At 40.0% G+C, this 72,089-nt stretch overlaps 3 pseudogenes across 3 annotated transcripts; 2 read left to right on the top strand and 1 right to left on the bottom strand.

Moving 5' to 3' along the window:
* Positions 1–22,543: 22,543 nt before the first annotated feature.
* Positions 22,544–25,468, top strand: LOC311599104 (jupiter microtubule associated homolog 2-like; annotated as a pseudogene). Its single transcript has 2 exons — positions 22,544–22,646; positions 24,965–25,468. The product of its transcript is annotated as a jupiter microtubule associated homolog 2-like (transcript).
* A 4,714-nt stretch (positions 25,469–30,182) lies between these two features.
* LOC311599103 (farnesyl pyrophosphate synthase-like) lies at positions 30,183–32,491 on the top strand (annotated as a pseudogene). The gene is made up of 3 exons: positions 30,183–31,029; positions 31,295–31,567; positions 32,474–32,491. The product of its transcript is annotated as a farnesyl pyrophosphate synthase-like (transcript).
* A 5,508-nt stretch (positions 32,492–37,999) lies between these two features.
* Positions 38,000–38,391, bottom strand: LOC311600757 (small ribosomal subunit protein eS24-like; annotated as a pseudogene). Its single transcript has one exon. The product of its transcript is annotated as a small ribosomal subunit protein eS24-like (transcript).
* Positions 38,392–72,089: the final 33,698 nt, after the last annotated feature.

Below are 72,089 nucleotides of genomic sequence, written 5' to 3'. Positions count from 1 at the left end.
AGTGACTTGATCTCCTTTCTCATTTGACTAGCTTGCAAAATTTATTGTGATTTAGTTGCTTGAAAGAGGTTATCTTTTGGATTAGGTAGAAGAAAATAGTCTATAATTGTATTTAGGAACATTAAATTTAAAATTACCATTAGACCTTCAAATCAAGTTATCAATGAATGGAAAATCCAAAATGGTGGTGCCTAACGCAAACCTTGTTTGATCAGCAGGACAGCAGTGACCATACAACCGCCTAAGGACCAATCTGAGAACCACAAAACACCGACACTGGTGACCCACAGGTGAGAGGGGTCCAAATTTTGTGGAGCACAGTTGGGTCAGGCCTATGGCCGCCCAGCAAAACCACAAAGTTCCCAGTCCCCAATGAAAAGGGGAAACAGCCTCCAAAGGCTAGTGCCACATGCCTGCCTGGTGGGCAGCTCCTGATCTCCCTAGGGCACAGAACTAGCTAGGGGCTGCAAAATCACCAGCATCTGTGGTCTCTAGCACTGAACAGATGCCACAGTCAGGATCACAAGCAGATCTGATCTCAGGTCACCCATAAAAGTCACAGAGAGAGCTCCTGGGTTTCTAAGCAGTTGGTGCATGCCATTGTGACCCCAGCAAATCAAGAGAAAGTTCTAAGGTCTAAGCAGGCACTTGGCATACACTCCAACTAGAGACATCATAGTGAGAAGAGGTCAGCATAAGAACACAAGCAACAATCCCCAGGACCATTTGGTACCACCAGAAACCAGCAGCCCCACCACCATCACAAGCCCTGGAGATACTATCTCAGCTGACAAACAAGAGAAGGATTTCAAATCTGAAGCTATGAAGATGATAGAGGACATACGGGAGCAAAATAAATCACTCAAACAAGAACTAGAATACACAAAGAAAGAATTGAACAAATTGCTTAAAGAAACTACAATAAAACAGGAGAAAGAAATGAATAAAAGGTTTCAAAACCTAAAATGGAGATACAAGCTATGAAGAAAACAGTCTGAGATAACCCAGGAAATGGAAACCCAAGAAAAGAGGACAGGATCTACAAACACAAGCATGATCAATAGAATTCAAGAGTTGGAACAACAAATATCAGAGATAGAAGATATGACTGAAGAAATGGATACAGCAGTCAAAGAAAATGTTAAATATAAAAAAGCTCCTGACACAGAACATCAAAGAAATCTGGGACATCATGAAAAGACCAAACCTAAGAATCACATGGATAGAAGAAAAAGAAGACTCGCAACTGTAAGACGCAGAAAATATTTTCAGCAAAATCATGGAAGAAAACTTCCCTAACCTAAAGAAAGAAATGTTCATAAATATACAAGAAGCCCACAGAACTCCAAATAAAATGGACCAGAAAAAGAAAATCCTCTTGCCACATAATAATCAAAACACTAAACATACAGAACAAAGAAAGAATATCAAAAGCTGGAAGAGAAAAATGCCAAGTCATATATCAGAATTACACCTGACTTCTCAACAGAGACAATGAAAACCATAAGGGTCTAGGCAGAAGTCATATTAAGAGACCACAGATGCAAATCCAGACTACTATACCCAGCAAAGCTTTCAATCATCATAGATAGAGAAAACAAGTTACTCCATGACAAAACCAAGTTCAAACAGTACCTAACCACAAATTCAGCTCTACAGAAGATACTAGAAGGAAAACCTCAACCCAAGAAGGAAAACTTTACACAGGAAACAAAGGAAATGAATAACCCTACACCCACAAAAACAAAAGAAAAGAAGCTCACAAACAGACTCTCTACCACTATCAACACCAAAATAATAGGAGTCATTAACCACTAGTCCTTAATATCATTCCTCATCAATGGCCTCAACTCCCCAAGAGACACAGGCTAACAATGTATGTGAAAACAGGACCCATAACAGGACCTATCAATCTGCTGCTTACAAGAAACATGCCTCAGCAACAATGATAAGCATTGCCTTAGAGTAAAAGACTAGAAAATGTATTACAAGCAAATAGAAAAAAAAAAGCTGGATCAGCCATTCTAGAATCTAATAAAATAGACTTTCAACCAAAGCTAATCAAAATAGATGGGTCAGGATATTTCATACTCATCAAAGAAACTGCACTGAGATGTCTCAATTTTGAACATTTATGCCCCACATACATGAGCACCCACATTCATAAAAGAAACATTGCTAACGCTCAAATCACACATTGAACCCCACACTTTAATAGTGGGAGACTTCACCACCCCACTCTCACTAATAGATAGATCTGCACAGCAGAAACTAAAGGGAGAAACAATGGAACAAATAGACGTCGTGAATCAAATGGACTTAACTGATAAATACAGAACTTTTCACCCAAACACAAAAGGATTCACTTTCTTCTCAGCACCTCACAGAACCTTCTCCAAAATTGACCATATAATTGGTCACAAAGCAAACCTCAACAGATACAAAAATATCAAAATAATTCCTTGCATCCTATCAGACCACCATGGATTAAAGCTGGAACTCAGTAACAACAAAAACAACAAAAAGCCTACAAACTCATGGAAACTGAACAACTCAATGATATCTGGATGAGGAATGAAATAAAAAAAACTTTCTAGAATTCAATTAATCCGAAAGCACAACATACCCAAACTTATTGCACACAATGGTGCCTCACCTTTGACCATGTCCCCTGGAGGGGGAGACCTGGTGGCACTCAGAGGAGGGACAGCAGGTTACCAAGAAGAGACTTGATACCCTATGAGCATATACAGGGGGAGGTAATCCCCCTCAGGAACAGTCATAGGGGAGGGGAATAAGGGGAAAATGGGAGGGAGGGAGGAATGGGAGGATACAAGGGAGGGGATAACCATTGAGATGTAACAAGAATAAATTAATAAAGGAGAAAAAAAGAAAGCAGTGTTAAGAGGACAATTCATACTACTAAGTGCCTTTTTAAAGAAATTGGAGAGATCTCATGTTAATAACATATTAACAACATATTACCCATATTACCCATATTAACAACACACCTGAAAGCTCTAGAACAAAAAGAAGCAGACTCATCAAAGAAGAGTAGATAAGTGGAAATTATCAAACTCACGGATGAAATCATTAAAATAGAAACAAAGATAAGAATTCAAAGAATCAACAAAACCAATATCTGGGTTTTTGGGGGGTTTTTTTGTTTGTTTTTGTTTTTGTTTTTTTTTTTTTGAGAAAATCAACAAGATAGACAGCACCCTTAGCCAAACTAACTAAAAGGCAAAGGGAGAATAATCAAATCAGTAAAATCAGAAATGAAAAGTGAGACATAACCACAAACAGTAGATCAAAGGAATCATTAGATCATTCTTCAAAAGCCTATATGCCACAAAATTTGAAAACCTAAATGAAATAAACAATTTTCTTAATATATACCAACTACCAAAATACAATTCAGATCAGGTAAACAAATTAAATAGTCCTATATCTCCTAAGTAAATTGAGGCAGTCATCAAAAGTCTCAAAAAAAAAAAAAAGCCCAGGGCTGGATAGATTCAGCACAAAATCCTACCAGACTTTCAAAGATTAGCTAATAGCAATACTCTTTAAACTATTCCACAAAATAAGAATAGAAATATTACCAAATTCATTCTATGAGGCCACAGTCATCTTGATACCTAAACCAGAGAAAGACTCTACTAAGAAAGAGAATCAGACCAGTTCCTCTTATGAACATTGACACAAAATACTCAATAAAATACTTGCAAACTGAATCCAAGAACACATCAAAAATATCATTCATCATGATCAAGTAGACATCATACCAGGCATGCAGGGGTGGTTCAATATACCAAAATCTATCAACATAATCCATCATACAAGCAAACTGAAAGAAAAAATCCACATCATAATAACCTTAGATACTTAAAAAGCATTTGACAAAATCCAATATCCATTCACATTTCTTTCACCCATTCTTGGAGAAAGCAGGAATACAAGGCACATACCTCCACATAATAAAGACAATACACAGCAAGCATACAGCCAACATCAAACTAAATGGAGAAAATTTTAAATCAATTCCACTGAAATAAGGGATAAGACAAGGCTGTCCACTCTCTCCATATCTCTTCAATATAGTACTTGAAGTTCTAGAGCAATAAGACAATGAAAGGAGATCAAGGGGATGCAAATTGGAAAAGAAAAAGTCAAACTGTCATTATTTGCAGATGACATGATAATATAGATAGGAGACCCTGAAAATCTACCAAGGAACTTCTGCAGCTGATAAACACCTTTAGCAACGTGGCTGGATAAGAAATCAACTCAAAAAATCAGTAGCCTGCTCTTGGCAATTGACAAACAGGCTGAGAAATAACTTAGGGAAACTATACCCTTCACAATATCCACAAATGTTATAAAGTTTCTTGGTATAACTCTAACCAAGGAAGTGAAAAACTTTTATGAAAAATATTCACATCTCTAAAGAAAGAAATAGAAGAAGATATCAGAAGATGAAAAGACCTCCCATGTTCGTGGATCAGGAGAAACAACATAGTAAAAATGTCCACCTTACCAAAGGCAATTTATAGATTCAATTCAATTCCCACAAAAATTCCAAGACAATTCTTTACAGACCTTGAAAGATCACTTCTGGCTCACTCAGGTAATTAAGTTTTATTCCTTCTTAAGTCTCTGATGAGATTGAACATCAGATAGTTCAGTCTTACAAGTGAGCTTAGTTGGTTAGCGTTTAAGATGTTTTTAGATCTAGATAGGAATAGAGATGAGATATGATAGATGTTGATTTTCATTCAGAATTTTAGACTCAATAAGATATGAAAGATGTTTACTTCAAATTTGCCAACTACAAATAGCCATATCACTATTAACATTTCTATAATTCCTGATTATCTCATGGTTCTTCCTGCTGTATGTAGTTTATTTTATTTATGTGTAATAATATAAATGTATCTGTTTAAAAAGGAAACATAATAAAAAATAGAAAAAGAAAAAAGTTATCAATGAATAAATTGATGTGTAAATCTGGAACCCAGGATAGTACTTTAGTGTGGAGATAAATTTTGAGATCATAATAGCAAAAATAGAATATAAATCTCAGAAATGTCATCCCCTGACATGTGCAAAGGACTAGAGACAATGTGTGAGCACAAATATATCTTTTAGTGAATATTTATGAAAGACAAAAATAAGATGAAAAGCCTTCATTTTCAAGGAAATTTTTATTTTGGAAATTGGGAAATTATGCTACAAATTTACATTGTGATATGAATTAAAATTCTTGTTTGCAAACAATGCCACATGGCATGTCTGGCTGTATGGATGAGATAAGATGTCTTTTCTAAACATCATAATCAGAGATAGATGGTTTTTCACAGGCACATGATCTGTCTTTAGATTTTAGTTTAGAAACAATAAAAGCCATGCACAAAATTTAACATAAATAAAAGTAAGCTTTATAATACTGCCCACACATACTAGACATAAATAAACCAGGCCTAGTTAAAATCAGAAAGAACATTTGATCACCATGTCAAGAAGTTTATTTCAAATGGGAAGCTTGATTATAAATAAATTCTACTGAATAAAATGTTTTTGATGTTCAGTTTGTAGAGGGCATCTTGCATGTTCCTAAATGATTTATTTTGTTTATATAAGTAAAAGTTAAGACTTCAGTACCTAAGAGGATGTTTTAATTTCATCAGAATATTTTGAGAGTGTATTTCCAGTGTCAACACAGGATATCTTAAAACTGTCCATTCCCTGTGGGCTCCTCACTCCTCCCCTCCGACTGGCCCCTCCCAGAATCTCAGACTTTAGCATGTGAACCTGAGACCAGGAGAACTGTAATTTTGTGTCTTCTCTGGAAAGAGTATAATCTTTCCTTCTTCACAGGAGGAATACAAGAGGCAAAAACAGAGAATTTAAGTGAAGAAGAAACTGAAGGAGACCTCTTTATTTTTAAATATCATATATTTTTCTTAAAAGAGATTAAATAGTTCATTCTACCTACATTATGCCAACATGTCAATCAAATAAGTGATTTTTTATTATTTGTTTTAAAGAAATAAATCTTTAAAGTAATTAGTTGTTCAATCAAACTATAAGCTTATATATATGAAGTTAAAATACGATAAACACATCTTTTAAATAAGATATTAAAATCTATAACGCTTCCCTATAAAGTCAAATTGTGTAACCAATAGTTCAAAACAATATTCCTTGTAAATACATGCATTACCTTTATTTAAAACCCCAGGAAGAGGTTTTTACAGCAGAGCTGAACTTGTCCCTAGAGACTGTTTTACGTATGGACGTTTGGAGCAGAACCAGGGACTTGAATTGAATTATCAAGGCAACCCCCACTCTCCACTGAGGAGCACAGGGATGAATGCTGCCTAGGACATCATTCTCAAGATCAACTTAATGACATCAGCCTCTTAAGTAGAAAACCTTACATGCTGATCCCAACTTTCCCTCACTTTATTATTGTTCATTATTACATTGCACCCAATTACTCTTCACAATCAAGCCAAGTCTCCCATAAGTGGGAAATCATTTTTCATATCATATTTGGTAAGGCATCAAAGGCCAACCTTGATGTACACCACCACCAGTCCCCATTGATCCCACATATATTCCCTGAGTGTATTTTGTAGCAACTCCTTTTCCCCAAATGTGGCATTTTGCCATCTTATTCCAATACTTAACAAGCAGCATGGTGAAGCTGAGTGTCCAGATTCTACCCTGATGACTATGACAGTTATTTTATCCACTGTAAGTTTGCTAGGAGCTTCTTGAAGACTAGCATGTTGCTCTCACACGGTTACATTGTACTTTAGTGGTGACACACTAAAGCAGGGGTCACATGACTTGAATTTGAAATTTCAGCTCTCCTTTCTTTTTTTTCTCCCTTCTTCCCTTCCTCTCTTTCTCCATCTCTCCATCTTTTGCTCCACTTCCCTCTCTTTTAAGCTTCCTTTAATATATCTATAAAATAAACGGATCAGAAAATATATAAATGTGGGGATAAATTAAGGATATAAGGAACTATATAAAACAGATACAAACAGAAAACTTCATTATATACTGGATAAATGTATCTTTTGATGAGAAACATAAAAAGATATATTATGTTCACACTGAAGAAAGATTTTTAAGTGTTAAAGTAATTTTACAGTGAATGCATATCCAACTAGAGATTAATTAGGCCAGAGAACTTAGTGATGTAGAAGTTAGTGATGTTGAAAATTAGAATGTTCTACATCCCAAATTTCTACATCAGTTGTCCTGAGCAGAAAAGAACAACCAAAGATGATCAAACTTTCCTGATACAGACAGAAGCTCAAGGCAGTAGAGTTTAAGATGGTATGCTCCCTTTATTATTCTATAATGCCCTTTACACCATCCAGGAAGGTCCTGTTTCACCCACAAGAGGACGGAGACAGAGAGAGAGAGAGAGAGAGAGAGAGAGAGAGAGAGAGAGAGAGAGAGAGAGAGAGGAGACTGGAAAGCTTAGCTTGATGATATAAGCAGAATATGAACTGAAAATAAATAAATAACACTTGAGTACCTATTATCAAGAAAAAGAACTGGAGAAAATTATGAACTCAAATTAAAAGTCTTGTCACAGAGAAAGCCCTATGTGCTGGTATATATGGTATTGTAGCACAATCAACGGACTGACATTCATAATGAGGACACTGAATAAACAATGGCTTCAAGCATGTTCTGAATTCCTCAATTAATTAGGCAGATATGCTCACAATACCTGACAGGAGTATTTTATAAAAATTATGTAAAAAATGAAAGATTCCAATGTTTTCATTATGGCGAAGTTTACTCATAAGAAGAATCATCTGTAACAACATAAATAATGTACTAATTAAAACTTACTACATAATTCCCGCAAACATGTATGCACTTAAGGAGAGTTTAGGCACCCCTGGTGTTGTCCGAAGATTTCCAAAGCTGCAGCCTGAGTTCTTCTTGGAAGAATTAAAAAGATGAAGACAGTATTCCAGGACAAATAGACAAACATTGCATTTGGGAAGGGATGAATTCATAGAACATGTTCATGAAACAATAAGAGATCATACTGAAGAAAAGTACTGACAGCTAATGACGTAGCCAGGATACGGACAGTCTTAGATGTACTGAGAGACGTATTTATAACAGAGTGTGAAATGAAACCACTGAATGCTCCAACTTAGAAGCCATCTGGTAAAAGATGCATGTAAACATGACTGTGACTGCTGGTTTTGATTTTGGTTTGTCTGTCTGTTCTTAAGAAAAAGGTATATTTGTGAGACTGGGGACCAGTAAGGCAGCATTCCATGCTCTTATGTCAACTGGCCATGAAGTTACAGAGATTATTGGAAAAGTGTCTTTCTTTACTTTAAGTCTGCACCACAACTCTCTGACAAGAGTGTCCTCCTGTGGACAGCATTAAATAGGAAGGCACAAAATAAGTACCGTTATATTGGTGTTCCTAGCCCTTCACTACCCTGCTCACTAAAGAGAATTCTAGCACAAACCATTCTTTGTCTTTCCCATCCAAGAGGCTTAGAAGGATTCTTTGGGGACTTTTAAAATGGAAAAAAATAGAATTATTAGTCAAACCCTGCAGCTAAGAGGCTATTGTGGGTTAGGAAGGTTAAGAGAAGGTAAGGACAATAGAGCATAGAAGTGGATGCAGAAAATGGATTGAACAAAGCTGAACATAAAGACACTGTCACTCAAGATGCACTCTAAAAGATGGGACTCAGCTTCATTCTGAGTTCAAGGCTGCTGCAACAAATCTTGAAGAGTTCTCAGACCATGTATTTTCCTATTCAACTCACTCTGTTACCATCTGGAGCCTCCATGGCTGGAGAAAATGGTACAACTTAAAGGCAATGTCCGCCACTAGGTTCCTACCATCCCACAGAGCCTTGAGCAGAGGACACTGTCCTTTTTGAGAATTGCCTATCAAATGGCTGAGCTAGTTCCCAGGAAGGACATACCAGGCTGTAAGTCTGACAGGAAGCTTTCTAAACAGACATCAGAAAGAAGGAGAAAAAAAAACCCTTAATTATGAATGATTTTGTTGTTCTTCTTCTTTTAAGTAAATGCTTTAGAATTTAAGTATAGGACCTAATGATCTAAAATAGCCCATTTAGTCATTTAGTCAAGTGGGGGGTGGGGGTGGGGGAAAGCCAATAATGTCTTGATCTAAAGTAAGTATTTTACATAAGAAAAGGTGAAAGGAGACATAATTTAAGTTATTGCCATGAACACAATAATTTCACTTCATAGTATTTGAGAAATACTTGAGAAAAATCACAAGTTTGAAAATATTCATTGATTATAGTCTTTTGTTCCAAAGTTAATGAGCCTAAATTTTAAGGATTTTTTTCAGTAGTATACAACATTATTATAATCCGACTTCTAAAATGAAAATTACCTCAGCACACTAAACTTAAAGTCCCTGAAGTGATCTTAACAGAGAGCCCACTTCTAAAGAAAGGAAAAGACCTGATCTGACAATCTGCATTGTGGGTGGCTAATAAAATGAACTATAAGAAGATAGGGTTCACCGAATGGGGTGACACATGCCTATAACCCCAACAGTCAGAGAGGCAGAGGCAAGAAGATCTCTGAGAATTCAAGGCTGGCCCATTTTCCACAGTGAATTCCATGGCAGCTAAAGCTACATAGTGAAACCCTGAATCAAAAATAAATAAATAAAATATGATTTAAAATGAGATAAGGTTCAGCTGTGGTTCAAAATAGTGCCTCTTTTTAATGAAGATGAGTAATGATATGTACACATATTTATACACACACATACACACACACACATTTCACAAAGATATTCTAGATTCTCAGGGAAATATGGAAGTTTTGTTAATTCCAGGTACGTGTCTATCATATGTATAAGGCTATATTTTTTTTAAAAGAATGTTTTTCTCACACAGCTGGTTTCACACTCAGAAACATTAAGAATTGACTTGATGTTATGTGGGGATGGGTACGGCCAGGAAACAAGGGAAGTGACCAGGAAAAGAGAAACTTGGTTTTAAAGGATAGTGTTTGGGAGGGTCATAGAATACATATAACACAAAAGGAAAGGAGTCAAACTTGGGGCAGGAGGTTAACAGGCTTAGAGGGAGGCAGGGTAGTGGGAGAAGGAGCAGCAGGAGGAACAACAAACCAAAGTATGTGTGAAAACGCTGTAAGAATCCCTGGTGCTACTATTTTGATTGCTTTTTCTTTTTAAACGTAATTTTAGATTACTTAATTTTAGATAGTGAGCAAAAGGTAGTCCTTTTAAAATAATTATTATTTACACACACACACACACACACACACACACACACACACACACACACACACACACCACCTTCTGTATTCATGGCTGGATAAAGGTACCTACCAAAGGCTCAGGGACAGAGTGGCTGTGAGCAGACAGCCTGTGGTGATCTGGTCTCTAAACGTTATTCTTTGGCTGCTCCTGGCAAGGTGGCAGACGTGCTAAAGGATGAGGAAGGGGAGAGTCTCTGGAGAGAGGTGCTCTGCTTGCTGGAGTAACTAAGTTCTCAGTAAGATCCTCCCTGTGAACCTCAGCTCCCTCAACAGTCGTCACTGGCCACCTGTTGAGGGTAAGGAACGACCAGCGAAAACTGTTTAGATCCTAATTGCACCTCAATGTGATGTTTCTAAGGAAAAACAAACAAGGTGCTTCTCTATTCACCAGTTGTCCCCACCGATGCTTTTCTGGTGACTCTTCATTAAACCTCAGACACTGACTTGTCAAATCAGTAATACAGAATGAAGTTACTCGCTTCTGGCTTTCCCTAATTCCTCCTTTCTACTATCATCTTGGAGCACTGGCAACTCAGGGATTTTTCTAAAACCAGCTAGACAAAATGAAAAGAGTTCCTTGAACTTGCTCCCCACAACATCAAAAGGAAAATAAACCCAGGGATCATTGTCTTTTTCCTCACAATAAAAAGGAAATGTAAAAGAGGAGGGATGTTTCATCTCTTCTTTTAAAGTAGGACCTTAGAAAATAAATCAGAGCAAAACCTATTTATGCTAATGGTGCCATCCTTACTGTCTCCAAAGCTTTGAGAAAAACCAAGACCCCCATCTACCCACTCAGTTTGATCTGTCAAATATTCATGAGTATCTAGAACAATTTAAATAATGTGACACTGACACCTTTGCTTCTGTCCTAATTGTAGAGATAATACATGCTCACAAATGAATTTTTTTTGAGATTGAATGTGTAATGAAAATCATCTAAAGAGACACAGGGGATCAGGGAGATGGTGCCATCCCCATCATACACTGTGACATTTTAGGTCAGAGTATAATTTATGGACATCATTCTGTCTTTTCATGATGTGAGAGACAAGCCTGATGACCTGAGTCCCTAGCTCCCATATCACATAAGTTGTCCTATGATTTCCACTATCATAATATGGTATTTGAGTGTATATTTACACATATGCATGTACACACACACACACACACACACACACTAAATGTTTGCTGGAGGGTTTTTTTTAAGAACATGAAGGTTCAAAAACTAAAAGAGATTATGTCCGTTAAGATAGAACCAGAAAAAGTATGCCATGTGTATTAGTCAGAGTCCTCTAGAGGAACAAAACTAATAAATAGAATACATATTTCTAATGGATCCTTATAAGTACACATATATACATATATGTGTATATATGATATATATATATATATATATATATATATATATATATATATATATATATGGCTTATAGGCTATGTTCCAGCTAGTCTAACAATGGATGTCTACCAAAGGATGTTCCAATAATCCAGTAGTTGTTCAGTTCATGAGGCTAGATGTCTCACCTGGCCTTCAGTATATGCCAGAATCGCAAAGAAGTATGTTTAAATGTCAGTGATGGAATGGGCTTGTTAGTGAGAGCAAGCAGGCCAAGAGAGAGCAAGCTTCCTTCCTCCGTGTCTTTATATAGGTTTCCAGCAGAAGGTATGACCCTGAATAAAGGTGAATCTTTCCACCTCAAAATATCTAGATTAAAGGTGGGTCTTCCCACCTCAATGAGCAGTATTAGAAATGGGCCTTCACACTCCAAATGATTTAATTAGGAAAGACGTCCCTCGTGTGTAAACTGAGGCTCTTGGGTTTTAGTTAATTCCAGGTGTAATCAAGTTGTCAGCCAAGAATAGCCGTCACATCATGTCGCTGAAGTTCTGTAATCAGACATATAACTTCAGACCAGTGTCTTTAAACAGGAATATCAAGCTCAAAAAGAAGTCCATATGGATTGGTACTGATCAACTTATCAGTTGAAACCAAGTCAAGAAGTTGAATCAAGTAGTAGGTAAGTTTCCATATAGCTGTAGAAAGGAAACAATTAGATCTAAAAGGAAATGTGAGGTAATCGGGGTAAGCCTTGGATGAGGCGGTGGGTCAGGTAGGTTGAAATTGGATCTCACACAGAACTAACCCAAAAACAAATTTAAGAAGAGAGGAGGTAACAAGAAAATAAAAGGCTAGGGAAAACTAAGACAGCTTAGGCTACTCAGGGGTCCTTTTTAATATGTAAGTGTCTGCCTTGGTCAAGCCCTAACGTGTCACTTCAACATGTTACCTGAAATAGTGTTGCACACGCAAAGGAAGTGTTTGTCATGGAAAAAAAAAACTGTTTTTATATTTGAATAGTTTCATTTTTTGTGTGATATTTTGGAGGAATTCGTGCCTCATAAAGTTACATATCCACACATCCTTTAACATAAGCCAACCAGAAGCATATGCCACAAGGATCCCATATGCCAAGCAGCAGGCTACCATCTTATGGGATGCTGACAAGACTCTGGGATGGATCTACTAGTATCTGGGTAGTGAATGTGATTTAAAATACCCTATTGAGACAATGCTTTTCTTTTAATTAAAACATCTTAATTAAAACCATGTCTTCTTTGAGAGTTTTTTTTGAAATTCACTTACAGAATGTATTACTTCTTTTCTCTTTAGGAACCTTCAGGGATGGAACGTGTGTATTCAGTATTTCCAGATTAATCTTTACAATCTTTCTTTTCCTCCTTTCCTCCTTCAATTATGTAACAGCCTACAATAATTCATTGAGTGTACAAGCATATGTTCTCCATGTATAAGAAAACAGAAGCATAAACTTATTAGACAGAATTGTCCAGTCACACACGGCTTAATAGTGCTAAAACTGGGTAAGGACAAAGAGTTCTGAGCTTTCATAATGATCAGCTTTTCCCTCCTTCTAGGGTGTACTAGTGAGTCTCCTCCAGAGAAACATGCAGATATCTGTCTGCCTATCTGTCTGTCTGCCTAGGTTTGAACCATTTATATATGTTAAAGAAAACACTTGATTGCGTAATTATTTCTAAAACAAGGCCAGATTTACTCTTAAATTTTGGCCACTTAGCTTCTGTACATTTCATTTATGGTCTTCAAATTAAGCTCCCTAAATATTCTCTAATCATGGTCTAATTCTGTCAACTAACAAGCCATTTGTTCCACTACATAGCTGTGACAGAACGATTAAAGTAACACTTAACACACCATGAAATTAGTTAAAATTATGGTGGCATTCTTCATTCCTTCTCAACAGAAATGACATTTTCCCCAAAGTGCTATGTAATCTCAGTTATGTAGATGCTACTATTTAGGACTTTCTAGGCTCCTTCTGTTTGTTTTTTTTTTCCTTACCTATAAGAAAAACTATATCCAAGCTATAGTATTCATGTATTTATGCTACATGTTTCTACACATTATATTCCCATATCACTACCTTATCTCTCATAGGCATGAAATGGTGTGTTTATTATCTGTTCAATCCAGACAATTACAAAGGAAAGATAATTTTACTCTAAGTTAATAAGGCCTAAATCATTAGAAAACCATGAGATAAGCTTCACAGTCTAAAGAGGACCATTCAGAATTAAGGATGAACATAGCATATCTTTACAGTCTTGTCTTTGAATACTTTTAGCCAATGGCCTTTGAAAACATGAAATTCAGTGGCAATTAGAATATCTGACAACCTTTGCTAGATGAGAGTACAATCTCTCCCCAGAATTGCCAAAGACCATGGTGTTCTGATAGGATGACTTTCCTATTAATTCATCTATTTATAGGTTTATTAGACTTGCAGTAGTTTCTGAAGCTCCCAGTGTCCAAATGAGAGCTAATAATGACTTCCTCATGGCCAGAGCATTATTTCATACTAATCTCAAACATGATCTCTGAAAGTCTCCATGAAGCATCTGATCTTGACTGCAGATCAAGCTACCACATCCATTGAAGACATTAGTAAGCATGGCTTCTCCTCCATGTAAAAGGTAGTCTTCACTGAAAACCACCACAGGCTCCATGACACTGTCAACTTGGTATAACTGTACTTTCAGGTAGATAAGAATACCCTTGACTACTTCAAAACAGGATGTGCTGGTAATATTGAATGTCTGCGTTCCATCTCAGCTTTTAAAGAATGTGCCCTCTCCATAATGACATATGAGATACTCAACAGGCTCTAATACTCTTGAGAATGGCAGTAATCAATGGTTTGTTCCCTCAGTCTCTGATGTCAGCCCTTAAAATGCCTCCCATTCCATAGAAATTAGTTAGTGACTTGTCACCAATAATTTATCTTAACTAGGATGCTCAAAGCACTAGGTTCATTTCAAAACACCCCCAACAGTGAATCTTAAGAATCCAGAACAAGCTCGGAGCAGTGATGCACACCTTTAGTCCCAGCACTCAAGGAGGCAGAGACAGGTGGATCTCTGTGAGTTCAAGGCCAGTCCGGTCTACAGAGTGAGTTCCAGGACAGCCAGGAATGTTACACAGAGGAACCCTGTCTCAGAAAAAAAAAAAAAAAAGCAAAACCAAAAAGCCATACAAAAAAAGGAGATCGGTTCAAATAAGAAAAAGGAAGATCTGATGGGAGTGCTACATTTTGACCTATCTCAGTATTGCCCGAGTCAAACTCTATTAAAACGATGTCTTGATTAATTTTTCTCAACATTTATGAAGTGTCTTTTTTCAATGACTTCCCTGATCGGTTAATAAATACATTAGTATAAGGCATTAAAAATAAAAGAAAGTAATATTCTTCACATTATAGAACATGTATTCTCTGAGAATACAAAGCTAGAGGGGAAAATCCATCCTGTGCATGAGCATACCACAACTGTCTCAATTTCTCCCAAATCGTTACTCCAGTGTTCGACTCCATTTTGGATAACTATTCCTTTGCCTCGAACAGCTTTACTTTCCATCCCTAATCCTCCACAGGCAAATTCCCAGAGGCCAGTCAGCGCCTCTTCCCATCTCAGGAAGTGGCAGCTTCAGCCATGAGGTCTCTAAAATCAAATGTCTTACTCATGTTTAACTCTCATGGCACAGGTGTGATTCATAAGTGAATCTTTCTAGCTCTCTCTTTGAAAACACATCTCAGATTCTACATTTTTAAATGCCAGTCTGGCATCGTCACTACCACACAGTCTTTCTCCATCCATCTTCTGTAGATAGTTTTCGATGTTTCCCCCCAGTGTGCTTCTCCTGGAAGATGCAACAGCAACTCCCATCTCACTGCATTTCCGTTTGCGTTCCTCTAACCCAAAACGATCTTCCGATCTTCCCGTAGCTAAAGGAACCAGTCACCTGTTTCAGGTCTTTCATGGCAATTTTCACAGGCATTTGTAAGCACACCATTTAAAATTTCGCTTTGGACCATTCCACCAAACTTTGTATCAACTTTCTTGATTTAATTTCTGCAGTGAATTGACAGAGTTTGATGTACAATCTGGTACGGTTTCCAGTCGGTCATCTGTCGCTTTCCATCAGAATGCAAGCCTAACCTTTACGAATTTGTTCACAGCATAAACTCCACTGCCTGGAGCGCTGCTCAGAAATTACTAAGTTTTTCATCTCCTTCTCTGTGTAAAAGCCTGAATTCTTTCTTCCAAATCCTTACTTGACATCTCTATATTCTAAATATTCTTTCAAAATTCATCACTGTAAGAAATGCACTAAAATCAAGGAAAAGCTTACTCAAACCTGGCACGACTATCCAAATCTCATTCTAGAGTCTTCTTCGGTACACAATTAGCCATAAAAATGGTATTAAACTTTTAGGGCTTTATAATGAGGTCTCTGTATATCAGAGACATAAAAGTAGTTGATTTTAAGTATTTAAATAGACATGAAAATATATGGTGCATTTTAATGACTCTAAGCAGATAAAACTATTCATTTATATGACAAATTTACTATTTTGGGCATAGTCTCTGCTGTATTCTACAACTTCAACTCATTTTATTTTATTTTATTTTATTTTTGCTATTTTTAAGCCAATACTATAAAACATTTTTAGTCACATAAAAAAAGTGTTCAATCAAATCAATGACTCATTCACTGTCTGCTTAGGTTACTTTTAAAAGTTTCAGTTAGCAAGAAAACCACTTTTCTGCTGGCTGGGCATAGACAGCCACTGGACCAGAATAAAGAGCCGTGTGCAAGCCTGCAGTAGGCAAAAGCAAGGCAGTTCTTTTAAGTAGCAGGATTTTTGTCATATGCTGTAAAATCCATTCAGTTAAAAGCTCATTGCCATTAGTGGTTCACTTCTTGTTGCAGAGATCCTCAGTCATTGATCATGATTTCATCTACATTGGGTTCACCTTGGTTTCAGCCTTCCCTCTCCAATCCCTGTGACCTGAAGACTGAAAATGAACAGGTAAATAAAACAGTCCTATTACAAAGTAATGGGGAGACAGAACTGCTCCAAATCCCAGCACTTGGTTTCCCAATTTATATCTTAAAATTTTATCAGTGAAAATTGTTAAATACTTAGTAAAGAGAAAATGCTATAAAGTTAATAGAAATATTAGCTCAGAAACTACCACCAAAGACTTTATTTAAATAGTAGTTTGAAAGTTGATGCATTACTGGGTAGATTGTAGAATTTTTGCTCGTATTGGGCAATTTAGGTGGCTTTAAACATCACAAACCTTCTATGGTTTGCACCAAGAACAGAACTGATAAATGTAAAACAAGAGGAATTTTAGAGACTTCACAGTTGCTTGTGTAAGCTCCCATTACTGTAAAAAATAAAACCAGAAAATCAATTTGATTGGAAGAGTCAATTCTACAGAGAGATAAGCTAACACATTCAACGGTTTCAGAGCATTCGTTACCTGGAACACAGCAGGCATTGAATAAATGTTGGCCATGTGTTTTGGAGCAAAAGGAGTGGACAATCAGAAACTAGAGAAATATGCTCAAAAAGATTAATATTCTAAGATGGACTCACAAGGCTATACAGCAGCCCCTTATGGAACAGAAGATTTCCTAGCAGCAAATAAATCGAATATTTCAAAATCTTCACTTAAATATAAATAATATTCTATAGTTGAACATATTTAAATGAACATTTTTACTAAGAGAGTAAGCAGCTAAAGGAATTTTCACACTCAGGGAAATCTTTGGGTTTATAACCTTCGTTTGACTTCTTCCTCATAGGAGTATTTGGAGGCCTAGAGTGCTTTGTGAAAAGGTGCCTTTCTACCTCCTCACTTCGTGCGCAGTGTGAACTCCCGATACTTTGCTCTAGCTAATATTTCAAGAGCCAACATTATTTCTTGCTGCCTTTCACAAATGGAAAGGCTCTTTGCCTTAGACACTGTGAACCTGAGGTAATCTTTGTATGTATGATCTCTTCTCATTCTGCCTTGAGTTTTGTGGGATGAAGACTGATTAATACCTACTTGGAAAATCCTAAAATGCAGCCGCATGCATTATTAATAACATCATTAGGAAGTACTAAGTGCCATGATTTGCATCTCGATGAGAATTTTGGCAGAAAAAGGAAATCAAAATTACGAGTCTTGGTGTTTTTAAGAAGTTCCATAGGATTTAGTGTTTACCTCATGATTACAAAGCCTCTCCACAATTCACAAGTTGCAGTTCTGCTTGGCCCTCCCACTTCAACCTGATTAATCTGGTGACCTTGTTCTAACAGAGGTGATTTAATGCAATTTATTTTTGGAAATTACTAATGAAAAAGAAATTTTTAACTTTAAAATACCTGTGTATTACAAAAGTGTAACGTTCACAAATGCAAAAATATTTTGGTGTTTTACTCAAAACTGGTGTACTGTCTACATTTAGTAAAAATAATATCTGAATTTTCACCTCGTATAGGAGTGTTTTAAAATAGGCATCTAGTGAATGCCAAAACCTGAAAGCCTATCCCACCAAACAACAAAAAACCAAGTTAACTTAAAAATAGTTAATATTTGTACTTATTTATGTTTATATTCTTTCTCTTTATCCCTTTCATACAAAGACACACATGTAGAAAAGTGATACAAAATTTTAACAAACATTCTAAATTAAAGCAATATATGCCATATAAATATACAAAATACGCTGCAAGAAGGAAGAAAAGTATCATTATTTCTGCTATTTTTTTATCACAAATTTCTGAGCCAAAATTTAATATCAGGATACCCAGCAAAAATATGAGGTAATTTATTTCACAATGCTTAACACTTCAGCAAAACATGATTTAGAATGGATACAAGAGATTCTGAGAGCTGGGGGTTTTGTTTTCATTCTGTTACTTATGAGAACATTCCATTTATGTTTATTCTTTACTATGTATGAAGTAATAATATTTAACGTTGTTTATTACCTTTATATTTGCTTCATAAAATTTGATCAAATTGTATATCTATGTTGTCTGCATGTCTCTCCGGGCACAAAGGATCCAGTTGTCCACAACTTGTGTTAAGATGTTGGGAACAAATGGGATGATACCAGTTCCTCCACGGCTGAGATGATTTCTTTTTTCTTTTGCAATCATAAGATAACCTGCAACCTAGTATTTTACCCCTAGGAAATATTCAATTCTTCAATAGCCTCTCACTTAATGGCTTAGCTTGCCCTGATAATCTTTCCCTGAATCCATTATTTCACTATAGATTACAAAATAAAGTGATTTTTCTAATTGTATTATTTATTCCATATTGATTAGTTGCGTTCTTCAGGGAAAAATATTCTTGAGACAATATGTTAATGCTAAAAAAGCCTTTCTAACTTGGAATAAAACAATAAATACTGAATTCTTCCATTTTAATTGCCAGTGCTTATGTTAAATAGTATAATGATCGCTTCTACTGGTACAGTTAATGTTTTAGCTCTATTGGGCTTTCTCCTCTGTTTGGACAAGAATGTTCTAGAGGCTGATTGCTGGACTGTTCGGAGGAGGACTTGTGTATGTCTGAAAGCTTCTCTGCTCTCTAGAACAGCATCTTGCACTCTGCCTTGTGCACTTGAGGCCTGCCACATGACTAGGGATAACTTGTGATGAACCTTACGGAGACCAGAGTGGTAATAGTAAGAAGGCTTGTTGAAAAGGACAACTTTTCTATATCTCTTCAGAAACATTATTTAATATAAAATCATGAATTCACATGGATGTTTCCATTTCCCACTGAATATAACAGTGTTCTTATGTAAATTAATTGATAGTACATGTATTCTTTTTATCTACATGAAAAATAAAATTCTATAAGTACTATTACAAGTAAAACCGAGTAAGATTACAATTAAAAATAGTTTTTGATATTCAGAACAATTCACTCCAAAGTATAGTTGTTCAACCATAGTAATAATACTACAGAATTATTAAATATTGATTGCTGAAAAAAGTAAAATTTCAAAAAGACCTTAAAAGGCATTTTGAGTCAGTTGTGAAGAAATTTTATTTTTAAAAAGTATGTACAATGAGCCGTGTGCTTTAGACAGATTTTTAATTAAATTCTCCTGTCATTGCATTCAAAGAAATAAAATTTTACCTAGTTTTAATGAAAAACTCAAACTACATTTTAACTGTTTTTAATCTGAAACAAAGGATTGCCTTCCTGAACAAGGTGTTCCAAAAAAACCCCACATTTTAAAAGGCAGTAAACAAGTTGTACACAGTAGTTCACTCTGTAGTGCAAAGCTACTCCAGAGGCTGAGCAAAAGGAGTGCCTGGACCCAGAAGTTTGAAGGCAGCCTGGGCAAACTGGTAGGACCCTATCTTCAATTAAATAAATAAGAAAATAAGTGGTAGATAAACAACTGCTTGAAATGAAAGAATAAGACATATGAAATAATGTCATTGTACTAATGCATAATACAAGAACTTCTACAGAGCAGTTTATATAGAAAACCTCAGTTCAAGAGAACAGCATTTGAACATGAGGTTTATAGAAAGAGAAATACAAACACTGAGAAAGATCGTCAGTTTTTACTGATATTTAAGCTACTTGCCTTGTACTTTTCCACAACTGCTGCTGCTATTTGTACAAATCTCTAGTTTAGCTCTTATCCATGGGACATTAAACAATTAGGTCTTATTTTTATTTTCCTCAACCCCCACAAACAAGCCTATTAATTTTCCTTCTCCTCTGGTGACTATGTGGTGAATCTTTCCTTGCTTGATCAGGTTATAGAGAGACTTGTAAGTGTGTTTGCTGCATATAGTGTAAGCATTGTGACTGCCAATGAACTTCAATGGTTTCTACTGAAAAAAAAAAATAGAAAAAACCAACACCAATACTCCTCAAAGTATTCAACAAATTAAAAACTGGAAGAACAAAATACTTTCACAAAGCCACTATTACTCTGGTGTCAAAACCACACAAAGACTAAAAAAAAAATTGAAAATTATAGACCAACATCCCTTATGAACACAGTTATAAAAATTGTAATAAAGTACTTGCAAATAAAATTCAACAACTTGTCAAAAACATTTTCTTCCATGATCATGTTGGCTTCATCCCAGAGATGAAGTACTTCAACATGTGTAAATCAATAAATGTAATCTTCCACATAAATAAGCTACAAAGTAAAAAACACATGATCATCTCATCAGATACAGAAAAAAACCCTCACAAAATGCAATATATCTTCATGAAAAAAGTGCTGGAGAGAATAGGTTACAAGAGACATAGCTCAACTTAATAAATGAAGTTTGTAGAAATTCTATAGCCAACATAACACTGAATATAGAAAAACTCAACACATTTCCACTAAAGTCAAGAAGTAGACAAGGATGTCCACTTTTTCCATACCTATTCAGTATAGTTTTTGAAGTCTTAGCTAAAGCAATAAATGCTGAAGAAGATCAAGGGAATAAAATATTATTTGTATCAAGGGAATAAAAAGTCAAAGTATTCCTGTTGTAGATAGTATAATGGCATTTAAAACATCTTAAAACACCACAAATAAACTTCTACGGCTCATAAACACTTTCAGAAAAACATCAGGATACAGAATTAACACACAAAAATAGTAGCCTTCCTATATAGGAATAACAAACATACTTAAAAGGAACTAAGGGAAATAGTTTGAGGATTTGCCTCAAGAAAAAAACCTTGGAGTAGATTTAACCAATTAAGTGAAAGATTCATATAATAGGAACTTTGGATGATAAATAAAGAAATTTAAAAGCACATCAGAAGATGGAAATATCTCTCATTCTCAGGAATTAATAGTATTAATAGTGTGAAAGTGGCCATCTCACCCAAAGTGAACTATAGATTCAATGCAATCCTCACCAAAACTCAAACACACTTCTTCATGGAACTTAAAAAAGCAACGTCAAGCTGCACATTAACACACACACGCACACACACACACACACACACACACACACACACATGCTTGAGGAAACAAAATAACCCAGAATAATAAAAAAAAAATCTTCTGGAGATATCACCATGCCATCTTTCAAGTTGTTCTACAGAGCTATAGTAATAAAAAGAACATGGAGTTGTCATAAAAAATGGACACACTGATCAGCGGTACAGAACTGAAGACAAAGACATAATTCTACTGATCTAAAGGCATCTGAGTTTTACAAAGTAGCCAAAATTACACACTAGAGGAAAGACAGCATCTTCAACAAATGGTGTTAGTCAAACTAGATAGATAGATAGATAGATAGATAGATAGATAGATAGATAGACAGACAGACAGATATATAAATCCCTGTACAAAATTCAACTCAAATGGATCAAAGACCTCAACATAAGACCAGGCACCTTGAATCTGCTGGAAGAGAAAGTAGGGAAGAGGCTAGAACTCCTTGGCACAGAAGTGAATTTCTGAACAGGACGACAATTGCACAAGTATTAAGACATGGGAACTCATGAAGCCAAAAAGTTTCTGTATTTGAAAGGACACCATCATTCAAGCACAACATCAGCCTATACAATGGTTAAAAAAAAGCTTTACTAACTATACACCTGATCAAGGGGTTAGTATCTATAATGTACAAAAAATGAAAACAAAAACACCCTAGACATCAAGAAAACAAACAACTCAATTAAATTTTGAGTATAAAACTAAACGAGATTGTCAAAAGAGGAAACAAAAATGCCTGAGAATATTTAGTCATCAGGGAAATTTAAATTAAAATTATCTGGAGATTGTGACTTATTCCAGTTAGAGCAGTCAATATTAATATGAAAAAAATCACGGCAGATGCTAGCAACAGTATTGGAGAAAGAGGAACACTTGTTAATTGTTGGCGGGGACACAAACTGGTACATCCATTGTGTAAATCAGATGGAGGATCCTCAAAGAGGTAAAAATAAATCTATGTCAAGATCTGCCTATACCAAACTTGGGCACATACTGAAAGGACTCTGTATCTTGCTACAAAGATGCTTGATCAGTTATGTTTATTGCTTCTCTATTCATAATAGCCAGAAACTGGAAACAACCTAAAATGTTCAAGAAAAGTATGAATAGATAATGAAAACATAGTATATTTACATGTTGAAATGTTATTCAGTTATTAATAAAAGTGAAATTATGAAACTTTCAGGTAAATGGATGGAGGTACATACAATCTAGGTGGGGTAACATACCCAGAAAGACAAACATTGCATGTTTTCTTTTGTATGTGGATGCCATCTTTAAGCTTTAGATATGTGTGTTTCATTAAAATATCCACAAAGGTTATGTATTTCATGAAAGACCAGGGGAGGGCAAAGAAGGGGAGATAGAATATAGCATTATAAAGGAAAAAAGGGAAATAGAAGAGGAGGAATAAATGAAGGCGGAAGGAGGAAGGAAGGACAAAGAAGAGAATATGGAGAGGGATAACTAATAAGGCCTTTTAAAACACCATATGGAAACATAATGCTCTAAATGCTTCCTAAATTATATAAAAGACATTTAAATGGACCAAAATATAAAATGGGAAAAACAATGCTCCAATTATACAGCATATGCTACCAAGTCAAAATACAGTACAAGGAATAGGTTACATCCTGTTGAGCTAAATGGGTCCAATAGACCCTCCTTAAACATTACAGGCTGCTGCCAATGCAATGGGTTACCTACCATAAAATGGCAGTAATGTTCTACTGCTGAAGACACTGCATGTTTATGTCATTTAACCTGAAGAAATACAGCTGTTGCCTAACTAGAAGCTCCCCACCTCCAACCCTACTACTTCTATAGTACTAGAAGGTACTATACATATTCCCAGAGAAGAAAATATTCATCATTCTTACCTACTTATGGACCGTATGACCTACAAAAGCAATCTGCCTGTAAGATATACTAGTACAATAGTGTCACAAATATTATAGCAGTAGCCAACCACTTTTTATTGGTTGACTCTATGTGATGGCATCCAGACCTGAAACTGTTAATGAGGCTAGTTAGGGCATGGGCTTTAGGGGAAACTTAACTACTCTTTTGATAGATAAATATATCAATAAAATATTGATGCTAGTCAATGCTAGTCAAATAGCATAATACCCATAGATCAGCACATTGTTCAAGAGAAGCTTCTTGCAATGCATACTAATTAATGTAGAGACCACACAAGTAGACCATGTACAGACAGTGTGAAGCCTCACAGCACTAGTTACTAAGTGGGATATTTCCATCATAACCCTTCCTTCAAAGCTCAAGGATCTGTTTGGAAGAGGCAGCAAAAAGATTTTAAGAGTCCACCCCTATAATCCCAGCACATGGGGAGGCAGAGGCAGGAAGAGCTTGGGGAGTTCAGGACCAGCTTAGTCTACAAAGTGAGCCCAGGACAGCAAAGGCTACACAGAGAAACCCTGTCTTGAAAAAAAGATTTTAAAAGTCAGATGAAATAGATGACTCAAAGGATATCAGGAACTTCCTTGATATACAAACAGTCTCACAGAAACTGTGTCAACATGCACCAGACCTGAATAAGAGCAACCCAGTCAAAATTCCAGTATGGAAAAAAGAAATTGGGCTTTAATTATCAGGCCTAACCAAGAAACTATTTACAATAGATACCTGTTGGGAGAGATAAAATAAATTTCCTACAGTAGAGTGACACTGGATATATCAACCACATTCCAGGGCAGGCAACATGCTCAGGAGGAGCTTACCAACATAAAATGAACCCTATGGTGTGTGTGTGTGTGTGTGTGTGTGTGTGTGTGTGTGTGTGTGTGTGTGTGTGTGTGTGTGTTTCGATGGTGGTGGTGGTGGTAGCGGTGGTGATGATGATGATGATGATGATGATGATGATGATACAATCTGGTGGTTTCTGTCCTGTTATTGCTGTTTTATTTTGTTGGTTTTTTTATTTGGGTTTGTTGGAGTTTTTGAACAGTAGAGAGAGAGAAAGAGAGAAGGAATATGAAGTTGGGTAAGTAGAGAAATTGGAAGAATCTGTAAGGACTTAGGCAAAACAAGAGTATGTCCAAAATATGTTTTCTGAAAAAATATTTTAATAAAATAAGGCACTAGAAAGAATAAAATGCAATACATAAAATAAAATAATCTTAAAAATAAGAAGTGGTGGTGACTAGGGAGATAGGGTACTGAGCAGCAACCAACATGTTCCAGGGGCTGACAGCCAAGATGTTGGGCCAGGCTCCAGATACATGAAGCCCCTGTGAGGAGAACCGAATGATCTTTTTGGAAGTACAGATGATGTTCCTTCAAGCAATCCTAATAGTATGCCATCTAATATTTTTGGACCAACTGAGGGACCTAAAATCATACCCAAGAAGACAAGTCCTCCAGGGAGCAAAGAAAGTAGAATCTTTGATGAATCAACTCCTGTACAGACTCGATAAAATCTGAACCCATCTGGTGGGAAAAGCAGTAACGTAGTTGTGTCCCCAATCACTGCTATCCATGCTCTTGGCTCACCCAAACAAGCCCAAGGGTCATGTTTTGCTGAGGGAAGGCGAAGACTATAAATCTGATATACTATCTGCAACCAACACCACACCCAGAGGGTATCAGGGTGAGAAAGGAAGTTCAAAAGACACAGAGCATGCCAAGATACCAGAGCCCTCACCTATGGTTGACAATCATGAGCCTAGATGGGGGCCAGATCCTTGTTCCCACAACAAAGTCCTGAACCCACCAGGAGGCAAATCCAGTATCTCCTTCTACTGAGAGGCTCCTGATCTGCCTGTAAACAGACAAGACACTCAGAGATGGGGTATTGAATGTTAGCGTTTCCTTTAACCCAAGCGAGTTCGGGGTGGCAGAGGGTTTGTCATGCTTGTGGGGTTGGCTGCTCAGAGGTCTGGTTGTCATTGGAAGCATTTCACAGAGGACTGTGCCTTCTGGATTACCAAGACATACATGTGCAGGAATAAAATGGGATGTTCTGGTGCCTCCTCTCTATTAGTTCTCTGTGAAACAGAACTGTAAGGTTGTGGGAAGGGCAAAAGAGATGGCACAGTGGGATAATGGAGAAACATGTAAACAGTCTTTCCTTTCAAGAAACGCCTGTCACTAAATGCTTCCACCTCTGAGATTACCTCTGAACCCTCATGTCTCCTTTTCTTCTTCCCCTCACTACGTCACCCTGCAGTGTTGAAGCATGACTGCCCATTTTGGCAGCAGTCAACAGAAAACCAAACAGCTATTCTCATTCTTGTCCTGAGAATGAAAGAGAGTTTTTGTTTGTTTGTTTGTTTGTTTGTTTGTTTGTTTTTGTTTTTATACACTGATCTCTGAGTTGTCCCTAACACCATGGCCAGATGTAAGGTAACAATCTGTCTTCCTGTACCTTTGGCTTGGTTCCTGACTTGGTGCCAGCTCTGCTTGCCCTTTCTTGTCTCTCATCAGCCTTACTACCAGTGAGAGCATTCTCCCTGCAAGCCTTAAAAATGACTCATATATGTAGAGATATTGGGTGGGTTCCAGTTATTTCATCTTGCTTTGTTCCTACAATTGGGAGGAAGACCTTCTGAAGGATGTTGGTCTGGGTTTGTTTCTTTCCCAACATCTGGAAAGGTGTTCTTAGTATCTGCCTCTTCAAAATACCCATGGACTGCATTCAACACATGGAAAAGTACTACTGTGATACACCAAAGCAGAAACACTGCTTAAGCTGCCTTCAGAAAGTTTATTGGCCTTGCTCTAAACAGTGCTCCCTCCATAGGCCAGGACACTAAGTGTTTGGGCAATAGGGTCCCAATTGTCATCTGACAGCAAATTCCACAGCCATGTTGCTGTCACACTTGTGTTACTTCATCTGCCAGGCAGATGGTCAGCTCTTAAGTGCTGCAACCTTACTTCCTGGTTTCCCCTCTGGTGGGCATCTGTGAAAGGGGCTTCCAAGTGGTGCTACTTTTGCTTCTAGTGCCTGCAGAGATCTTTCTAGCAGGTGCCAGAAATCTCCTCAATTAATTTTGGAAAAGCAACAGTCTTGCAGTCACACCTAGATGCATAAGTGCCTGCAACAGCCACCTGGCAAACTCTGCTTCTTATTATTGGCCCATTGAGGGATCTGACCATGGCTTTGTCAACCAAAAGCAACCTTCAGCTGACCGGTATCCTGAAGCCAAGAAACATGTAATTCATGTGTGTAATTCTCTAACAACTCAAATGGGTTGTTTTTCGGCCATTATAAAGATGTCATTTGGAATTCAGATCATTTGTTTTCATTTAATAAAATGTCATAAATGATGTTTGCTTTTTTTTTTAGTCCAGACACTAATTTCTTTAGCTTATAAGGAAATAATACAATGGTCGAAATAAACCTCCTTTTGCAACTGCGTTCTTAAGTAGAAAAATAATTTGGATTGTCAAAAAGGAATCAGACATTACTGTGTTGGCCCTGCCCTCAGTGCAGTGAGAGAAAAGCTTCAACCAGGTTCCACCTGCTGACCTGGATGGCCGGGAGGATGTGGGGACCTGTGACAGTGACCCACAGCAGCGGCTGCCATATTCATCTCCCCTGTCTTTCTATCTCTTCTGAGGAAGCTGGGCTCAGAGCATGGTAAATACAGTGGTATACAGCTACCGCCTTCATTAAGCCTTAAGACCTTTTTTCAGTACATTTGATGCCAACATTTTTCTAGCACTATGTCAGAACAAGAAACAGGTCTTTACATCATAATATAGTTTTGACAGGAACATTTTGTTATTTTTTATGAGGCAGAACTGGGTATAATGGTTGAATTAAACTTAGTAACTACAAAATGAAATAAAAATGGTAATGAAATATCCTCTGGACCATGCTATTTAGAAAAAAATGTTCAAAATACTTAGTATTTACTAGATATGAGAAACAGAAATTCCCGAATAGTTGTAGCCATCATGCAAATGTATGTAACTGTTTAGGCAGAGACTGTACAGACCAATCAGATGCTTAATCTTTTAGCATGGTATTTTATTTCTATCTATCTAGTCCTTAGACATACACTTAACAAATAGATACAACTAAAATTATTTTTAAAGTGGTGCTCATAATAATGAAATCTTTAATGTCTTACTTATTAATATATAAGTGATTAAAATATTTCCATCCATTTATAACATGAGACCATGAGCATTTCCAAAGATTATTATGGCACAAAATATAGATAGTAAAATCTAATTTACTTTTCAAAATATGTATATAAAAAGACACAAACAGTTACATATACAATACATATAGAGCTTTGTGATATGTAAATATTGATAGCATCCTAGTATCTATATGTGTAAGTGGCATTGAAAACTACACCTAGTATTAACAACAATGTTTGTTTTACAGAGAAAGTAATTTTTGGAAAACTAACTCAGCTACTTGAAATAAATAGTAAAATACAATGGAAGAGTATTCATTTATACTAAGGTTTCAGAGAAAGAAACAAGAACATGATGTATGACTCAAAACAGTAGCATTCCAGAATAGGTGAGAAGTGGCAGAGCAGTGCAGAAAAATGAAGAATGACAGAACATTAAGAAGATATGTATGTATGTATGTATGTATGTATTATGTATGTATACATATATAATAGTTTTCTAATATCATTAATTTAAAAAGGATTGGGGACAAATGGGAAGAGCTGGGGAAAAGGGAAGTTTGGACATGGTATAAATATAGCATTCACACGTTTAACCTGAATCATTGCAGATGCCTCAGTATTCTGGAATCTTGCTTAAATCTATCTTGTACTACTCTGAACAAAGACTCTAGATGAGTGTTTGGGTTTTTTATGTTTTATTTTATTAATTTATTCAGATTACATCTCAATTGTTATCCCCTCACTTGTATCCTCCCATTCCTCCCTCCCTCCCACTTTCACCCTATTCTCCTCCCCTAGGTCTCTGACTGAGGGGGACCTCCTCCCCGACTATATAGTCATAGGCTATCAAGTCTCATCTTGGTAGCCTGCTTACCCTTCCTCTGAGTGCCACCAGGCCTCCTATCAAAGGGAAGTAGTCAAATATGGGGCATCAGAGTTCATGTCAAAGTCAGTCCCTGCTCTCCACACAACTGTGGAGAATGTCTTGTCCATTGGCTAGATCAGAGTAGGGGTTCGATGTTTACTTCTTGTATCGTTCTTGGTTTGTATGTTTGTTCTAATCATTGCAAACCACTGAACCTGCCTTGAGATAATGGGAGCAGAAATAGAATTGTGTCTCAATTATCAGAAAAATCCTCAGATCAATTAGAAATCAGAATTAAACTCAAGAAAGTGAAAAGTCTCAAACAGGTAAGGGAGTTGGGGGACACAAGATTATGTCCTGGGAAGAGTCCAGTGATGACACAGTCACTGTCAACAAAGGCTTGCCATTCTCCAGCTGCACGCACTGCTGATGATGAGATCCCAGATTCCAAGATGGTGGCACCCAGTGTGTACCATGTCTAGAGAGCAGAGGATCAGAGCCTGTAAAACCAATTGAAAGGAAGGAGCTGGGGAGGATCAGATCTAACCCCTCTCCTATCCCAACCCAACCTCCCCTGGGTGCGGGAGTCACAAGCTTCGAGCACCCTGTACTCCTCCAAATACTCAAGCAGACAGCAGAACCCCTGGGGAATAGAGGATCAGCACAGGAAACCAAGTCTGGAGAGCTGAGTTGGGGACAAGCCTCAACCCACTTTAGCTGATATCCCTAAGAGGCCTGTGGGACACATGAGCAGTTTCGGGCTTGGATCTCTCTCAGCTCACGCACTGCTTATCTGCCTGGCCCTTCCGGAAGACAGAGAACTAACAAGCAAAGGTGAGTCGGGTGTGGACCACAACCCACATTAGCTGACATCCTAAGAAGGCCTTTGGGTCACCTGAGCAGTTTGGGGCTTGGACCTCTCTCTCTGCTCGCCTGCTGCTTACAAGCCTACTACATCTGGGTCACAGAAAGTGAACCAACAGAAGTGAGCCCTGCTTCAGCCACAGCACACATTATCCACCCTGCAGAAGAGGCCTGAGCAGCTTTTGACTTGAAGCTCTCTCAGCCTGCTCCTCTCCTGCCTGACCCAACTGGGTCACAGACAGGGAACCTAGGAGAGCTGAGCTTGGTGCAAGCTCCAACGCCTGTTGTCCAGCATCCTGAGACGGCCTCAGGAGAGCTCTAGCAAGTAGACTTCAGCTTGGAGCTCTCTCTGCCAGCTACTGACCTGCCTGGCCCATGTGGGACACACACAGACAGCGACCCTATTGGAGGAACCTGGAGGCCTGCTAACACCAGAGACAACCAGATGGCTAGAGGGAAGTGCAAGAAGACAAGCAACAAAACTCAGAGCCATATGACACCACCGGAAACCAGTGACCCTACCACAGCAAGACCTGGTGATGTGAATAGACATGAAGTTCATGAAAAAGATTTTAAATCTGAGGTAATGAAAATGCTAGAAACCGGGGAGAATAAGCGTTAAGAAACAGCATTTTGCTCTTCTCTCAGAATGAATGGGAACAAGACATTGGATGCTTATAACCAAGAAAGGCAGGATTTCATCCAGCACTTCGCCCAGATCATCAATATGCTGACTGAGGGTGAGATAGGATACCCAGAGACCAGGGATGCTATTGCCCAGCTCAAGAAGATCCTGGAGTACAATGTCATAGGAGACAAGTACAATCAGGGTTTGACTGTGCTACATGCATTCCTGGAGCTGGTGGAGCTAAGGAAGCTGGACGCTGAGGGTCTTCAGTAGGCTCTGACTGTGGGCTGGTGTGTAGAACTGCTCCATGCCTTCTTCCTCATGTCAGGGATGTCATGGATTCTTCCCTTACTCACCGGGGGCAGATGTGCAAGAATATCAAAAGCCAGGCATAGGCTTGGATGCCAGCAATGATGCCCTGATTCTGGAAGCTTGCATCTACCGCCTGCTCAAGTTCTGCTGCAGGAGGCAGCCCTACTACCTGAACCTGCTGGAGCTCAGTCTACAGAGTTCCTATCAGATTGAGATTGGGCAGATGCTCGACCTCATCACAGCACACTAGGGCCATGCGGATCTTGGTAGATACACAGAAAAGAGGCACAAAGCTATTGTCAAGTACAAGACTGCTTTCTATTCCTTCTACCTCCTGATTGAGGCTGCCTTGTACATGGCAGGCATGGATGGGAAGAAGGAATATGCCAGAACCATGAAGATCCTGCTGGAGATGGGCGAGTTCTTTCAGATCTAGGACAACTACCATGATCTCTATGGAGACCCCAGTGTGACTGGAAAAGTCAGCACTGACATCCAGGACAACAAATGGAGCTGGCTACTGGCTAAGTGTCTACATGAGCCACTCTGCAGCAGCACCAGATCTTTTTTATTATTAATTTATTCATATTACCTCTCAATTGTTATCCCATCCCTTGCTTCCTCTTGTCCCTCCCTCTTTCCTACTTTCACCCTATTCCCCTCCCCTATGTCTGTGATTGAGGGGGACCTCCTCCCCCTCTATATGATCATAGGTTATCAAGTCTCTTGTTGATAGCCTGTTATCCTTCCTCTGAGTACCACTGGGCCTCCCCATCAAGAAGGCGTGGTCGAATATGGGTTACCAGAGTTCATGTGAAAGTCACCAGATCTTAGAGGAGAATTATGAACAGGAGGATGCAGAGAAGGTGGCACAGGTGAAAGCACTGTATGAGGCTTTGGATCTGCAGGCTGTGTTCCTCAAGTACAACGAAGAGAGATACAACCACCTCAATAGTCTCATCGAGTAGTACTCTGTACCCCAGCCTCCTACCATCTTCTTAGAACTAGCAAAAAAGATCTACAAGAGGAGAAAGGGACCTCAAGATTGCCATTGGCGAGGCTGGCAGGGGGGAATCTCAGTAAATTATTATTCAACAAAAAAAAGAAAAGAAAAGAAAAAAGAAAATGATAGAAGCCTTGAAGGAGGAAAATAAATAAATAAATAAATAAATAAATAAATAAATAAATACAGGAAAATACATTCAAACCAATGAAGGATTTGAATAAATCCTATAAAGAACTACAGGAAAACTCAATCACACAGGAGAAAGAAATGAATAAAACTATTCAAGAAGTAAAGAAGGAATTAGAAGCAACAAAGAAAACATAATCTAAGGCAAGCTTGGAGTTGGAAAACCTATGGAGGGGAACAGGAACCACAGACACAAGCAACGCCCTAAGAATACAGGAGATAGAAGGAAGGACCTCATATATAGAAGACACAATTGAAGTTATCGATACCTCAGCCAAGGAAAACATTAAAACTAAAAAGTTCCTGAAACAAAGCATCTAAGAAACCTGGGACACTATAAGAAGACCAAACCTAAGATTAATGGGAATAGAAGAAAGAGAAGAGCCCAAGCACCACAGCCAAGAAAACGTTTTCAACAAAACCATAGAAGAAAACTTCCCCAACCTAAAGAAAGAAATGACCATAAACATAAAAGAAGCCACAGAACTCCAAATAGATTGGACCAGAAAAGAAAATCCTCCTGCCACATAATAATCAAAACATTAAATGTACAGAACAAAGAAAGAATAGTAAAAGCTTCAGGAGGAAAATGCCAGGTCACATATAAAGGAAAACCAATCAGAATTACTGGTGGGAGTGCAAACTTGTACACCCACGTTGGAAATCATTCTGGTTCCTTCTCAGGAAATTGGGAATATTTCTACCTCAAGATTCAGTCATACTACTCTTGGGCTTCACCATACAAGGATATCTGCTCAATTGTGTTCACAGCAACTTTATTCCTAATACCTAGAATCTGGAAACAATCTAATGTCCCTCAACCAAGGAATGGATTTAAAAAATTGTGATACATTAACACAATGGAATATACTTAGCCATTAAAAAACAAGAAAATCTTGAAATTTTCAGGCAAATGGATAGAACTAGAAAAGATCATCCTGAGTGAGGTAACCCATACCCAGAAAGACATGCATGGTATATATTCATTTATAAGCAGATATCAGCCAAATAATAGAGGATAACCACACTAGAATACACAGACCTAAAGAAACTAAATAGCAAGAAGGACCCTAGGGAAAATGCTTAATTCTCATTCAGAAGGGCAAATAGAATAGACACTGGAAACAGTTGAAGAGAAGGAACAGGAAGAGAGCCTACCACAAAGGTCCTCTGAAAGACTCCTCCCCACAGGAGACCCAAGCAGATGCTGAGACACACAGACAAACTCCAGGGTGGTACACTAGGAGTCTTATGGAAGAGTTGGAGGATAGGGAGACCTTGAGGGGTTAGGAGTTCCACGAGGAGACCAATGGAGACAACAAATCTGGACAGAGGAAGGGATGCTTTATTGACTGATGCTCCAACTAAGGGCCTGGCATGGTAAGGACCTAGACCCTCTGCTCAGATGTAGTAGATAGACAGCACAGTCTCCTTGTGGGTCCCATAATATGGGAGTAGAGACTACTTCTATGAAGGACTCTGACCTCACAGATTGATCACTTCCTCCTAGCTGGGTGGCCTTGCCAGGCCACAGAGGAAGACGATACAGGAAGTCCAGATGAGACTTGATAGGCTAAAGTCAGATGTTCAGAAGGAGGGCTCCCCTTCCTGAGGGCTAGGGGAGGTAGGGAGAAAGCATGAGGGAGAGAGGGTAGGATCAGGATGCAGACGAAGGAGGGGCTACAATCGGGATGTAAAGTGAAAAAAATTAAAAATTAAAAAGTAGATATGATCCTATGTATGTCTATGAGACTGGGTAAGCTCTAAAACCAAGGTGTGGCTGTAGGTTTTTCTGATTGTCTGGACAGAGGCCATGTGCTTCAGACTAGTAGTAAGAAAAAGATGATCCTGTCTTTTCATAGTTTTCATGTGATAGACAGAATCCAGCCTCCAACTAAAACCACACAATAGAGTACTCCCTGAATTAGCAAGTGTCATTGGATCCTACAGTAGTCTTTAAAGGAGCCCCTAAATTTGTTAAGCCCTCCTATTAAAACTGATCATTAAAGGCAAATTCTGTACCTGATAAAAAATATGCATTTTTAATGCAGCATCAAACAATCCCCTGCACTCTCTTTCTGGCTTTCTTTTCTCTTCTTTGCATATTTTTAATTGGGTGAAGAGTAGTCTTATTCCATTGCTTTCCTTGGATAGTTCTATATGTAAATAATTTTCTCTTTACTTCTACCTGCCCAATACTTACATCACCTTCAAGAACTCTCTCAAATGAAACCTCCTTCAGTTCCCCAGGTCTCCCGATAATCTCTCCCATTTTGAAGGTCCCATTCAAACATGTTTACATTCCTTTTGAAATATAGTTCAATCTTCTATGTACTCTACTTTTTTTCTGAGGATTGCAGTCTCCTAAGAAGCAGGGTGCAATTTATTCTTTGTATTTTTACAAATATCATTAACATTGATATCAAATAAATGCTAAGCTATACGTGCAAATGCAGCAGTGAGAAGACAATACAAAACATAATGAGCCACAATTGCTGTGGAACAAAAAGACCAGGAAGCCACAATAACACAGATGAGCTCCACATGAAAGACGTTCTATGTAAACATAAAATTCTGATGGAGAAACCAGCTTTCTTTATACATTTCCCAAACAAAAGCGTTCATTTTCAAATCATTCACTTTGTCCTTCCAACGGTAAGCTTCCTAGGAGTACTAAAATAGCATTTGATTTACAGAAATGCTATTTCAAATGTCTATTGTGTATTGGAATATGTACGCATACATAATACAAAGGAGAAAACATTCCACCAAATTCCTTGTCTTTCAAATACATTCTCTCAAGCTCTGTATTTTGTAAGGTAACAGGGAAGGGAAATGAACTGGTTTAGCAGAAAGCTAAAAAAAAGTGATTGAAGGGTTTGGGAAAAGACCTAATAAAGTAGGTCAAGAGAACAGATACTCTTCAGCATAAAAATTAGAGGCTGATATGAGACAATTTAATGACAATCTATGACCACATGAAGGACTCTCATACACAGAACAACCACCAGTTTATCTTCAGCTTCAATTTGGACTAGAACAAGAGAAAAATTATGTTAGATAAAAGGAAAATCTTCCAATCATAGGAATTATTTAAGTCTAAAAGGATAGCTACGGAGAGTTGGAATCTGTCGATTTTTCTGATAAGGTTTTAAAATATGTTTCAAAAGGCACAATCTACCCAACTGTACAGATAGCACAAGAAATCTTAGGAAGATCTCTTACAATATTTCAACTCCAAAGTTCCAATTTTTTTTCCTTTTAAAAATTTTTACTTTTTAAAAAATTCCCTGTTCTGCCTAAGAAAAACTATGTTAAAAATATTTTAAAGATTTGATTATATTCCAGTTTTCTCCCACATCCATCTTAAAATCCTGCCACTTTGATGATTGCTTCCTGGCATTTATTTGCATACTAAACAGAGAGAGAAGGTGAGCAAGAACATATGCAATCTAGATTTTAAAATATATTCTAGTTACTGTCTCTTGTCCTCCATAGTGAAAAAGGTCTGAACAAATCATAGCTCTTGTACCACCATGCCCTCTTCTCCCTCACAAAGGCTGCCACTGTCATTAAGGTTTGTTGATTTAACTCTGCTTCCAAGTTAGCAGATGAAACTGAGTGTATAGGAAGACTCAGAAATGAAAGCAAATGGCGATGCTTGCACTTGTAGGACCTTTTAAAGTTCTTGAGACAGTATAACTGTCTCAACTCAGAAAGAGTTCTTAGGATCACATTTCAGTGATCTCATCAGGAGATCCAACAGGATATACACAACACAGAGAAGGGGAAACAGAGACTGATTTTAAGGACTTAGCTCAGCAGATTACATTGGCTAGCAAGCCTGTCCGAGAAAGGCTCTCGTTGGGGGTCTTAAGTTTTGAATCTGAGAACTGAATGTGAGTAGAGAAGGCTGGTACGGTGAAAATTCAGTCAAGATTTCTGTGTCCATCTTGAGATTTTAAAAAAAAATCTTTCTGCAAGATAACCTCATTTTTAAATCATAAGACCTTCTTTTCATTGGATGGCACTAAGTAAATGTGTGTGTGTGTGTGTGTGTGTGTGTGTGTGTGTGTGTGTTTCTATTTAACTAGTCAACTAGTGGTCTAGTTGTAAATGATGGTTGCATCTACAAAATAAATTCACAAGAACTTTTTACCTAGCGCTTGATCAACAACTGGGCACCAACTTAGCTCAACTGGCAGATGAAATTTAACCATCATAACTTAGGTGTCTTTTTTGTGGGAGGGCATTCCTTGTCTGTACTGTGTACACATACATGGGGGGGGGGGTTATAGGTCAAAGCATGTGCATATGAATGGGAAAGCCTGAAGCATGTGCATGCGGAAGCCTGAAATTGATATCACATGTTTTCCTCTATTGCTCTGTACATCACATATGGTGGCAGAGTCTCTGTCCAACACCAACTGGTAGATTCCCACTAGTCTAGTTATCCAGCTTGCTATGAGGACACCTCTCCTTGCTTCCTGAGTGCTAGGAATACATGGCTGCCACACCTATGCAGCTTTTATACAAGGGTTTAGTGATCTGAGTTCTAGTCCTCATTTAGGATTTTATCCGCTAAGTCATCTCCCTGCCTGACTCCTTAGATGTAATAGGGTTTTTATCAATTTCTTTGTGCTAAAATTCCTAAAACTTTTCTAATGAGATCATCTTTGATAATATGAATAGTCTATTTGAAAATCAGCCCATTTGGATTTTGTGTTTTGTTTTGTTTGTTGTTTCATTTATTTAGTTACATCTACTTGTGATCTGGGGTTGTTCCAGGCATCAGGGGTATAGAAAAGAAGATCAGTAGAGCCTTTGACCTCATGGTCCTTATATTCACATGTTGTATATTACCATATTAACATTATGTACTGCTACTACATAATGTTAAATTTTATATTTACCAGCCTATCTGCTTATACCTTTACTCCTTAATTCTACCATTTTCAACAATCTGACAATATTTCCTCCCAGCCTTTTGCAATGAGGAAAGAGTATAAAACAGCTCTGAATAGCTACAGGAGACCACGCTGTGTCCTGAGAGAGTTAATGAATATCCCAGGACAATCTTTGCATCTTGAAAATAACTTAAAAATGACCCACGGAGGTTGACATATTAAAAGTCATACAATTTGATTCTATCAGTAATAAACTACAAATATCCACGGTTATATATCTTCTGATAAATCATACTTATAAAAAACAGGGTTGTGAAAACTAGAGCAATTCATGACAATAATGATTCTTTTAAAAAATGAACTACATTAATGAACTATTTCAAGAGTATCGTTCATTCTTCCGTGTTTTCCTCCTTCATAAGTTAATGTCAAATTGAACACTTTCTTCAGTCAAGGAAAATATAACCTTTGTATTTCAGATATAGGTATAAGTCAAGTTCCACTAACAAACACAAAAGAATTGGCTCGGAGGGTTCCACAGTCCATGCCAGTGAGCAAAGTGCTTACCTTGAAGGTAAGAGGACATAAGGCAAGCCTAGAGCCCAAAACTCTCATTTGCAAAGCAAGTGTGGTGTTCTGCACTTATAGTCTTGGCGCTGGAAACATGGCGACAGGAGAGGCCCTTGGCTAACTGGCCACCTGGCCTTATCTACTTGGCAAGTTCCAGGCCATTGAGAGAATGACTAAAAAACAAAACATATAAAATGAGTCCTGATGTCATTGATCAGAGCATCACTCAGCCCTCAACAAAGAAGCTTCTTTCTCCAGCAAATGGGAACTAACACAGAGGCCCATACCTGGAAAGTGTGCAGAGAGTGAGAGCCTTTGGAGGACTCAGCCCTAAATGGGATGTCTTCGCAAAACCCCTCTCTTCAAGACTCAGATGAACTGTGGAAGAGTAGATAGTAAGACTGTAAAGCCAGAGGTGATGGGTGACACCAAGGAAACATTATCTTCTAGACCTAAAGGACTGTTTCAGACATGGACTTCAAACACCGCAACAGCATGCACAAGACCTGCACGGGTTCAAGCCAGACAAATTTCAGCACTGAGAAGGCAAAGTGAGCACAAAGTCCCACCCCTAGCCAATTAGCTCTTTGTAATTGATACCTGCTAGAGAAGGGAAAAATCAATTCCTCCAGTGAAATGTCATTTGGTGCATGGTTCAGGGCAAGTGTCACACCAAGGAGTATTTAGGCAACACAAAATGGGCTCAATTTGCACACGCACGTGTGTGTGTGTGTGTGTGTGTGTGTGTGTGTGTGTAAAAATGCTTACTTTTTGTTTTACTTTGGTATTTTTTTAAACTTTGCATTTATTTGTCCTCTTAGAAATGTGCACATCACAGCATATCAGGTCACTGCAGATCTGCTCGTTTGGCTTTTGGCAGCACCAACTTTGGCCTTTGCAGTCCCTCTGACCCTCTTCATTCTGTTTTTGTGGGGTTTTGGCTGTTTTCAGGAGGTCTTTTTCTTCTCATAAAGGCCATGTCTTGCAAGTCTGTGTTTAGGCTCATTCTTCATTGTATAATCTAAGAATAATAGATCATGCCAAAGCCAGTCAGTCATCTTGCCACCACCAGAGTGGGTTCTGAATCCAAATACAAAGATGACATCTGGTGTGGTTTTGTGCATTTTGGCCAGCTTTGCCTTGCCAGGGTAAAGGGCATTGATACCATCTGTTTCCTCTGAAGCAGACAGTTTGTCATAAACTTCGTGGTCTGGATCCTTACTGTGTCACTCATGATGGCTACAGTTCCTGAGCTGCCTGCTTTGGTTTTTTTTGTTTTGTTTTGTTTTGTTTTGTTTTTTTCCTTCATTTTGGGGAGTTTTGTTTGTTTTTAGAAAGAGAGAAAATTTCATTTTTGGGGTGTTTTATATATTTTATTAATTTATTCATATTACATCTAAATTGTTATCCCATTCCTTATATCTTCCCATTCCTTGTATCCTCCCATTCCTCCCTCCCTCCCGTTTTCCCCCTACTCCCCTCCCCTATGACTGTGACTGAGGGGGACCTCCTCCCCTGTATATGCTCCTAGGGTATCAAGTCTCTTCTTGGTAGCCTGCTATCCTTCCTCTGAGTGCCACCAGGCCTCCCCATCCAGGGGATGTAGTCAAATATGGGGCACCTGAGTTCATGTCAAAGTCAATCCCTGCTCTCCACATAATTGTGGAGAATGTCCTGCCCATTGGGTAGATCAGAGTAGGGGTTCGATGTTTACTATTGTATTGTCCTTTGTTAGTGCAATAGTTTGAGCAGACCCCCCTGGGCCCCGATCCACCCATCATGACCTTCTCCTTGTAGGTTTCTAGGACCCTCTGGATCCTTCAACTTTGCCATTCTCCCATGCTTCTCTCATCTAGAGTCCCAGTAGGATGTCTTCCCCGCTGTCCCACTTTCCTGGTTAGTGAAGACTTTCATGGGACATGCCCCTTGGGCTAGTATGCAGATATAAGTGAGTATATACCATTTGAGTCTTTCTGCTTCTGGGTTAACTCACTTATTATGATCATCTCTAGTCCCATCCATTTGTCCATAAATTTTGGGAATTCCTTGTTTTTAATAGTTGAGTAGTATTCCATAGTGTAAATGTACCACAGTTTCTTTATCCATTCTTCAACTGAGGGACATTTAGGCTGATTCCATGTTCTGGCTATTATGAATAAGGCTGCTATGAACATGGTTGAGCAAATTTTCTTGTTGTGTGGTGGAGCATCTTCTGGGTATATTCCAAGGAGTGGAATAGCTGGGTCTTGAGGAAGCCCTATTCCCAGTTTTCTGAGAAAGCACCAGATAGATTTCCAAAGTGGCTGTACTAGTTTGCATTCCCATCAGCAATGAAGAAGTGTTCCTCTTTCTCAACATCCTCACTGGCATGTGGTGTCATTTGAATTTTTGATCTTAGCCATTCTGATGGGTGTAAGATGGAATCTCAGAATTGTTTTGATTTGCATTTCCCTGCTGACTAATGATGGTGACCATTTCTTTAAGTGTTTCTTAGCCATTCAATATTCCTCTGTTTAGTTCAGAGCCCCATTTTTCAATTGTATTATTTGGTTTGGTGGTGTTTAACTTCTTGAGTTCTTTATATATTTTGGATATTAGACCTTTGTCAGATGTAGTGTTGGTGAAGATCTTTTCCCAGTCTGTAGGCTGTTGCTTTGTTCTGTTGAGAGTGTCTCCTGCCTTAACAGAGGCTTCTCTGCCTCATAAGGTGCCATTTGTTAATTGTTGACCTTAAGGCCTGGGATGTTGGTGTTCTGTTCAGGAAGTTGTCTCTGGTGCCAATGTGTTCCAGGCTCGTCCCTGCTTTTTCTTCTAACTGATTTAGTGTCTCTGACTTTATGTTAAGGTCTTTTTTAATGTATGAAAGAGAAAAATAAGATAATGGAAAAAGTAAAAAAAAAAAAAAAAAACAACTTGAAACTTGTACAAGAAACTCCCTGTGACATATTGTAGTGATATGAAAAATAAATCACAAATATCCTGAAATGCAATTCTGTGTTTTTGAGAAAACGCGCATGGTCGTGTCAGACATGTCTAAGCACTATGACAAAACACCTAAGAAAACAACTTAAAGAAGGAAAGATTTACTTGAGCTCCTTGTTTTATGTAGTTTCAATACTTTTGTTGGATCTTTATTCTGGCCTAAAACCAAGTAGTGAGTAGCAGTGGTAGTGGCAATGGTGGTGGTGGTGGTGATGGTAGATGGTAGTAGTAGGTGGTAGTGGTGGTGGTGGTAGCTAGATTTGGTGGTGGTGGTGCTGCCTGTGGATGGTGATGGTGGTGCCAGTAAATAGTGGCGGGGTGGCAGTGGTGGTAGGTAGTGGGTGGTGGTAAATGGTGGTAGATGGTGCGGGTTGAGGAGTTGGTAGTGGATGGTGGTGGTGGTGATCATGGCCAAAAGGGCTGCTTAGCTCATAGGAGAGAGGAAAACAGAGCAAAGCATCTAAGACCAGACACTCTGATGACAGCACTTCCCAGTAGACCTCACCTCCCATTAATGTCATAAATTGTGAACCCATCAGTAGATTAATCTACTGTGTAGGTGAGAGTCTTCATTATCCAATTGCATCATCTGGCAACCACCCTTTAACACATGGGTTAGTGTCAGACAATCACCAGGACAATTGCTGTCATTCAAGCAGTGGATCAGAACATCTAAAACTGGTGAGAAGCCATAGCATCAGACCTCCTGCTACAACACCCATGGGAGGAAACAGCACAAGAACACCTACTATTTGCTCAAAATAGCAAAAGGAGGGAGACAAGCATCTTTTATCATCTACTTCCCTTTGAGTAAAAATTGCCCAGGGAAAGTTTGTCAAATTACTCTTCCTGGCGTATTTGTTAGGAGATTTGCTCTAGATGATCAAGAGAACCTTCACTTAATGAACTCCCAGGACACAATAATTATATTTAACTAAAGATGTTTCTGGAAAAAACAAAAGAAAAATAGTACTGAAGAGTGGTTGGTGTTCAGGTATCAGCGTACCTGAATACCTAGCAGAATAAAATTAACACAAAATAATAATTGAATGAGCTGGAGTGGGGAAAACACAGGCAGTTCTTCAAATGTCTTATGAATTATGACTTAAATTGACAAATCTTCCTCATAGTTAAAAGTACACATAAAAACACTAGTTAAAAATATATGATGACCCCTTATTCCCCTTCCCTATGACTGTTCCTGAGGGGGATTACCTCCCCCTGTATATGCTCATAGGGTATCAAGTCTCTTCTTGGTAACCTGCTGTCCTTCCTCTGAGTGCCACCAGGTCTCCCCCTCCAGGGGACATGGTCAAAGGTGAGGCACCAGCGTATGTGAGAAAGTAATATCCCACTCTCCACTCTACTGTGGAGAGTGTTCTGTCCATTGGATAGATCTGGGTAGGGGTTTAAGGTTTACCGCCTGTATTGTCCTTGGCTGGTGCCTTAGTTTGAGCAGGACCCCTGGGCCCAAATCTGCCTATCATAATGTTCTACTTGTAGGTTTCTAGGACCCTCTGGATCCTTCTACTTTGCCATAAGGGGAAAATGGGAAGGAGGGAAGGGATACAAGGGATGGGATAACCGTTGAGATGTAACAAGAATAAATTAATAAAGGGAAAAAAAGAAAATAAAAAGAAAAAAGATGTTTCTTTGACCAAAAAAAATATATATATGTATATGTGTGTATATATATATACATATATATATATATATATATATATATATATATAATGACAATTGGGATATAAAGCAAACAAATTAAAAATATAAATAAATAAGGAAGGAAAGAAAGAAAAGAAAAGTAGATGATGGAAGGGCTGAAGAGGAGGCTCAGCAGTTTAGAGCTCGAGATCTTTCCCAGCACCCACATTGACAGCTCACATCTGTCTGTCTCTACAGGGGGGTGTAGATGCCCTCTTCTTTCTTCTTTGGGTACCAGGCACATAGTCGTGGTGCACATCCTATAAGCAGGCAACAACTCATACACGTAAAATAAAAATAAATATTTCAAAGGCAAACAACAGAGATTGGAAAGAAAGACAGAAATGATTTTCAGTCTACAATTTGTTTTTAAGCTTGGACAGCACATAAGGTCTTTACTCATATTATTTAAGGATATTAATGTAAAATAAGTACTAGAGGTGAGACTGACTGGACCTTACATGCATGTAACATTTTACAGGAGTAAGACGTTGTCTCTCTGGTGCTTAATTAAGCTCCCCAAAATTATTTGTTTTTTACATGGTCTCCAATGTGTAATAAAATATCACAATCCTTGTGGAAAAGGTAGAACAGTGAGAAGAAATAAAAGGTATAGTGCCAGATACAACAGAATCAGATAGGATATGGTAATAAAAAGAAAACTACAAGAAGTATTTTTTAGTTTTTACCATCTTTTATTCCTAATAAGAAAATAAAGATTGTGTGTATTTGTTGCATGCAATGCAGCACTTTGAAATAGACATGCACTGTGGGAAGGCTTAATTAAGCTAATTAACATGCAGTACCTTAAAACATACTATAAGAGATTAACATAGGAAAAATAAATGGTGAATTTCAATAAAGAAGGAATATGCAAACAAAAACAAATTGAGATTCTATGCCAGGGACCAAAAGGCCTGAGGCCGACCCCCACCCATTCAGTATTTGCAGCAAACATCCTGCTGGGCCACTCATTAGGTATGCAAGGCATCCGGCTTAGTCCTGAGAAGACAGCGATCTGATCCTAAGATATTCACAGAGACATCCTGCTTTGTCTCACCTGGAAGACCCCTCCCCTTGCAAATGTTCCCGGGGCTCAACCCAGAAGATTTTGTACTTTTCCACTACTCCCTTGCGTACCCCGCCCGCCCTAAAGCAGGTTTTAAAAAGCCTGCCCTTACCTTTAATAAACGAGCTCTTGACAAGCAATTGTTCGCTTGAGCTACTGTCTCTCTCCCGCCCATGTCTTTATGTACAGGTTGCGACCCCCCTCGATCCCCCAATAACTGACCAGCTGGACTGGTTGGTGGACTAATTATCGTTACATGGACTAATTTCATCTGGCGACCACGAAGGGACTCGAGGTGCGGGTTTCTCCCCGAACGGATTAAGGGACCGGTCCACAGGAGTTTTCATGACCAGCTGAGCTCGCCCGGCCGGCTTCGTCATTAGGTGAGTCATCCGTTCGCATATCTCAAGAATGGGCCATTCGCTGTCCAAGGAAGCAAAGTTCATAAAAGGCTTAAAGGACGTACTCAGAGAGAGAGGTATTAGGGTAAAAAAGAAACATTTGATTGAGTTTTTTGTTTTTATTGACCAGACCTGTCCCTGGTTCATGATTGATGGACCTACTATTCATTCTGAAAAGTGGCAGAAGGTGGGGCGTGAGCTTAATGCACTTATTAAAAAAGATGGTAATACAGCGGTGTCGAACAGTATTTTTTCTTATTGGGGCCTTATACGGGACATAATTGAGTCCGGCGAAAACGAAAGCGGAGAGAGGCAGCTCCTCTCCGTGGCTGAACTCTGCCTGCGCGAATCTCTCCCTCCTTCTCGTGTTCCTTCCTGTTCCTCTTTGCAGGGTTCCTCTCTTCCTACATCCTCGGAGCCCTTAAAAAATCTTTCCCCTGCGCCTGCGTCCAAGCCTTCCCCTTCCTCCCGCCGTCTCTATCCGTCGCTTCCTCCCACCCATGAGGACCCCATTTCCGCTATGGAACGTGGGTGTTCACCACTTTGTGCCCCTGTTTTTCCCCCAAAAAGGGCACCCTCTGTCCGATCCGGTCCGCCAGCCTCTCCTGTTCCTTCTCCGTCGGCCGCCCCTTCACGCGCCTCCCGCCATTCCGCCATTTTCCTTTCTCAGGCCCCAGATGAGCCCTTGGATCCGGATGCTGCTGCCACCCTTGAGGAGGAGGCTGCTCGACATCATTCCGATGATGGCCTCCTCCGCGCGGCGCCAACCTTTCCCTCCTCTACCTTGCTCACTCTTCCCCCTCCCCTTACTAAGCCCTACCCTGCCTCCCGGCTCCCGCCACCTTGTTCCCTCCCAAACTGCTTTTGCCAGACGGAGGCTCATCTCCAACACCAGATCTCCCATGCGACGAAGATTCTTCAGCTTCAACAACGGCTTTCGCTTTTAACAACGCGCATTTCCTCCACAGCTCCGTTTATTTTCCCTGTCACCCGTTCCCGGAGCCAGCCCGCCCTGAGCGGGGCGAAAACTGAGGCCATTGATTCAGGCGCTGCTTTGGGAGACCCACCTGCCCCTACACCCTCCCAGTCGTCCGCGGCCCTTGTAGATTCTGATAGTGAGCATGATTCCTCAGGTTCGGAGGGAGAACAGAAAGGTGGTGGAACGGCTCCTGACCCTACCCCCACTGCTTATCATAAACTCAAATTTAAAAAGCTAGAAAAACTTAACACGGCTGTCCGTAGTTACGGACCTAATGCGCCGTTCACACTCTCCCTCCTTGATGATTTGGCAGATGGAGGTCATCTAACGCCCAACGAGTGGATCACCACTGCACAGACTGTCCTCACTCGAGGACAGTTCCTTTCTTGGAGGGCGGACTGGGCTGATCGTTGCCGTGACCTTATCCGAAAAAACGTACAGCAGGGACATCGCGAGACCCGTGAATGGTCTCTTGACAAACTCCTTGGCCAGGGCAAATATGCCACTGACGAAAAACAGCGTGCACTCCCCTTTTCCTTACTTTCACATTCTAGTTCTGCCGCTCTCGCTGCTTGGAGAACTATTGCTTCCACGGGCTCCGCCCTGTCCCCTATTACCAAGATTCTTCAGGGACCTCAGGAGCCCTTCAGCGACTTCGCTGCGCGCCTCCTGGAGGCTTCAGAAAGATCCCTTGGTCCTGGCCAGACAGACAGTAAATTTCTTACACAATTGGCCTTTGAAAATGCCAACTCAGCCTGTAAGGCAGTTCTTAGACACAAATATAAGGGCAGGGATCTTGATGAGATGATTCAGCTTTGCCGAGAGGTTGATCCCCTAACTGATAAGTTTACCAAGGCCATTATGGCCGTCGGAGCCCTCCCTAGCGGGGCCTCCTGTTACCGGTGCGGCCAACCGGGACATTTTGCCCGCGCCTGCCCAAATGAGCGTAACCGCCCACCCTCACAGGCTGGACAGCCGCCGGTCGTTCCGCCACCCACTGGATCCCGGGGACCTGTGGCCCGGCCCCCCCCTACTACGCTCTGCCCTCGTTGCCGTAGAGGTCGTCATTGGGCGAACACCTGCCGTTCCACTGTTGATGCCATGGGTAACCCTCTCCCCCCGCGTTCGGGAAACTCCTCTGGGGGCCAGTCCCGGGCCCCTCACCCTATCCAATTCCAGCCTGCGTCGGGACCGGTGTCACAGGCTCCCCCCAATTTACAGACCCGCTTCCATCCACAGACCTCCTACCCCACCTCCCAAACCCAACCTCCTCCCATTCCAGCGGCGGCCCCTTGCCCTCCCCCACAGGATTGGACTTCCGTGCCACCACCTCTACAATACTGACGCCCGAGGATGGAACCTTGTCCTTGCCTGTCGCCCTCTTTGGAAACCCTCCCCCTCTTCCCCTCCTGGTCCTCGGCCGTGCCTCTTCTGCCCTTATCGGGCTACTCATCTATCCCCTCGTTTTAAAACACCCGCTCCCTTCTCCTACGCTCCTCCTTGCCGCCGCTACCCAGGGCCCTCTCTCCATCTCTCCTGGTCAGATTCTGGCCTGGGCCCTTCCGTTAACCCTGGCTGACTCTGTTGTCTCTCCTCCCGCCACCCCGACTCCCTCCCTGCCCCCCTCCGCTTTTTGGGTCCAACGTTTAACTTCTGATAGACCCCATCTTACACTAAGGCTTGATGGCCGCCCCTTTGAAGGCATCATTGATTCCGGGGCAGATTCGACGGTCCTGTCCCAATCTTCTTGGCCCTCGTCTTGGCCCTGTCAGCCCTCCCTTACTCACCTTCAGGGCATCGGAATATCTACCAATACCCTTCAAAGTTCTAAGGTCCTTCGCTGGACTGACCCTGATGGCCAGACAGGGACGGTGCAACCGTTCATTGTCCCAGGGTTACCCGTTAATCTGTGGGGCCGGGACATACTCTCTCAGATGGGGGTCTTTATCTATAGCCCCTCCTCTCCTGTCACGCATCAGCTTTTGGATCAAGGCTATTTGCCAGGCCAGGGCCTCGGCAAGCTGGGACAGGGGCGTCTCGAGCCCATTGTCCCTATGCCTAGGATTAGTCGCCAAGGGCTGGGATATGAACAAAATTTTTTATAAGGGCCACTTCTCCCCCTGCACTCCAGACCGATAAAATTACTTGGAGAACTGATTCTCCTGTCTGGATCGATCAGTGGCCCCTTCCTTCCTGTAAACTGGCCGCAGCCTCAAGGCTGGTGCAGGAGCAACTTGATGCAGGCCATGTTGAGCCCTCTACTTCCCCCTGGAACACCCCCATTTTTGTCATCCAAAAAAAGAATGGTGCCTGGCGACTCCTCCAGGACCTCAGGGAAATTAACAAGACCATGATGCCCATGGGAGCTCTGCAGCCTGGTCTCCCCTCTCCTGTAGCTATCCCTAAAGGATTTCATAAACTTGTTCTCGACCTTAAAGATTGCTTCTTTTGCATTCCCCTACACCCTGACGATTCCAAACGTTTTGCCTTTAGCCTCCCTGTTGTTAATCATGTTGGGCCCTCACCCAGATTTCAATGGCGGGTACTTCCTCAGGGCATGGCCAACAGTCCCACTCTTTGTCAAAAATATGTAGCCCAGGCCATCGACCCGCTACGCCTTAGGTACCCACATTTATATATTATTCATTATATGGATGACATCTTACTTGCTGGCCCTAACACGGCTGAGCTCTCTCTCGTCACCCAGGAACTTGTTAAGAGTTTGGGTCATCTGGGACTTAAAATTGCCCCAGACAAAATACAACTACACCCCCCTTTTCTTTTTCTGGGCTATGAACTTGGGACCTCTTCAGTCAGGACCCAAAAGGTCCAGCTCCGCCGAGACACCCTTAAAACACTTCATGACTTCCAGCAGCTTTTGGGGGACATAAACTGGCTGCGCCCCTACCTTAAGCTCACTACTGGAGAGCTTAAACCCCTTTTTGATATTTTAAAAGGCAACTCTGACCCTTCTTCACCACGCAGTCTCACTGCTGAAGCTTCAGTGGCCCTACAAAAGGTCGAAGACGCCATCTTCCACCAGTCCATCTCCTATTATGACCCTACCCAGCCTTTCGCGCTCATAATTTTTCCTTCCCTCTTTGCCCCCACAGGACTGCTCTGGCAACGGACCCCTCTCTTTTGGCTTCATCTCCCCTCCTCCTCCACTAAGGTCCTTCCTACCTATCCTACTCTGGTTGCGTCTCTCATTCGACAGGGGCGGGAAGCGGCCACCAGGCTTTTCGGAAGGGACCCTCACTCTATTATCACGCCTTACTCGGCCACACAAATAAGGTGGCTTTTTCAAAATTCAGATGATTGGGCGGTCTCCTGTATTTCTTTTTGCGGCCTATTAGATAATCATTATCCCCCAGATAAACTAATTCAATTCCTGCAGCGACAACCTGTCATCTTCCCGAGAGTCACCCACTCCAGACCCCTCCCCCAAGCTTCCCTGGTTTTTACTGATGGCTCCTCTACCGGGGTTGCTGCCCTTTCTGTGGACGGAGCTATCCTGCAAAAACAAACCCCCCATACCTCTGCTCAGCTTGTTGAGCTGGAAGCTGTTGCACACGCCTTTACATTGCTTCCCCATACTCCCTTTAATCTATATACTGATAGTGCCTATGTAGCATCCTCTGTTCCACTCCTCGAGACGGTTCCTCGTATTAAGCCTGCTACTAATGCCTCTCCTCTCTTCTCCCATATCCAACAGCTTATTCTTTTGCGCTCTCAGCCTTTTTTCGTTGGTCATATTCGCGCTCACTCTACCCTGCCAGGGCCTCTGACTACACTTAATGCCCAGGTGGACTCAGCCACGCGCCCCCTGCTTTCAGGGCTGGCCGTTCCATCCGCCAGTGACCCCGTTGCTATGGCCAGGGAGGCTCACGCCCTCCACCACCTTAATTCCCAAAGCCTCCGCCACATGTTCTCCATCACTCGGGAACAAGCCCGGGCTATTGTTAAAGAATGCCAGGCATGTGTCACCTTTCTTCCCGAGCCACATACGGGAGTCAACCCTCGTGGCCTCATGCCTGGACAGGTCTGGCAAATGGATGTTACTCATTTCTCCTCTTTTAAGAAACTTAAGTATATTCATGTGTCTATAGATACTTTTAGTGGATTTATTTGCGCCTCTCCGCACGCTGGAGAGGCTACTAGAGATGTTATTGATCATGTTTTATATTGCCTTACTGTTGCCCCCAAACCCTATACCTTAAAGACTGATAACGGCCCTGGGTATACAAGCTCTGCCTTCAAGTCCTTCTGTGCCCAACTACAGATTAAACATGTTACGGGGATACCTTACAATCCCCAAGGACAAGGAATTGTCGAGAGGGCCCATCAGACACTTAAAGCAATGCTTAATAAATTACAGTTTTCCAAAGGAATCCTATATCCCTCTACAGCAGGGCCTCGCCTGCTTCTCAATCATGCATTGTTCATCCTAAATTTTCTACAAAAGGATGATCTTGGCCATTCGGCGGCCGATCGCCTTTGGCACTCCTCCACCTCCTCCACCTATGCCAAGGCTCTGTGGAAGGATCCACTGACCCACCGATGGCATGGACCCGACCCAGTCCTTATTTGGGGCAAAGGTCATGCCTGCATTTATGATCAGAAAGAACAAAATGCGCGCTGGTTACCTGAGCGCCTAGTCAAACCTTTTAACCCCCCTCTCCCAGGGAACTCCCCTGAGGAAAAGATGTAATTGTGCTCTTTTTTAGGATAAAAAAGATACCGCCGATGCATCACGTTGCTACTCACCACGTCGCTCCTTTGCCTCTGCCTCCCTGAAGTGATTCTCGCCGCATTTCTGCGCCAACCTCAGCCTTATACAATCTATAATTTTATCTGGGTCATTATTAACCAAGCGGGAGATATTGTTAGTTCCTCCTCCTCTCAGGGCATTAATCCCCAGTGGCTCGATTTACAGGTTGACCTCTGTGCCCTGGCCCTGGGAGGCCCCTCTTCTTGGGGCGTGGAAGACATTTTTTTTTCTCTCGCTCGGTTGGTGGTCCCAGTCCCGGCTGCTGTAATGACCTGGAGCGCACCATGCTCCACAAAACCTTACACCAAGATGGGATTGCTTGGGCCGGAGGGCTCTATGTTTTCCCGGGACCCTCTCATCGCTGTGGTGGGGCCCAAGATTTTTACTGTGCCTCTTGGGGGTGTGAGACCACTGGCGACACGTACTGGAAGCCATCCTCTTCTTGGGACCCTTACAGACCTTTGCAATGTAGCTCGTTCAGTCACCAATGGCTGGTGCAACCCCCTGACCATTCGCTTCACTGAGCCCGGTAAACGTGCCATTTGGACGGGTCGTGGATTTGAATGGGGCCTCCGTGTTTATAAATCAGAGTACGATTTTGAACTTACGTTCAGGTTACACCTCCTGAAAGAAGGTACCCAGTAAGGGCGCTGCAGTGGTTGGGCCTAATCATATTTTCCATCATCCTGTTCCCGTTCCTGCTCCTGACCCCCCCCCCCCCGCCTAAACCCGCCACCCCCATGCCTCCCTCCCCTCCCACCCCCTCCCTTCCGACCTACCCTCCCCGTGGGCCCCCCCCCCCCCCAGTTCGGCTGATGTCATTCCCCAGTTGACAAATGCCTCCATATGGGCCTTAAAAAAAAAAAAAAAAAATGAATGACTCCTCCTTGTCATTTCCTGAATGTTGGATGTGTTTCTCCCCCTCCCCGCCCTTTTACGAGGGTATTGCTCTTCTTTCCACCTTGCTCTTTACTAATGTTACCCCACCCTCACCGGCTTAGCTCCCGACAATCGCATTACCCTCCAGCCTGTTTCCGGCATAGGTACTTGCCTCCTGGGTCCCCATATGCTCCCTCCCCCAACCTCTTCCCCTCAGCGACGTTCGCGCCCAGACTGTCATTCCCGACCTCTCCCTCCCCTACATTCTCGCGCCAAATAACACCCATTTTGCTTGTTCCTCTGGTTTAACCTCGATCGTCTATGCCCCTACCTTCCTTTCCTCCAAAGACTGGTGTGTCCTTGTTATTCTTCTTCCCCGTTTTACTATTCATGACCCCGACTCATTTTTAAATTTTCTGAAAGGGGGAATTTCCCCAACCCTAACCTTGCCTCCCCCTGGCTTACTACCCTTCTCCTCACCCTGCTCGGGCCCCTCGTTGGTGTTCTCCTTCTATTATCCTTTGGCCCATGGACTTTAAACCGTCTTACAGGGTTTGTTAAAAGTCAGGTTGAAGCTGCCACCAAGAATATCCAGGTTCACTACCACAGCCTGGAGACTGAGGACTCAAATGAGACTTCTATTTCCATCCAGGAGATTTCACCTACGCCTCAGTCGGTTAACTATGGGCGGCCTTTGCAGTTCCTATGGGCGGCCTTTGCAGTTCCCGAGGATGCAGAATGCTGGATGGTGAGCCTGGTTGTGCCCTCGGTGCCTTTGGTAAACCTGTGCAAGCCCTCCCCTATATCTTTTGGCCTGAGCCCACCTTGACCTGACCCGCGATAGTGCCTGGTAAGTCAGAGACAGAGCGTTCGAATAAGCCTCGGTTATCAGACGTCGGTCGGTCCTTGGTGGGAGGACAGACCATAGGCGTGGTAAGATTGAGCATCGATCCTCTAGCAGGCTCAGGCCATCGCGAGGCCCCCTCTCCTTGGGAATTTGGCCGGTCCAGAATAACTGTTGTCCTGAAACATTGGACATTAGTGATTCTTAAATATACCGCCATCCTGTAACAATGACTGGTGACCTCCTAAAGGTCATTCGCTGGGCTGTAAGGTCTCCCTCAGGCCAAAGTAAACAAAAGGGGTGAAGATGCCAGGGACCAAAAGGCCTGAGGCCGACCCCCACCCATTCAGTATTTGCAGCAAACATCCTGCTGGGCCACTCATTAGGTATGCAAGGCATCCGGCTTAGTCCTGAGAAGACAGCGATCTGATCCTAAGATATTCACAGAGACATCCTGCTTTGTCTCACCTGGAAGACCCCTCCCCTTGCAAATGTTCCCGGGGCTCAACCCAGAAGATTTTGTACTTTTCCACTACTCCCTTGCGTACCCCGCCCGCCCTAAAGCAGGTTTTAAAAAGCCTGCCCTTACCTTTAATAAACGAGCTCTTGACAAGCAATTGTTCGCTTGAGCTACTGTCTCTCTCCCGCCCATGTCTTTATGTACAGGTTGCGACCCCCCTCGATCCCCCAATAACTGACCAGCTGGACTGGTTGGTGGACTAATTATCGTTACATGGACTAATTTCAATTCTATAGCTAAAAACATACAAAATAATTTTTTTAAAAAGGCATTAAATGGGTTTAACTGCACACTGGATAAAGCATATGAAAAGGAGGCATAAACTTTAAAGTAGAGTACTATATCAAAGCCAACACTGAAAAGAGCATGATATTAAGAGGATCTGAAATCTGTGAGGTAACAGCAAACAATATGCATGTAATTAGAGTCTTAGGAGTAAAGAAATAATGCAACAGGAGACATTTTGAATGATTGCAGACAAATATTTATAAATATAAAGTAGTTTAAACTACAATAAGCATTCTTAGTCAAAATTATAAAAACCAAACTAATAAGAACATTTTAAAGCAAACACACTAATATGGTTGTGGTGGCACACACCCCTAGTCCTAGCACTAAGGAGACAGGAGGCAGGAAGATAGCAACTTCAAGGCCGGCCTGGATCACACAGTAAGAATATGCTCCCAGATGGCCAAAAGAAGCAGACACACCAAAAAAGGTGCTTTTTTTTAATATGGAAGAAATTCTAGGAGTCACATTTATTTATAAAGCACATATAAAGGACATACGGTCATATGACAGATGAAAAGTACAAAACAAGGATATATAAGTTTCTACAGTTTAAGAAAGAATAGAAGAAAATGGAAAGTATTATTCCTGATTAGATAAATAGGATGTAATGATAAAGATGACAGGAACAGAGAAACAAAAGATAGCAGACTAACAGAGATGATGGATAGATACATAGATAGATAGATAGATACATAGATAGATACATAGATAGATTAGATACATAGATATATAGATGATAGGTAGATAAATAATATAAATGATGGATAGATAGATGAGAGATAGATAGATAGACAGACAGACAGACAGACAGACAGACAGAGTGTGCTCTGACCAGTAATAACTTGCTATCAGGTACACAGAACATGAAGGAATCAGAACAGGGCAACAGTAAAGTTGTGATGACTATGCATCACCAAAATTTTGTGAGTTTGCAATTAGAAAAAAATAGAAACAATAATATCTTGAAAGAAAAAGAACTTTATTTTTAAAAATTGGATTAAATAGTAGAAATTTCTGATCTTTTTCTAAGTGATATGTGTTGTTTTTTAATTACTCTCTTGAACATGATAAACTAATTAAATAATAAATATTTTGATCTTTTATCTGCCAAAGAGCATTTAACATTTCGTGTTTGATTAAATAAACATAAACTGATGTTATTATTGTAAAAATAATAAATGTTCATAAAAGACAGAGAAGAAATTTAGTTAAGCAAAAGGACAGGGATAAAATAATTACTATCCATGTCCATGTCACCACATATCACTTTGGAGTACATCTGCCTGTGTGCGTACATGGAGGCGGCTAGAGGAACACTACATAAATATGCAAATTTAGATAAAGAAAGGTAGCAATAGATTATAGATGATGATAAATATAGATGATGATAAATTAAGTAGTGTATAAAGAGTCTGTTTTTATTTAAATAATACCACACTATGGGTTTTGTTTTTGTTTTGTGGGGTGTTTGTTTGTTTGTTTGTTTGTTAATGAGCAGGTTTGACATGGTGGCACAAATCTTTAATCCCAGCACTCAGGAGGCTAAGTCAGGTAAATAACTGAGGCCAAGGCCAGCCTACATAGCAAGTTCTAGGCCAACCAGGGCTACATTGTGAGAAACTGTATCAAAAAAGAAGAATAAAAAAGGAGAAGGAAAGAAAAGAAGGATGGAGGGAGAGAGAGAGAAAGAAAAAGAAAGAGAAAAGACAGAGAAACTTCCTTTATAAGAACCTCCTTTTGTTTTTCAGAGGTCAAGGCAGCAATGTTATCATTGTGGCTGAGGACCACTGAAATCAATAACAAATATCTCCTTTGAACTGTGTGCTGATTTCTTTCATTTATAACTGCAGCCAAGAAAACCTGTCAGGGCATCACTAAGAGTAAAATCCATGCTCTGCTCACTAAACCTAAACCACTGCATTAGTGCAGACCAAGACAAACACCAAATATCACAATAGTGCTTTGGGGGATATGCGCTTCATTAAAGATAATCCACCACAATATGACAAAACATAAGGTAGCTATTCTTTCTGCAGCAACACAGATGACAACTTTATTTTAAAGCCATAGCAGATTGAAATTTTGCATGATGTTTTCTTTAAACTGCCTTGCTTAATCTAGAAATACATTAAAACACTCATCCACCAGCTGTGCTGGCTTCAGCTGTAGCAAATTGATGATTAGCTCCCTCCTGACAATATTTTCTTGCTACAAAAATTTTAACCAGATTGAAATAACATTAAATGTCTGGGATGGAGAATGTAACTTTATTATTAAACTTTTTGAAGCCATTTATACCTTTAAAGCATTTGAATTATCAAAGCGAATGGAACTATTGATATTAGAAAAAGACATTAATTGAACATTAACATTCATCACTGTCCAAAAGCCACATAAACAGGCATAACTAATTACAATGGCCTCCATTACAGCCCACCACAACATGGTGTCTCCAGTAGCAATCTCAGAACCAATTAGTAATTAGGCCAATTTTGCTGGTGGACACAGCAGGCATTGCTATATGTTCTGCGTTGTTTCGTTTAAATGTCACGTGATTTTCCTTTAGTCAAAAGTTAGTTAACTTTTTATCTGAAAATAAGTTTTAATTTTTACTTAAAATTAAGTTTGACTAAAGAAAATATATTTTTCATATATGTGTGTGTGTTAGAGAGAGAGAGAAACAGAGAGACAGAAAGACAGAGGAAAAGAAAGAGAGGGGGAGGGAGAGAGAGAATATTAAGAAGTTTATGAGTGAAGGTCGGCAAACAATGGCTTATCAGCGAACACAGCTATGTCTGTTTGCTGCACAGGAAGACTTCACGTAACTCAGTCAGTCCTAAGTCTTAACTGAGTTAGACACTTTACAGCTTCCAGGCCTATAGCATTTACTATTCAACTCATTTTGTTTTGTTTTGTTTTGTTTTGTTTTTTGAGACATGGTTTCTCTGTGTAGCCTTGACTATCCTGGACTCACTTTGTAGACCAGGCTAGCTGGCCTCGAACTCACAGCAGTCAGCTTGCCTCTGCCTCTCAAGTGCTGGGATTAAAGGTGTGTGCCACCACCGCCCAGCTGCTATTTGGCTCTTAAGTTTGGCAACTCATAGTCTGGAAAAAAAAAAAAGATGCACACTAACCCTTACCCCACCTAATGGGTTTTGACTGTGTTTTTCCAAGATGTGAAAAAATTACAATAAAGTGGCATCCAGTTTGGAGCAACTGTCTTAGAATTTAAAAGGACGCGAAACTTCACCTCAACATCCTGCAGTCCACTTTCTCCTTTTATAAATTAATTTTACGCTTGAGAATACAAAGTATTTGATCAAATCAACTCCCAACTTCCTCCCCTCCAGCTCCTCCCCTCCCCTGCCACCAGTTTTTCCGCCCAATTTCATGTGCTTTGTATTTAACGCAACATGACTATGTGAACGGGTGGAGAACCTTCTACAGAAGCCTACGTGGCCTCTCTGGATTGCCAGTAGCCTCTCAGCTAGAGGTAAAGAAGCTTCATGAGCCCCTCATTGCTGAATTGGTCTTGTGCAGGTCTTGAACATGTTGTCACGGCTGCATTCAATGGCCCCTGGTCATGTCCAGCAAATAACGTTTCCCTACAGGTGTCCACTACCTCTGGCTCTTGTGATCTTTCTGCCCCTTTTCTAGGATAATCTCCAAGCCTTGGACAGAAGGGCTTTGATATGGATGCCCCATTTAGAGCTGAGCACTCCACACTCTCTCTCTCTTATTCTTTGCACACCCAACTGCAATAATCACCATCTACTGCAAAAGAAAAGAAGCTTCTCTGATGAGGGGTGTGAGATGCATTAATCTATGGGTGTGAGGAATAGAACTAGGGGGGCAGCTTACTACTATGTCCATGAGCAGAAGGACTGAATTAAGTTCTCTTAGGTCTCAGGCAGCCCCAAGGTTTTAGCCCAAATAAGCATTATCAGACCTGAGCTCCAGGAACTTTTTCCTTGCCTGACTCTAAACTGGCACAAATTTTCAACTACCTCGGATGTGTAGTCCATTATATTTCTGATTAGCATTTTAATTAAAATATGCAACCTTTTTGCTAGGGGCATCTCAAACCTGGTCCTATCTTTATTTACATTATTTCGTGTTTCACAAAATATAAAGTAATGAGGATATAATAAATGGAAATTTCGTTAATTTTGATCCTTCTGAAGATTGAGGGAAACCAAATTGATTAACATCACTTGCATTTGAACTAAGAACATTCCAAAAGCACTTACGGTCAAAAGTTATTATCTTGAATAATACAAGCTCTTGTGAGAAATCTTAAGTAACTTTGGTAAACTGCCCATGTCCAAACATGTGTAGGTTGGTTGGTCACTTATTTTATATATGAGGCTAAAAATCTTTGGATTAACTTCCATATTTAATCGGGAAAAACTTTATAACCAAGTTCTCTGTTATTGTTGTGAATTTCAACAAACATGCAGGAAACAAGCAGCACTCTCACACACTCTAGCATGTTCTATTATCCAGCTGACAACAGAATCAGAGAGCTGAAAGCATCGAGAGACACAAACAGAAAACCAGTATCATTGAGAAAAATAGTAAATTTTTAAAGAAGTATTATTCTACGAGATGCAACATTTGTCGATCAGATTATTTGAGAAACATTTGTTTTTAAATCCTGGGCTGACGAAATAGCTCAGCAAGTAAGTTGCCTGCCCTGTAAGCCCAGCGACACCTGAGTGAGATCTGCGACACCAACACAAAGGGCTAAGAAGACAACCACCCCACAAAGCTGTTTTCTGACCTCCACATGAGCCCCTTTAGCAAGTGTGTCCCCACACATACATCGTACGTACACATGATAATAACAAATATAGTTTTTTTTTTAATTCTAGCAATGGGGGTTGGGGGGTCTTTCTCCAAGAGTTCTCACTCAGTAGCTCTCTTGTGGCATCCTGGATGACATGGTTTTAATAAATACTCCATATTGTTTCTAGGCAGTGTTAATATGGACGGTTTCTGGGAATATGAAAAATCTGATCTCAGTACAATGTAGCAAAAGAATGCTAGCTGTTATCTCTTTTGTTTATTTGTGTGTTGTTTGCCATAAATCTCTCTGCTTTGTTATCACCATGTGCTATCTGGTTGATTATGAGCTAACTGAACTAGGCCGTGCTGTGTCCAGATACTCAGATAGTGAATGAAACACCATTTTAGGTATTTTGGTGCATGTGTTTCTATATGAAAACTGCACTTAAATTACGAAAGAGGATATCAGAGATCACCTTCCCTACGGTCTGCAGACCTCCTCAAGGCAGAAGTCCACCTCAGCAGAGCAGAAGGCTGGGCCTGCCCCCTGAAAGAGAATGCTCCCACTTACAGACCCTCAACTGCAGCGTCAGCCTTTCTGGTTCTAAAACAGTTTCCAGCTTTGGGACATGAACTGAGACTTCTGATCTGCGTGTTTTATATTTACCAGCCTCAGAGGATAGGTGGATGGGGAGAGAGATGACAGACAGGCAGAGAACACTCTGCTGCTTTAGTTTCCCAGAACACCATAGAAAGAGAGAAAACAGTTACTGTGAAAGTTCATGACACTTGATTTGTATTGTTTTATCAGCCTCGTGCCCTCTGGTCCTGGAAAAGTCTATCAGATCTTGCAGATTTTGGTTCTCCAGCCTGTTACCTATGACGTGCACTGACCTGTTTGTCTGCCTCGACAATTACATACCTGGAAGTATGTAAAAGGGGAACACTAGGATACACCTTGCAGAGTGAACATATATGTTCAACCCCAATCCATCCGAAGCAATGATAGTGATGGGAGGATTTTTTAAAATAAATATTCCCTTAAGAATACAAGCAGAAGTTAAGCTATTAGAGTTGAGATAGGATCGATACTGAATCTCATTCAGAAATTTAGACCCAACAAGACAGGTAAGACACTTCCAATAGGACAAAGGCAGATGGCCTATTCACTATGAATGTAACATTTATAGAACTCATTATTCTCATGACTGTCACATGGGTCTCCCTGCTGTATGTAGTTTGTTTTATACATGTGTAATAAAATAAAAAAAATTGAAAAAAATAAAATAAAACATCAAAGGTAGTTTAAAAAAAGAAAACAAGCAAGCAATTTGAGAAAAAGCTACAACAGCAATCACAACAGACACACTAACATAGGTGAGTTTAATTCCATGGGGCCCAACCTTATACAAAAAAGTACAGGCACCTAGGAAATGTAGGAAACAGAATAAGTAGTAGTCCCCCAAAGGAGCCTCAACACTTGTTATCCAATGTTCAATGGTCAGTCTTGAGATCATATACATACAAGTATCATGTGGACTATGGAGTTTTATTTACATATTTAGAGATGTGTGTGTATGTGTAACAACAATTAAAGAAAAAGAGGTTATAAATTAAAGAGAATGTATGAGGGTAATACAAGGAAGGAATTGGAGGGAAGAAAGGAAATAAAAATTATGTGATTTATTATAATTTCCAAAATATGCTTTAATTAAGATGCAAAAATCAGTCAAATAAATGGTAAGTGGTTTAGTGTCCAAAGAGCTAGATTTTAAGCACATTATGGAAACTTCATTTGTAATCCAATTTGAGTGATGTAATTCTAAAAATGTGGCAAAGGAGGGAGGGAAAGGAAAGAGTCAGTCAGACAGACACACAGACACAGACACACACACACACACACACACACACACACACACACACACAGAGAGATACAGTGGTTAAAAAGATCTATTCAGACAGAGTCCGAGGGTCCCAGATTGCCCTTGGGAGGGTGATCAACTTTCCCTTCCTCAAGCACAAAAAAAGAGGAAACACTAGCCTTGACTGAGAGAAGTTACCATATAAAATCAGAAAATGCTTCCTGCTGATATTGAAAGTTTTACACCTACTCTTGAATGTCTTCCCAAGCATTGGCAGCCAAATCCCACCTTGACTGGAAGACAGTCTTCCAGCCTTTCCCAGGTAGGCCAGGACTGCAGTCAGTACAACATCTCTGAGAAAATACTCATGGAAACTGTTCAGGGCAGAAGCACCAGCAGGAAGCAGCAGCAGCCATGCAAGAAGGTGAGCTTTAACACTCTTCTTTGGTACATAATGTATATGAAAAGAGAATTTGTCTAATTGTAGTTCTTAATTTCAGAGATAAATATTCTAGTTTTGAGAGTAGCAAAATAGTCTGTTCCATTGACTGTGGTGGCATAAGCTTTAATGCCAGCACTCAGGAGACAGAAGTAGACCTCACTTAGCTCCAGGCAAGCCTAGTCTGCATAGGGATTTACAGGGCAGCCAGTGATACACAGTGAAACCCTGTCTCCAAAACAAAATATTATGTTCAAAACAGTAATGCAGGGCAAGTAACCATAACACACCCATTCATAAACCAAATAAATAGTACGTGTCTGCTTATGCTTATGAGCACCAGACTACTGTGATGAAGTAATTAAGCACGTCACAGCAAGTTGTTACTAAAATGCCATGGTCAAAGTTAATCTAACTGAAACGTGTATTTATTTTACATAGATGAGTTTGTGCATGTGTGTGTGCATGCGCACGTTGCATGTGCATGTGTATGCGCGCGCGCATGCGTGCATTATAATGTTTCTTACATAGACGCCCTTAGAGATATCTGCTTGCTTTACCTGCCCACTCTCACAGTCTTTTCTTAGCATAAGAGCCAGAACAATCCTTATATAAATAAAAACTTAAATCATCCTATAAGGCTCCTCTCTATTACCCCCCTCTTCCTCCTTCACCATTCTGCAGACAAACTGGACTACCTGCTGCTCCCGACGATGCACATTAGGACCTTTAATATAGCTGTTTAGTCCACCTAGAATAATGTCCGTGTAACTCACTCCCTCAACTCTGACACACACCACCCTCCTCCCAGCAAACCCGAAGAACTGAGATTGTTTTACATTCTTCACCTACTAATTACCGTAGTCATTCTTCATTTTCATTATTTATTCTCTTCCTCTCCCTGCTGAACTGTAAACCCAACTATAGAAGGCTTGAACATCACTGTTGTTTACTTCCATATCCAGATACATAATACATTTAAAAAAAAATAAGAACACGTGTAAATTAGGCTTGCTGTGTAAAGTGCTTAAGAAATTTTTGCTGAAAGAAGAAATAAGTGAACAGAAGAGAAGACTGGGAGGTTTCCATCAAAAAGAAACAATCAAACACACGAAAGGGGCTTCTGGCATTAAAATGTGGCAATCAGAAAGGAAAACTGCGACACAAGGAAAAGAAGAAGGGGAGAAGACAAAACACTGTGGAGTAGTGGAGGAAGGAAGAAGCTGAAGGTTTGGTCCAGGGAGCTGCATCAGGGTAACAGGAGCTCCAGAGCAGACAAGAAATGGGTGAAAGGAAAAACGTAGCATCCTTTGAGAACTTCTGCAAGGGCACACTAGATATTGAACCCAGGATCTTACATTCTAATCCTGACCTACGCCTCTAGACCCTTTTGTTTGGTTTCTTGAGACAGGGTTTGTCTGTGTAGCCTTGGCTGTCCTGGAATCACTCTGTAGACCAGGCTGTCCTCGAACTCAGAGGTCCACCTGCATTTGCCTCGCAAGTAATCAGACCTTGAACTAACTCCATAACCCAAGCGTATTTTGAACTCATGATCTTCCTGCTTAGCTTTCCAAGTAGCTAGTATAATAGGTCTGTGCCATCAGTCCAGAAAGGTAATTTTCCAAAAATTAAAAGTAAATAGGTTGCTATTGAAAGAACCTGTCAAATTCCCTGTGCGATGAATAATAAGAGATAAAAATGGACCCGGACATAAAGAGCAAATAACCCTAATGTTTTATGATCATTCTGTGTAAAGAAAAGATACAGCAAGTGTCCAGAGGAAAAAATAAAACAGTTATCATAAAAAAAATCAAGATTCATAATGGCCTTGAATTTTCAAAGTGATTCCTGGAGCTAAGAAGCAATGAAGATGTGCATGCAAAATTCTAAACAAAACTTAGAGCAAATAAAATAACTCAAGCAGAAGGAACAAATAAGCTATATTCAGATTTGCCTGATCACAGGGAGAAAAAGAATCTCTTTTAGCCTTTCCTAGGAAACTATTGGAGGATGGACACTGGAAATGAGTATGCTAAGAAAGGAGAGAACAACTGAGCCACAAAACAGAAGCTTCCTCTCAATACAAAGGCAAAGGGTTATCCGAGGAAGGTGGTATTGTTGCCTGAATTCTGAATCCCAGAACACAGAAGGAAGCACTAACCACTACAGACTGTGACTATGACTCTGTGGACACAGGGTCTGTGGAACTAGAGACCAGTCAAGGTGAGGTCACACTGAATTCAAGTGGGTCTTATGTCCAATATGACTACCTCTTCATAAAAAGGTCATGCACAACTGAGTGACATACATAGTACCAGGCATATAATAATGCCATAAGAAGACAGAGACAGAGCTTGAATTAATTTATAAGCCAAAGAATACCAAGGACTGAGACAACAACTAAAATAGGGAAGGAGACATGAAATATTCTTTCTCAGAGTCCAAGATAAATCAAACTGCCGATGCCTTGGCTTTGCACTTCTAGACTAAAGAACTAAAAAAGAACATATTCCTGGTCTCTTAGTGCACCAGCTTTGTGATACTTTTCACAGCCGTCCTAAGAAACTATCACCAACGATGGAGGAAGATCTCAGAAAGACTGGCACTCAGTGCAAACAGCCCGGATGGGAGCAGATGGGACAGCCCTTTGAGAATGGCATGAAGAGAACAAATTAACAGAATAATAAAGCCCATGTAAGGCATTGAAAGTAAACACAGACAGTTAGGGAGAAGTCGAGGTCCAGAAAAAACAAAGTAAATGGGAAAGAGAAAGGATAAGTTCAAAGTCATGGATAACAAAACAACAAAAGGAAAGAAAGAATCTTCTACCTGCATTCTTCCTTTCTGTTGCATTTAGGTCTATCAGGATGTTTTAAGTTGATAATGAGCCATGATAGATATTTACACTCAGATAGGAAAGATGTTTTCTTCAAGGCTGCCAAATACAAATAGCCAAACACTATGAATGCAACATTTATATAATTCCTGGTTGTTCCATGTTTCTTCTTGCTGTAGGTAGTTTATTGTATATGTGTGTGATAATATAAATATATATGTAAAAAATAATTTTAAAAAGTTGCTATAAATAAAAAAACCAGCCCTAAAAAAGAAGGCATTATAGTTGCATAATTTAAATGCTAAGTGCGATATATAAATAAAAAAGAAACTTCTACCTGTAGTTTTCCCCTTATGACAGCCAGAACCATGCTCATTTTTAAAAGCATTTGAGCATTTTATTAATATACAATGGGTAAATTTGAATAAAGCAGATTTCCCTCTGTAACATGAATGGATTTCAGTCAGTTACAGCTCCAAATAGAATAAAAAAAAATTAGCCTTCCTGAGCCAGAGGAAAACCTCCCATGGATCCTCTTCTGGCTTTGCCTAACCTCATCTCTCCTAGATTTCCTGTGAGTGATCCACACTGTGAATCCAGAACTTACCAGTCTCCTTAATCAGATGATCTAATCCTTTATAATCAAATTCATCTATAAATTCTATTGTTTCTGTTTTAAAAAGAACCCTGAATAATATTAATACAGCTGCAAATAGGATTTTCATAGCAATTTATAATGTAAATGTTAAATGCCATATATTAAAATCACAGCCACATGGGGAGATGGGTAACTAGCACAGTAAGGGCTGGGATACTACAAGTGAGCTAGGTTTTTGTTATCATAGGCATAGGTAATGCCAAAAGTTTAAAACATCAGAAAACATCACTATAAGCCTGTTATTTAAATGATGGACATAATTATTAAAAAGGAAGCTAGAAAGCTTTGTGCTCGGAAAAGCTACCTTTAGCCTTGTCTTCCATTCAAAGAACATGAAAATGAATTTCATATAAAAATTAACAACAGATAATTATTAGGGTCAATGCCTCTACAGAGTTATTATAAGATAAAAGGGAACAAAAAAGCAGAGTCAAATCTGAACAATGCAACATGGCAGAAGGAGATGCCCACAGGACGGATCAAAGCTGTAATCTTCCATTTCAGGTAAGATAAAAGGTATTAAGAAAATTAAGTAAAATAAAAAAGCACATAGATCATAATTACAATAATTCAGATATGAAGAGATAAAACTCAGGAAAATGAGTGGAAAGGTACATTTTTTTAATGAAGACTAAAATAAAAGGAACTCAAGTGAACAAATAACACAGTATGACTTAAAGGGAAAAGTGAGGAGAGGAGCAAGGTTTTTTAGGTACAAAATAAATCAGAAATAATGCAGGTTTTTTTCTTTTAAGATGTGGGGTTTTTTTCCTTCACATGTGAGCACCTGCATGCATGTCTATGCACCATGTACCTGCAGAAGTCACAAGAGCACATAAGGTCCCCCTATAATTAGCATTACAATGGTTGTAAGCCAGCTACCATGTGGGTGCTGGGCATCGAACCTGGGTCCTCTGGTAGAGCAGCCAATGATCCTAAACACTGAGCCCCTGAAAAATAGTATTTTCAAATTCAAGAGCAAGTGACAAAAGTGGAGAAGCAACAAAGAAATGCCATACAGAAATAATAGAAGTCCCAAAGGAAAAAGCCCCTAGCAGAGTTGAGAAGAATTAAACAAATTCTAAAAACTGCAACTCAAGGAAATTAATCAGAAAATTTTAAAAATTTAAATTATATGACACGGCAATCAACAAATGTGACGTTTTTAACAGCAATGACAAAAACAAAGGCACATTCTCATAAATCAACTGGGCTTTAAAAAACAGGAACATTTTCACACAGATGACTTTCAAAAGAAAGAAAAGTGGTGTCTTATGATGGAAGGAAATGGGATAATATGACATAGGATATTTGAGAATAAAAGTAGAGCTAGTGGTTTTATAGCTCCCCAAATAAAACCCCAAGTATGAAAGGTACAGACGACCTATTATTGGGATGTAAAATTTCTAGTAAACTCTTGATCCTTTCCTGAGAGTATCTACTAGAGAAACACACACACACACACACACACACACACACACAATGTGCATACCATATCTGAGTCAGCTCTTTCTTCTATTTCCTATCAGCATCTTTTCCCTTAAAGAACTTGGAGAGACAGCAGTATCTTCAGGGGAGAAATACCCTCTCCTCTTTTGCATTCCACACTGTTTCTAAAGCCAAGGGAGAAGGAACTGCAATAGCAGGTGTCCAAGTGGAAGTTCAGTTGAATGAACAAGGACTCAGTGGAACACAATCACCATGCCTCTCTGAGACAGTCTTTGATATTTCCCTCTGATGGTATTCATGAATTCCAGATGACTGTCAAATCTGCCCTAACACCCTCATTGCCCTTTCAGTTTCCAGCTGTATTGTGAAGCTCTCCAGGGGGTCTTGTCTTCACGCTCCTGTCAGACTGACTCTTCTCCAAATGTATGTTCATGTATATGGCACTACAATAGACACTACTGAGCAGTCCGGATGACATAGCACAGAGACGTTTTTAAAGGACTGATAAAGGTAAGGGGTATTATTATACACATAAGAGGAGATCGTTCCCTTGATCCACAGAAGAGAAGTTCTGTCCAAAGCCAACTAAACCACAAACGCATTTCTACATTTATTATTTAAAAGTCAGTCCCATGTAACAAGTTTAAAAAAATGAAAAAATGGGACAGGAAAAATAAAACAGATGAAATTAAAAACAATAGTGTAATCCAGATTACACAGTGAAAGAGGGCAGTGCCCAATACCCTCTACTATTTCTTTTTTCTTTTTCTTTTTCTTTTTTTTTTTTCCTCCCCCATCTCTCTACAAAGGGTGAAAGTACTGAAACAATGAAACAAAGTTGGCACAGTTAGCCATCATAATAAAGTGGAACTTGTCTACTTACATATATCTGGTACTAAAATAATACTTTTTCATGGGCTGGAGAAATGGTTCAGTGGTTTGGAGTGCTTATTCTTCTTGCAGAGGACCTGTGTTTGATTCTCAACCCAGCCGCTCACAACTGTCTCTAGCTGAAGCCAGAAGGAATCATCCAGCACCCTGTGTTGCTCTAGGCCCTACAAGCACCAAGCATGCATATAATGCACAAACATACATTTGAGCAAAACACTTATACATATAAAATAAGATAAATACATTTAAAAATAATTTTTAAAAACATTCTTTCATTGGAGGTACATAGAAATTTCTCACAAATGTTATTTAACTTTGAGTTTTGTAATAAGCTTTGAAACTCTATAAAATATGTTTAATTTTGCATTTTCTTATTTCTTTTAATTTAGTTTAAAAGTAGTACATGTCATTTATTAGAACAATGAGGTGTCAAACAATATGCATGAAGTAATTGTATATAATGTAAAAAGACATAAAGAAACTGCCAATAGTATTACTCCCACGGTGGTTATTAAATAAGATGTGATACCTAAATAGGACTTAGGAACCTACAATGACAGTACTTACACCCTAAAATTGTTTGCTTCATTAAAAAAAAAATGACATGGCAATTAAGTCGTGCCATGCACCTCTACCTGAGCTGCCTCCCTTGGATGTGAAACAGCTCGGAAGCAAACAGAACATATTGTAACTAGAGAACATAAAGGAGCTTTCAACTGTCAATTCACCTAATTTTCTGTCCAAAAATACAGAATAACTTCAACAGTAGAATTCTCCTGAGCCTCACCCAAAACTTAGGCATATCTCAGTTGTGCTGTTATTAATAAACAGTATGAGAAATTAACAAAAATCATCCCAAGTCTTATCATGGCAACACACATCTGTAATGCCAGCACTCAAGAAGCGGCAGCAGGAGTCTGAGACCAGTCTTGCGACATAGTAAGACCCCATCTCAGTGGTCCTGAACCGGGACTCAGTACATTTTGTATTGCAGAAGAGCACATCAAGCTAATTCCAGAACCACAAATCAGAACTCTCAGAGCTCGGGTTGTGTATGTGGTGAACCAAACTCAAGTGTGTTGACCAGTGAAATCACCTAGCATTCGTTTATGTGCTTTGGGTTTGACTGCATGGAGCTGGAGTGCTCCAGAGAAATGCCTTCCTTTAAGGATAGTTTGTCTTGTTCCTTAGTAAATTTCACCTACTTTCTACATAACTGGAAACTAATTGTTCTCAATCAAATGTACCCATGGTTGCTACTAAGAGAAGGAGAGTGCGAAGGTGAGGCTTCTCTGTAACTGGTGACCTGAAGAATAATTAAAAACAAGGAGGGAGAACCGAACTCCATTTAATCAATGTTTATCGTTAGTCTTTCTCTTTTAGAAAAAAAAAAAACACTCCTGGCATATCAGCGGAGCATGGAAGCACTTCACAGCAAATCATTTAACCCATAATGAGATAGAAATTCTCTTAAATGCTTCTCATTTGCTGCAAATGCTTAGCTGCAGAACGTAAGGACAATTCAGCCCCTTTCAAGACTCTAGTCCTTCTGTCCTGCAGTGTTTTCTTCCCTATGAACCAGAATCCAAACTTAATGCCACACAGGGATGCTGACGACGTAGCTTAGTGATGAGGTGATGAAGATTTGCCTAGCACACAAATGTTGGGCTTTGACCTCTTTGGACAAAACAAACAAACAAACACAACAACAACTCCTGTAGTGTTGCTGTAAGGTGTCTCAGTCTAAGAAATAAGTGAGGCATTTGAAAATAAAAAGAGTTAATACACAGTAGAATCTAGTAATAGAAGGTGTACATAAAGGTACCCTAATTCTCACGTGATAAATCTATACAGGATTCACATTTGCGAATTAAGGCTGGCAGTGACTTCAAATTAGGCCAAACCACAAATTAAATTTTCTAGCTAATTAGCAGATGTTTAGTAAACACACAGTAAATGTTGATTTTCATGGGCATAAATGTGTTGCTTTTATCCTGGGAGTTTACAAACAAACAAAAAAAAGTCACCAGACTTCAGTTTGTACTGCTTGACCTGTGCTTTGAGTCACTATTAAAACACTGCTTTCAATCTGGACCTCTCACTGAATGAAATCCTGGTTTAGTTCTTAGAACATCTGATAGTCACCTGTGGTTGTTCCAGGAACGTTAGCAATTGCATTATAGTTTATTTCTTAACTTGTTTACATTTCAGTTTCAATGAATTACAATTTTGTTTGTTTTTGTTTGTTTGTTTGTTTGTTTACAAATGAGACCATGGAGTTAGATCAGTAGGAAAACGTACCTGCCTCCAAACTTAAGGATCTGAATTATACGCCCAGATCTACCTGATAGAAGAATCAACTCTTGCAAATTGTCCTCTGACCTCCACATTTGCACTCTGGCACATATGGACAAATACACGAACACACACACACACACACACACACACACACACACACACACACACACACACACAAAGAAGCACGTAAAGTAAAAATAGTTTTAAATAGAAATTCGGTTGCTTATATTCTAGTTTTTTTATTTGGTTTGTTTTTGGGGAGGTTGGTTTGTTTTTTGTTTGTTTGTTTGTTTGTTTTTTTGTTTGTTTGTTTTAGTTTAGGATGTATAATTCGGCCCAAAGTCTTTCTTAATCACAACACTTAAATAAATAAGGCACATAGTTAACACCCTTTGGTGTGATTAGGAACATTCATGTAATGACCCCACATTTTAAGTAAATTAGCCTTCTTAGAATATCTATAAATACCTTGCAGAGGAAATAACATTTTGAAATGACCTACTCAATGAAAGAAGAAAATTTCTCACGTGAACTGAAAAGCCGAAAGAAAAAAAAAAACAGTAAGTATCCTAGGATGGAGATTATGAAAACTTCCTCAGCCCTAACAATTTAATTTACTCCAGCCAAGGGTGTCTCTCTGGTGCTGGGAAGTAGTAAACGCAATGGCAATGCTGTTGGTACACATCCCAATCCTATATGATAGATTTAACTTCATCTTCTTTTACACACATACACACACACACACACACACACACACACACACACACACAGCTAAAGAATAAAACCATCACTACTATAGACACTGCATCTACTCCAGCTATCCAAGTAAAACAATTAATTGCAAACTTCAGTACATCAGTAATTAACAGTATCAAGTTGACTGTGACTCCTATGCTTCTGGTCAAAGAGCAATGTCCAGATAAGATACAACCACAGCTGTAAACATATATTTGGTAACAGAGCCTAGAGGAAGGCCTTTGGGAAGCATCTAGAAGAAGTATTGTGTGTTTAAGATGAGGTGCTGATGGACCTAAACCAGTAGAGTAAAAGTAGGGGTTGCTGTGAAAGAAAGATAGAATTTGAGGGACAAAGTTTTGACAAGATTAGAAGAAGTGCTCTCACTAGGGTATACATGGGCTCTCCAGCCAATAGCAAAGTGAAAGACAAGGTACATATAGTGCAGGTGACTGGATAGGGTTGATGATGAAGTACTTGAAATTTCAGTCTCATTTTTCCATTTCTCTTACTGAAATGTCAAAGACAAATGTATCAGCATAAGACGAGAAAGGAAAAGAAGTGGAAAACAAGTGAGTAAGGGACGTGCAGGGAGAGTGTGAGGCAAGCTGAGCTGCCCTTTAAGGTCAAGAGTTTAAAAGGAGGCTAACCAACACTGGTGTCTGTTTTCCTCCATTCCAGCCCTTCTAGACAGACCCCAGCATCTGGTTGCTGGGGTTTCTTTTCTTTTCTTTTTACCTTTTTTTCCTTTTTGTAGCTTATCTTCTTTCCTGGGCTGTGAGTGGAGATAGAGGTGATTTAGGAATCCATTTTTTTTTCAGTTCTGGGTGGAAAATTAGTAATGCTAATAGAAATTTTCATATAATCAAAGAAGCATACAGATTAAGTGAAGCAAAAAAGAAGGATAAAAACCCTAATCTGTTGTTGTTGTTGCTGCTGAAGCTGATCTTCTTCTTCTTCTTCTTCTTCTTCTTCTTCTTCTTCTTCTTCTTCTTCTTCTTCTCCTCCTCCTCCTCCTCCTCCTCCTCCTCCTCCTCCTCCTCCTCCTCCCCAGGAGTGGGGGAGGTGCAGTAGGGATAAGTAAGACAGAAACACTTGTACCTGAAAAAAATCTTGTCACTGTTTCTCTGTACCTTCTGGGCACAATAAACAGTTACCTGTGAAAATGTGTCTACCCTCCAGATAGTACTGCTGGGGTGTATATCTAGCCTTATTTAAAGGTGATACAGAGAGCTTTGAGAGCCTATTTTAGACTAAAACTGTTCTAAACTCTCCTTTACCAACTTAAGTTATTCTTGTGCCTGATGTCTCCTGTCCAATGAAAAAGATCCACTGCAGTTCACATCCACCCAGTACATCTTGGACTTTTGTTTTCTCTCTCCCCATCCCCGTTAATCTGACATCAGCCATATTTTTCAGCCCCACTGAGACTCTCCGCAGTTCTACAACATTCAGAGAAAGCCAGTCCATCATCCTGAATTAAGTGTTCAGATTTGTATAAAGATCCCTAGACACGCCTGAGGCAGAAGTTTATGCACTGACCGCAGAGCTATTGAAGATAGAAGCCCAGCACCTACATCTCAGCATTTGTGCCTAGAAGAAGGCAGCTGGAGCCAGCAGGAGTCCATAGTAAGATGGAGCTTTCTCCTCCTCCATCATTAAGCAAGAATCAAAGTGCAGTGAAGCTAGCAGCTGCAGCACACTTCTCAACAGTAGGGCACTTCCTGCTCAACTTGGCAAGGAAGGTTTTCAATGAGAGTTGTTAGTGCCTTTATCTCTTACAATGGTCCTCCGAAGAGAGCCACTGTAGATGCTCTCCTCTTGTAATGCTGGAAAGTAATGACCTTACATTCAAATCAAATAGAAGAGGGACTTTATGAACCTTACTATGGGGATGAAATTTAACAATAATTGCCAGCACTTGTTAATTACTTTGCTATGTGACCTGTCACTGTCTTAAGTGCATCACTGTTTCAATTTTAACTTTTAAATTTTTCATGAGATGGAAACCAGCATTATCCCACTTTCAAGACCAAGTATCTGAAGGTCAGAGAGGTTAAGTAACTGTCTCAGTTGTCAGGCACTATTTCAATACCAAATGCTACTTTATGTCACCTGTCTGTAGCGTGTGTGATCAGGGAAAAGATCTGAAAGGGAAATTCTTGGCCTCTTTGCCAAGATCAAATATTGATGGGTGAACATTAAATTTAAAAAGTGCTAAAACCTTGACAAATCCTAAATTTTACATTTATGAGGGGTTATAAACAGCATGATGAGATACAATGACTTAGAAGAAAGCGTCACTACGACTAACATGTAGCAGACACCTATGTCTCAGGACCCTCAGCAGGTGGGGAGAATCCAGACATTCATCACACTGAAAGATCTCCAGAGGGTCAGAGTTGTTACTGGAGTTGTCCACTTTCTTGGAGAGACACCAAGGAAATAAGTGATGCATCAGCCTCATCCTGCCCTAACTAAATGTACTTGGGCATTTGAAGCAAAGAGTTCAGGTCACAGTGTAAAGTCCACACTGAATGTGGACTGTAATCATGTGCAAAGGAGCTACATCACACTGGATGTTTGTGTAAAGGTGAAGGCAGTGTGGGAAGCAGGATAGTATTTTCCTCGGATATGTAAGCAGCAAGCCCCCCCCCAATCCTTCTTTTTACTAAAAGAAGTCCTCATTCAAGGAGAAACATAACTGAAAAATATCAAACTGCCCTCTGATTCCAGTAAAATAGTTTGCATGGAGCATAATTCTCTCAAATTGCATCAATTTTATGAGTAAGTGGGGCACTTGGCAGCTGTTCTAAATTATTCCTAAGACTTAGCATTATGGCTGACTCCTTCTGGGCAAAAATGTCTTCCTGTAATGCAGTCACTACTGCAACCTTAACACTTCATGGCATCCCTCCAGCCACAATTACCCGACACCAATAAACCACAGAGATGTAAGAAAAGTCAGCATCCCTTTTGGAAAAGGCTATTTCTCCATCTCAAGGGTCCAACAGAAGAGTCATGTGCACAGTGAAGAGTGACAGTCCACTGTCCTCTCAGTTAACAAACAGCATCCATTTCTAAGCACTGTGCCTTTCACTAGCTCCAAGGAAGTTAAGTGGTGCTTAGAAACTTAGGAATGAAAACAGGGCTCAGATCTTTATGATAAATACATCATCTGGTGGCCAGTTTTGCTTCAGTTTCTATGTGATCCTTCCATGTCTTAGATCTTTACAGCTAGGGACTGTTGTCTCCAAACCTCCCCCTTTATACTCAGTGCTGGGAGAGGAACCATGCAAACCAAACCTCACCTCTGTTGGTTGAACCTCAGTCTGAAGGAGAGTGCAAACTTGCTTCAATGGAGGTTGCCCATGCTCACCCACCCACATCTAAACAGTTTAAGTAACACCCTGAAGTACTCAGAAAGCTAGCCTGTAAGGGAAATGTTTCCAGCTCAGCTTCGTGTGCTCTATCTATAACTGAGATGTGTGGTTTCTTTAACAGTAGGGCCCCCAGACTCACACCGTTAACTGCATCCATCCCTTCCAAGTGCCTTACAGCCCGGTGTCTAGGCAGCGAGGCTCTCCCACCACCAACTAATACACCCACAATCCATATGTACCCCACCGACTCTATTCATCCCTGCTGCAAACACATGGCCCCGTCTCCAGACATTAAACTCATGCTACAAAGTCTACCCATTCCTGATACCTGAGGACTGCCCCTTTCCAAGGAAAGTCACAATGACAACTCCAAAATTCAGCCCCCAGAAATTCTGAAGAACTACATTTGTCATACTCCTTTCTAGCTCCTTCTGCTATTCTTCCTCTTCAGGTAGAGACCTAGACTTTTTGTTATTTTTTATTTATTTATTCACTTTACATCCCAAGTGTAGCCCCGTCCCTCCTCTCCTCCTGGAACTACCTGTCCAGTCTCTTTCCTCTATACCCGCTTCCCCACTCCTCAGAAAAAGGAACCTCTACCACCAACTCACCCCAACACATCAAGTTGCATCAGGAATGAGTGCATCCCCTGTGTCCTACATAACAAGGCAGCCCTGCCAGGGGAAAGTGATCAAATAGCAGGCAACAAAATCCATGTTAAAGGTAGTCCCTGCTGCCCTTACTAGGGGACACACATGAAGATCAAGCTGTCCATTGCCTACATTTGTGTAGGGGGTCGAGGTCCAGTCCATGCATGGTCCTTGGCTGGTGCTTCAGTCTCCATAAGCCCTTCTCAGCTCTGCTTAATTGCCTCTGTTAGTCTTCTTGTGGAGGTCCTGTCCCTTTCAGGTCCTTTTATCCTTCCCCTCACTTTTCCATAAGACTCCTTACCCTTTGCCCAATGTTTAACTATGAGTCTCAACATCTATTTCTACCCACTACTAGGTGGAGCCTCTCAGAGAACTATACTAGGCTCCTGTCTGCAAGCATCACAGAGTATCTGCTCTCTCCCATAGTGTTGGCCTGTAGGCTCAGTTTTCTTAACAAATATATTTTATTATGAACTTATTAACCGAAAGTACCTCACTTGTAA

This window comes from Acomys minous, assembly GCF_964271855.1.
Source record: "Acomys minous genome assembly, chromosome: 6".
NCBI classification, from domain to species: Eukaryota; Metazoa; Chordata; class Mammalia; order Rodentia; family Muridae; genus Acomys; species Acomys minous.
The sequence above is the reverse complement of the archived record's forward strand: the minus strand, read 5'-3'. Positions and strand labels throughout refer to the sequence as shown.